This window comes from Prosopis cineraria, unplaced genomic scaffold (assembly GCF_029017545.1).
Source record: "Prosopis cineraria cultivar Desert tree isolate PC_DT_omini unplaced genomic scaffold, ASM2901754v1 PC5, whole genome shotgun sequence".
Classification (NCBI taxonomy): domain Eukaryota; kingdom Viridiplantae; phylum Streptophyta; class Magnoliopsida; order Fabales; family Fabaceae; genus Prosopis; species Prosopis cineraria.
Genome location: NW_026555336.1, coordinates 40,470,493 through 40,541,037, shown reverse-complemented (window position 1 = coordinate 40,541,037; position 70,545 = coordinate 40,470,493). Strand labels below are relative to the sequence as shown.

The 70,545-nt window shown below is 32.6% G+C and overlaps 7 protein-coding genes and 1 long non-coding RNA gene across 11 annotated transcripts; 4 read left to right on the top strand and 4 right to left on the bottom strand.

Annotated features, from left to right (window-relative positions):
• Window positions 1-14,800: 14,800 nt before the first annotated feature.
• LOC129310437 (uncharacterized) lies at window positions 14,801-19,515 on the bottom strand. Its single transcript, XR_008593114.1, has 3 exons — window positions 19,413-19,515; window positions 15,251-15,311; window positions 14,801-15,066 (listed from the first exon to the last, which is right to left on the bottom strand). It is a non-coding gene; the product is annotated as an uncharacterized LOC129310437 (long non-coding RNA).
• LOC129310436 (annexin D5-like) lies at window positions 17,136-19,775 on the top strand. Of its 2 annotated transcripts, none has more exons than XM_054952276.1 (6): window positions 17,136-17,367; window positions 18,023-18,168; window positions 18,271-18,489; window positions 18,768-18,917; window positions 19,018-19,107; window positions 19,308-19,775. In XM_054952276.1, the coding sequence occupies exons 1-6, from the start codon at window positions 17,286-17,288 to the stop codon at window positions 19,506-19,508; spliced, it is 888 nt and encodes a 295-aa protein (XP_054808251.1). In that variant the 5' UTR covers window positions 17,136-17,285; the 3' UTR covers window positions 19,509-19,775. The 2 variants fall into 2 exon arrangements, with proteins under 2 accessions (XP_054808251.1, XP_054808250.1); XM_054952275.1 differs by having other exon boundaries at window positions 18,699-18,917.
• A 378-nt stretch (window positions 19,776-20,153) lies between these two features.
• On the top strand, window positions 20,154-24,202 carry LOC129310334 (tRNase Z TRZ1). 3 transcript variants are annotated; one of them, XM_054952153.1, is made up of 9 exons: window positions 20,154-20,389; window positions 20,515-20,774; window positions 20,851-21,013; window positions 21,095-21,165; window positions 21,268-21,363; window positions 22,256-22,369; window positions 23,235-23,303; window positions 23,422-23,496; window positions 23,814-24,202. In XM_054952153.1, the coding sequence occupies exons 2-9, from the start codon at window positions 20,556-20,558 to the stop codon at window positions 23,886-23,888; spliced, it is 882 nt and encodes a 293-aa protein (XP_054808128.1). In that variant the 5' UTR covers window positions 20,154-20,389; window positions 20,515-20,555; the 3' UTR covers window positions 23,889-24,202. The 3 variants fall into 3 exon arrangements, with proteins under 3 accessions (XP_054808128.1, XP_054808129.1, XP_054808127.1); XM_054952152.1 differs by having other exon boundaries at window positions 20,156-20,341; XM_054952154.1 differs by lacking the exon at window positions 23,422-23,496 and having other exon boundaries at window positions 20,154-20,341.
• Window positions 24,203-26,483: 2,281 nt separating this feature from the next.
• Window positions 26,484-31,723, top strand: LOC129311332 (purple acid phosphatase 3). Its single transcript, XM_054953563.1, has 7 exons — window positions 26,484-26,816; window positions 29,269-29,425; window positions 29,566-29,673; window positions 29,785-29,912; window positions 30,090-30,218; window positions 31,045-31,112; window positions 31,187-31,723. The coding sequence occupies exons 1-7, from the start codon at window positions 26,610-26,612 to the stop codon at window positions 31,398-31,400; spliced, it is 1,011 nt and encodes a 336-aa protein (XP_054809538.1). The 5' UTR covers window positions 26,484-26,609; the 3' UTR covers window positions 31,401-31,723.
• Window positions 31,724-32,166: 443 nt separating this feature from the next.
• Window positions 32,167-35,930, bottom strand: LOC129311333 (uncharacterized). Its single transcript, XM_054953564.1, is given in 6 exon segments — window positions 32,167-32,567; window positions 32,878-33,240; window positions 33,977-34,027; window positions 34,245-34,340; window positions 34,454-34,526; window positions 35,062-35,930. Coding segments are annotated over 6 exon segments (993 nt in total). The 5' UTR covers window positions 35,145-35,930; the 3' UTR covers window positions 32,167-32,240.
• A 2,738-nt stretch (window positions 35,931-38,668) lies between these two features.
• LOC129311331 (RNA demethylase ALKBH10B) lies at window positions 38,669-44,899 on the bottom strand. The gene is made up of 8 exons (XM_054953562.1): window positions 43,622-44,899; window positions 42,721-42,849; window positions 42,278-42,360; window positions 42,021-42,138; window positions 40,671-40,793; window positions 40,443-40,555; window positions 40,199-40,353; window positions 38,669-39,668 (listed from the first exon to the last, which is right to left on the bottom strand). The coding sequence occupies exons 1-8, from the start codon at window positions 44,247-44,249 to the stop codon at window positions 38,963-38,965; spliced, it is 2,055 nt and encodes a 684-aa protein (XP_054809537.1). The 5' UTR covers window positions 44,250-44,899; the 3' UTR covers window positions 38,669-38,962.
• Window positions 44,900-53,675: 8,776 nt separating this feature from the next.
• Window positions 53,676-58,032, top strand: LOC129310661 (anthranilate synthase beta subunit 2, chloroplastic-like). The gene is made up of 8 exons (XM_054952569.1): window positions 53,676-54,161; window positions 54,254-54,411; window positions 54,898-54,968; window positions 55,103-55,140; window positions 55,395-55,505; window positions 55,757-55,856; window positions 56,954-57,089; window positions 57,705-58,032. The coding sequence occupies exons 1-8, from the start codon at window positions 54,044-54,046 to the stop codon at window positions 57,810-57,812; spliced, it is 840 nt and encodes a 279-aa protein (XP_054808544.1). The 5' UTR covers window positions 53,676-54,043; the 3' UTR covers window positions 57,813-58,032.
• Window positions 58,033-61,710: 3,678 nt separating this feature from the next.
• Window positions 61,711-64,686, bottom strand: LOC129311959 (probable xyloglucan endotransglucosylase/hydrolase protein 28). Its single transcript, XM_054954478.1, has 4 exons — window positions 64,216-64,686; window positions 63,965-64,065; window positions 63,239-63,447; window positions 61,711-62,552 (listed from the first exon to the last, which is right to left on the bottom strand). Exons 1-4 carry the CDS (start codon window positions 64,403-64,405, stop codon window positions 62,048-62,050), a joined length of 1,005 nt encoding a protein of 334 aa, XP_054810453.1. The 5' UTR covers window positions 64,406-64,686; the 3' UTR covers window positions 61,711-62,047.
• Between the last annotated feature and the right edge of the window lie 5,859 nt (window positions 64,687-70,545).

Below are 70,545 nucleotides of genomic sequence, written 5' to 3'. Positions count from 1 at the left end.
ATGGTAAAATTCCAACAGATCACAATTTATGATTAACTTTAATTATTTGACTTTTACCATTTCAAATTAAGGCACAAATTTGAGAATTAGATTTTCATTTGACTTTCTTCAATTGAAGACTTATACTAAGGTATAAATTTGGAGATTGTGAATTTTTAATTGATCTTCCTCACTGAAGACTTAGATCAATGCATGATTGTGGGAATTCTTTCATTTAATTTTTATTTTATTTTTTATTATTTTATTAAAAAGGGCTTTTTTTAATTTTGTCTTTTTTTTTTTGCAAAGCCTAGACAAAATAGAGTGTTCATATTTTCTTAATAAAGTATCTCAATTAGACTAAGGGGTGTTTATGAAAAAAATCTTATTAATTACATCTTAAAAGGCTCAAATGTCTTATATTTTTTAACACTTTATTTTAAAAATGTCTTATATTATTAAATAGAGAAAGTATTGGAAGCAGGTTAATAAAAATTTGAGATGGACTAGAAATAAAAATGAATGGATTATTTAATATTCTTTGTACATTTATTTAATTATGTCTCCGGTTCTTAATACTTATTATTCTTACAATGGATTATGACTTAGACAAACTGATCACCAGAGATGGACTACGCGATAAACTCTAGAATATATGTTACAGCGTATCATTAACTTTTATGTTAGTTGACACATGGGTATTAAATTTACTTGGCATGCACCGATCATCAAAATGGGAAAAGGATGTATATTTGTTAAAAAATAAAAATGGGGAAGCATGGTAACTTCTAGTTCTTGTCTCTCAAGGACCACTTGCACAAGTTGCTATTTTCAGAGGTATAGAGATAGCGAAGTGATCTTAATCTGCAGTATGCAATTATCACTAAGAGCTTAGGATGCATGTATCACCACATTTGGCTAATTAATAATTAGGTTCTCCATTTGTCACTGGGTGAAAGCATATATATACTACCCAATCATGATCATTACCAAAAATAGAACTTCCAACATGCCAGGTTTCAGACTTTTTTTTTGCCAAAAAAAAAAAACATGCCAGGTTTCAAAGAGCTGAATCACTCCACATTTTAAAAAACTTATTAATAAGCAAACAGTGTGTGTGTGTGTGTGTGTGTGTGTTACACACATTCTTTCATTCATCGTGCCATATAATGTGGCTACGAAATAGAATGTGAACCATTCAGTACGTGAAGACATTTGTAGCTCATGGACAGAGTATTAATCCATGCGTCTTAAAAAATCCAAAATAAAAGAGAATGAAATACATTGATAAATTAATTAAGGTGTTACTTTATTATATATAGTGTAAGCAATAGGCCAATATGCTGCTTCTTCAAAGGAAGATGATATGCTTAAAAAAAAACTTCAGGTAGCTTTTTGATTGATATGTTAATATTTAAATATTTATTACTGAAGAAATAGTAATAATATAATTTTTTTGGTATTACAATCATGATTTATATCCCCACATACAGTGCTTCTCCACCACAATTAATTCCAGTATATTATATTTATGTTTTGTATTACAAAATAACGTCGAATAGACGCATGAAGATATAGTCTGTTTGGCCATCACCATCAAATCACAAATCACAATATTTTTGCGAGAATGATGAGATTATTGGAACAAGTGATGGGCTCTTAATAGGTTTCCTATATAAGTTTAATTATATTTGATCACTAGTTTGGATGAATAGCTATAAACACCCACATGAGTTCCCCTGTGACAACGAAATAAAGTGCAAAGTTATTTCCATATCAATCCATTAATTAATTAATAATAGCACTGAAGATTTGTAATCGAAAGAGCCCAAAAAGCGTCATTACCTTGTTAATTAGCTGGAAGTGCAGCATTATAGGGAATGATGAGTCTCATCTTCACGCGAACGAGAAGAAAAGTTCAAATGATCATATCATGCGCGGAATAGTTATTCTCACAAAAGTGCTCAATGAATGGACAAGAATGGAACCTTATTTTTTATTTATTATTATTATTATTATTTGTCTAGATTGCTTAATGAAACTCGGGCTCGATCAGTGCATATATGGTTCATGAAACCTGGGCAAAAGACAAATGAAAGGAACCATGTTGATGTGGGAGGAATAACGTGTTAATTTTGTTGTTTGCTGATATAATTGCCATGAACAGAGAAAGCAGAAAGGAAATTAATAGACAGGCATGAAATTAATTTAGAGACGATTATATGGAGTTAATAATCACGCGCCCTCCCTCCCTGAGAAGCATTATCATTTATTAATATTGATGGAGTAACCTTTCTTCTATATGTTAATATTAATAATGCTGAGGGAATATTAGGTTTGCTCTCCCTGCAGGCTGTGTCTAGCATTGTTTTCGTTGCCCACCATGTGAAAAATGTCACCTTGCTACTTGCCTCTTTGTTTGCCTGTGCTCAATAACCTCTTGTTGCTTTTTAATGTTTAATTAGTTGAGTCCAAATTATGCCAACGAATTAATAGTAAGCATGCAAAAGGTGCAGAGATTATTGGGCGAGGAAGTTATATATACCTACAAATTAAACTAATTCCAGATCATTTCTTCTGATCAGCCTCCTTCCTCTTCCATCTCATTTCAATTCATTGAGGCCTCGAGAATTAGCAGTGTACTCTCACTCCAGTTTGAAATCAAATTTTAATAGCTCAAAATTATTTAACTATTTTTTATATGTAAAATTATAACAATAATTTAATAAAATATTTAATCAAAACTGTTGAAATTTCGGTTCAACAAAAAAACAGAGAGGCTCCTCCCACGAGTGAAATTAGTAGCTACATTGGCAGCGCGCACGAGGAGCGTCGTGTAAGAAATCACCAGTTTCTTGTAGTTGTGGAGGTGGTCCTTAATTGATCAACCTGTAATCAAAGTTATTTTTTTCAAAACAAAAAATACGTACAAAATTATGCATTTGAGCACGCAATGAAACAGTGCACTGCGATATATTATTGCAAACGGTCACATGGCTAGAAACAAGAATTAACATATATTAACGTTATATAATCCATTCGTAACAAGCATGAACATACATGCCTCTAGTTTGATTTGATGCCCCTTTAAAAATAATGAAAAAGTTATCCAAAAGACGGTTCCAGAAATGTCAGAGAAACGACTCGTCAATATTCAATTGCCTTTCCCTTAAATTATTACCCATAAGTCCGTGTCCCGCCACTAACGAAGCCGTTGATGGGGAAGCTTCATTTTAATTTTGAGGGATTATTAGTGCTTCACAGCTTATAATCCATCTTATTTTATCATCCAAATCTTAACTTATCGAGATATATATCTAGATAAAAGGTACAAAAGCTACATATACTTTTAATATCTTCATCTGATCTCTTTTGTGGATATTTTCTTATTATTAATTATGCATCCCTGCTTCTTCTTCTTCTTCGTTTTTTTTTTTTTTTGCGTGAATATAATTACCTTCCATTACTGAAGCAAACTGGTTACATGTATAATCAGTCGCGAAGCCACATATAATTTGGCCCCCCATCACTTGAAAAAAATGGCATGTTTGGGAGTATGGGTTTTTATATTTTATAATTTATATTTTTTATTTATTATATTTTGTATCCCCTCATTTTCATATCTTAAACTTTACACCCATTTCAATCTTATTTTTTTAGCCCAAATCTATTCAAATTAACCTCATGAATATTAACCCACAATTTCACTATACTTAAATACCAATATTATTTATTAATTGTTTAAAAATAAAAAAAATTAATATAACTAAATAGACTCGCTCCTCATCCTGAATACTACTCAGGGGCTAGCTAGAAAAAAAGGTAATGATAAATAATGAAGATTCAAGACTCAAGAGTAAATTGTGTGAATGTTTTTTGCTAGCTCACTGCATTTATGAATTTACAATTGAAACTCGAATAGGGAACAAAGAAAAACAAAGAAGAAAAGAGAAATACTCCCTCCATTAAAAAATATAAGGTATTTTTTGAGAACTTAAATGTTTAAAAATATAATACATTTTTAGTCTCTTGATGTGTAATCATTGTCTTTTTTTCAAAAGCACTCATATTGATAATGACTTTATATTTATTATAAGGCATTTAATAGGAGTAAATATGAAAAGATAGGGTTAGTTGGGAAATAGATAACTACTTTATTGAAAAGTGAGATTCGATTAAAAATGCCTTATATTTTTTAATGGAGAGAGTAGTTGATTTGGAAGAGACAAAAATGTCTTCCTTCTATTGAAAATCCTAGCTTTGTCATTGTCCTCCCTGACCCAAAATCCTGGCTCTGCCATTGTGTATAATGCAATACAACAGCCATGCTTTTTCAACTACTTTTCTTAATTAATTCTTGTAATTAAATTAATTAGTTCTTTAGTAATGCACCATATATATGATTCTATCTAAACGTTGATAAATGTAAAAGTTAATTAAGTCTGTTAATACGAGTGCAACTCTAACTTTTTTAACTTTAAATGAGCATGGAAAAATCTCGTTTCTTTTATCAGAATATAAATGATAGAATATTTAAAATAAACTATATATATAAAAGCAAAAAAAAAAAATATATATATATATATATATCCCCCCGGCCCCCAGGGGTGTATATGATCACGAATACTAGTGGATCGGGATCTTTGTTCTTTAAGATTTTATACTAATTAACACCTTGCCTAAGGTAATTAGTAATTTCATATATTAATCAATTAGATGGTTTAAACCCTTAAATTTTACTGTACCCTCTCACACATAACCCTATCACATAAGCTAGCCTCTGATGCCCTATGTAATTAGTTTGTGAAAGCACTGACTTTGGAGCCCATTGGATGGCTATAAAACTTAACCTATTTTATTATTTTAATTTGCTTAGCTTGCTGGTTACAACAGATACCCCAAAGTAGGGCTGTGCAAAAGTCTCCCAGTCCTGTCTGGTCCAGTCCAACCCGAGATGGTCTCAGTCTTGTTCGGTCTGTATAGTCACTGGTCCTTCAGGACCAAAAGGACTAAAAAGACCAGACTATTTTTTCGGGTTGGACTGGACAAGAGACCAGGCATCCGGACCACTTGGTCCAGTCCAGTCCTATTAATTTTTTTATTATAATTATAATTAATTTATTTTTGACAAATGTTTAAAGTGTAATTGATGCTAAGGAGATGATTGCATAAAGATTTATTAAGTTTGTTTCTAAATTGTTATTGTAATATAGTGTTTTTGAATTTTTTGAGTACTGTTTTTATTAAAGTTTATAAATTTAAATAATTTAGACTATAACAAAAATATTTTTTTTCTTATTGTTAGAAATTATTATGGATTTATTATTATTATAAGTATTTTTACTATCTTAATTGAGTTTATTATGTTGGAATGGATTATTGCCTCTCATAGAATAAAAAGAGGGAAAAAAAGCTAAGTGAGTACTGGACTGACAGGACCAGTCTCCCAGTCCTATGGACCAAGTCCGGTCCTGTTAATCTTCGGGTTATCACTGGACAAGACTGGACTACGGGTTGCCTAACCCAGTCTTTTTCATGAAAGAGACCGGACTTCGGGTTAGGGTGAAGTCCAGTGCCATCCAGTCCTTTGTGCAGCCCTACCCCAAAGTCCTGGAATTTCACATGAATCCAAGCCCCACCGAATTAAAAAAAGCCAATAGTAAACAAAGAGACAGATAGCGAGCGCGAGAGAGAGAGAGAGAGAGAGAGAGAGAGAGAGAGCTGTCAATTGATAAATAAAGTAAGAAGATGTGGAGGTTGTTGGTGATCGCGTCTGTTTAATTTTCTAGTTCCAAATTCAAACCAAGAAGCTGCATTTGATTGGATGGACGGCCTATTATTAGATGTCAATTCCCATTCAACAATATAATTTAATTCTTACAACCAGCGACGGATTAGGCCAAAATACAAAATTACATTATAGTGGAAATTCTTAAGTGAATTTTATCATTTTTGACAAACAAAATAAAACAATTTTAACAATTAATTTTTTGCATCATGGTGGGCAAGCACCCCTGTTTCCCCCCCCCCCCTAAATCCGCCTGTGCTTACAACGATGTTGTTGTTCAATTTATGTATGAAATTCGATGTCATGTTAACCGCATCGCAGCGTGAAAATAAATTAGCAAATAATCAGTTAAATAAGTATACGTACGATTTATGTGGTCGAAATCGACCTATTTGTAGTGTTTTTTTCCCTAACATTTATTTCCCCGTATTTATAAATGTGCACACATGAATAATGAATTTCAAAACAAAGGTTCAAAACGGATGGCTCCATTTTCACTAGTTCTCTTTTGATATAAAATGTAGAAATATTATAGAATATCATTTTATCATGCATTAATCCTCATGATTATTATTGGCAGTCCGCAGGCAGATCCAGAAATTTTTAGACTGGGGGCAATTAAAAATTATTTAAATTGATATTTTTCATACTCATTTTTCAATTTTTTAATTAGGTTTTTCCCCAATGTACTCATCTTATATATCAGTGTTTTTTGTTTCTTTTTGTGCTTAATTTCAGGGTCTAAGGTCCAATATCACGTGATATCTTATCCCCAACAATCATTAAAATAATAAAATATTTATAAAAAATTAAAATAACAAAATCTAATTTTGGGCCAAAAAACCATTAAAATTTATTTTGCATTGCTTGTCAATTCGGATGACTAAGTGAGAATGGCCACAATGTTAATTAATTGGAGCAAAAAGAAAATAAATATATTGGTAAACAAAGTGCAACTGGAACACCGGGACAAAAGTACTTAACGATTAAAAAATTACTAATATTTTGTGTTGTAATTTATAAATGTATATGGTGACTGGGAAAGTAGACATTGATTTAGAATTTTCAATCCTCACGTTTCGAAATGCTATCGGTCTTTTTTCAAAATTTCATTATTGGGATATTTCAGCCATTATTATCCATAATTCTTTTCTCCCACTTGCCACATAATTATAATATCACGACTACGATCGTTGTCTCCTAGTTTCTCAAATCAAATATTAAAGTTCGAGTCCCCCACTATGAGGTCAATATATTTATATGAAAACAAATATATATATATATATATAGAAATTTCTTCATTTGATAGGGTTGACAATGTCAATTTTATCAGTTTACTTACAGGACTAAATTTATGAAGATAAGGCATATAGAGTAAAGAAAGGATACTTATTCACTGGCATGCATTACGATGAATAAATTAAGAGTCACGTCGGAAGTGTTAAACACTTATACTACAACAACATTATGTAACGCTGGCCTGTGTTTCCCCGTCTTGTATCAGACACCGTTAACATCAAAAGTCAACCGAAGAGAAAACAGCGAAAAGCAACCAATCTATGATTACGGGATCTATATCCAAACAATACGGTTTTCGTTTGGATTCTTTGAATGGTTTAAAAAAAAAACAAAAAACAAAAACCAAAAAATTGGTTTGGTAGGGTTGAGTGCGAGGTTTATCCTGCTTAACTTGAAAGTTATGATCATGATTTTAAAAATCAAATCGCTCATTGTATCGGTTAAGATATTAATTTAAAGATCAATGCTTGGATCGAAGTCGAACTAGATGTAATTAATTTATGATATTTTAAAATTTTTTATGTTAAATATTGCATTGAAAGTGACATTTTAGAAAATGTTATTTCACATTATTAAATTTATAAGATGAAATTAATCATATATCTTCAACATGAATCTAAATTTATTTAATATTCAAGAACACGTATTCATTATATAAAGCAAGTGCATACTTATTAATTATTTTTAGAAGGTTATCAAAATTAAATTAAAACAATAAAGTTTAAAACAAAAATATGTATAAATAATTAGAAGTATAAAGATGATATATTTATGCTTACATTGAGAAAGGAGGTTAATATTTTTAAAAAACAAATAATGAAATATCAATTAAAAATTAAAAAAATAAGACAAAAACACACACACAGAGAGAGAGAGAGAGAGAGAGAGAGAGAGAGAGGTGCAATTGCAAAGTCCCACGTCGTATAAATGAGATGCATAGCTTTTGTATAAAATGGGCTGGCGGAGCACCGCGGGAGCTGATTTTTGATTTGTTTAAATTGCGTTGTAATTTTCATCTGGTCTTTTTTAAAAAAAAAAAATTGTATTTGGTTCGTTTTAGGCATGGAACTGGTTTGTTGTGACTTGTTTGTTCAGTCTTTGACCGGTTCTATGCTAGTCTGGTTTTGGTCATATTTCCAGACCTGATTGAAGACTAGTAATTGGTTCAATCGTTGAACTGGCCAATTTAATCGGAATTTTAAAATTTTGGTTGTGATAAGATCACTGAAAGTGAAACGAAACTCTCAACCTCAACTACCCCAGTCCAAAGATTCTAAATCCTCAATTTATAGAGGAAGTTACAGCTTTTTTTTTTTTTTAAGTATCTAAATTACAAACTTCGCATGTTAATTTTAACTAAAACGCAAGAATGTCAAAGCAGGGGAAAAAGTACACACGTACTTGTGCACGCACATATCTGTGCTTATATGAATGGGAATATTTATATCACATTTTTTAATTGCCTTTTTAGGCTTAGTGTTCCATATATTTTGGTGTTTGATTTAATTATTTTTCATATATGCTAATAAACTTGAATTTGGATTATTAATTATATGGTAGATTATATTTAGCCTTTTTTTATTTGTTAAAAAAATCAAACATGTAATATTTTTCTGCCAATCATTACCGCCATTATGCTTTCCTATACAAAATCATGTTTCTTGTATGATTAATCAGTTAGGCGCAATGTAACTGAGTTGAACTATAAAAGAGAAGCAATGCTTTGTAGCTTATAAGCACTGTGAATAATTAATATTATACTTGTTGACTTGTCATCCAACCCCTAAAAAAGAAAAATGAATGAATGAAAATAAAAAATGCGTGTCTTTGTATGTATTATTAATATTAATTATTCTCCTGTCAACATCCCTATTCATTAGAAACAAATGAAGATATTGGAAGACGTGTCGACCTCATTTGTCGGTTCTCTTCCCCTCCCCTGCCCCTTCCAAAATTCATGAACCCGTTATATTTTGAATTATTGATCTTAACTTTTCTGTGACCCCTTCTGCCTCTAAACCACGGAAGAATTACGTCAAATGATCAATTATTTTAACATTTTAAAAAAATTATAAAATCATTTAAATGTCCAACGTTATTAGCATAAAGTTTTACAAGACTAAATTTTAAATTAAAAAAAACAATAAATTTAGTGATATTTTTAAATTATTTTTTAAATATAATTAGATATCCTATTCATTACATTGAGGGAAAACTACTCCAAGGTCTCAGGCAAGGTTTCCAATTATCAAAAAGTCTCATAAAACATACAAAATGCCCACAAGTTTCAAATATATTATTTTAAATATATTCTATGTTAAATTACTACAATATCTTTGTTTTACTTTTTTATTTTTTATTTTTTAAAAGGCTTCACAAAACCGGTCATCGAAGCTTTAGCAATGAAATAATTTTGAAAAGGTTGAGAGATTAGAATCCAAGATCACATAATTTCCAAAATATATGTGAACCACTAGGTTATTAGAGCTTTTAATTATATATATGCAATATACATACATATATACATATTAAACTTGGAGAAACAAAGTTGGTGAAATAGAATTTAGTAGCCAATGATGTATAAGATAGTAGTTGTTTAAGCTAGTGACTTGGACAATATGTTTATTTACAAATGACTTTGCTTGAATAATAAGTATCTTATATTTTAATGATTAATAAATGTGCATATTTTTCATTGATAAGTCATTTAGTGTGAACAATAGGTATCTTATATATCATATATGCATATTTTTTATGAATAAATCATCCAGCATAAATAACAATTATTTTATACATTGTTGACTATTAATTATGCATATCTTTCATTGATAAGCCACTTAGTATAAATGCAAGTAATCTTATGTAAATAATAATTACCTTATACATTATTAACTACTCGCCAACCTTGTGTTTCTAAGTTTAACACTTCCACACATGGGCGTGCGCACAATTTTTTTGCATATATATAGCAAATTAAAATTTTAAATAGTCTGGTGGTTCAAAAAACGGTTTTTGGAGTCATGTAGTCTTGGGTCTAATCCCTGTAAGGCTACCCTTCCCAAAATTATTTCATTGCCTGTGCTAGAGCTCCGGCTATTAGTGGGTGCTCCAGTGATTGACTCGCCAATGATAGGGACTATTTAGAGTTTTGGCAGGTGGTGGTCAGTCAAAGCTCTAGCAACCAACAATAGGAAGCTTTTTTCAAAAAAGAAAAAAAAAAGTAAAACAAGTATATTTTAATAATTTAACATAAAATATATTTAAAGGAATTAAGGGTTATTTTTTCCCTCAACTTTACTTAAAATGCCACTGAAAATTTAAAATTTAATTATAAATTAATTTTATCCCTCAATTTTAAAGTTTCTCTCTTAATCACTCTACCATTTTCTCATCATTGGTGAGCCCACATTACTTTTTAATTTTTTTATTTTAAAAATATTTGAGTTATGGGGCAAAAAAGACCTTTGATCTAATAAAAAATATTAAAAAGTGAGATTCTCCGATAACTAAAGAACATTAAGTGTTTTAGTGTCAATGTGATAAAAAAGGAAATATTTAATGTTAATAAATAGAATTAACTTATAGTTAAGTTTAAGATCCCTGATGATCTTTCGAATAAAGTTGAGGGATAAAAATGACTTTTAATTTTATTTAAAATTATAGATTTAGAATTTAAAATTAGTTCATATATTTTATGAAATCTTTTAACAATGAGAATCCTATAAGTTACCTGGGAGTAATTTTTCCTTAGATCCACACTAAATAAATCAAACTTGGTCACTATAGGCCCATTCTTCCATTGAAATAACAAACAAAGAGAAAGATGTCTGAGCCCATGCTTGTCAGTCTCACTTTTAGGCTCCAATTATTAACGGTGAAGGGCCCACTGTTTTGGCCATGAACGATCCTTTGCTTCTGATGTGATACACAAAAATAAATAAATAAATAAATAAATAAATGTTTTGAATACTAGTAGTAATAATAATAATAAAAAACAATCATCTGATGATTATTTGCTCCCAACGCAATCAAAAGTCAAAACCATTTCAGTATTCACTAATGGTTGAGTTAACACACTGAGCAATTTCTGAACTCACAAAATTGATGGAGCGGATAAGATATTTGACCTTTATTTTATTTTTAAATAATTAAATGGTATGCAAGTTTAAACTTCAAAGAGCATTTCTCCAGTTTTGTATATCGGACATGTTTTAAAAGTTATTTTTTAATCCATTTTATTGGTCACCTCATAAATTTGTAGGGGTATCAATATATATATTTTTTTCATATATATTTCTCCAGTTGTATTTATAAGATAAGGAGAGAAAAAAAATTTAATCTTATTTATAAAACACATGTCAATTCCCAATGCTTAACTTTACATTTTTCTCCTATTAAATACTTTGAATAAAAATATTAGTAATAAAATTTAAGAGCATTTAATAAGAATAAAAGTAAAAACTTGTTAGATTTTAAGAATAAGTTAATGAGGTTTAGAGTTTTTCTTGATTCCAGTAAAACATGCTGAAAGTAATTTATAAATATGACTAAAGAGAGTACTCTACATTGAAAATAGATATAGGAATAGTATAGGAGGGTAAAAACTAAAAAGTATGATGGTGTATAGTGTAACATCATCAATTTCAAACTTTAAATTTTTAGTGTTAAAACGGATAAATTGATAAAAATTGAGTGATTAATAAGTTAATAATGTTTTTAGACTACTGATAAGGTTATTGGATCATTAAATAATTTTAAAAGTGGGATAAATTTGAATACGAGTGAACTAGACATTAGATGAGGGCCAAAATTTATTCTAAGTTTTATTGTGCCATTCATCATGATAGACATACCATGTGCCACAATAAATGTACGAAAATTAACTTTTATTAGATAGTCGCATGCATCAAAACTAAAAGGAAAAATAGAGAAAAATGAGAAAGAAGCGACAAGGGAGAGCTTAACTAGATAGGGCCTTTATGGGCTTTTTGGATGCTATTTGAGTTGGATGCACACTTAAGTAAGCTTCATATTCATTCTCTCTCCTCTCTATGCAAAATTTATAGGAGTTTGGGTATTGTTAGGAGTTGATTTCAATTTCTTTTCATTTTTAGCCCAACCTATTATCTTAGTTAGAGCTTTGGAAAGTTAAATTCAGTTTTTAAACCTAAGTTTATGAATTTTATAGTAATTTAAAATTTTTGATTATAGTTTGAAAGAACTTTAGGTTAACAATGAAAGATTGGGAATAATGTGGGTGAAGAATTGATGTTATCTCAATGATTGGGTGTTAAATGAAATCAATAAAATATGTTGAAAGTGCTAATTGTGTTAGAGAAAATTTGAACATAGTAGGTACCTAAAATTAAGCAAAAAAAAGTTTAATTAGAGCTATAATTGATTATGAGTATTTAATCTTATAAATTAAATATTGATCGAGCTCTGTTGATCAAGTGACCTATTGTAGAGTAGTTATTTACCACGGTAATTATTTTTGAGACAAAAAAATTAAGGTAACCAAATAATTTAATTTTTTTATTTGCGTGTTTAGATGGGTGTGAGAATAGCAAAAATACTATACCATTGTTTTGAACTAGTATATTATTAGTATATACTTAATTGAAATTTGAAAATATTATGTAAAGTGGAATGAATATATATTTACATATATGGGTTTTGAAAGGAATTTGTGCTAAAATTATAAGTATAGGTATTTGCAAAATTATATGATTTGTTATGATAATGTTTTTCATACTTCCATTATTTCATTTTGTATGTTTTAAATTCTCGTTTGAGTTTCAACATCTTTTAAATTTTTGGAATTTTAATTTTTTAAACTAGTTTTTCTTCAACCCTTATGTTATAATAATATAATGGTAGAAATTGTCTTAATTTTAGTTATCATAACGATATTGTGTAAGATGTTTTGATAATGTCAAAACAAAAATTACATTTAATAATTCTAGAAGCTACTTTATTTTTACAATATTTTTGATGCTTTGATTAACCTTAGAAAAAATTGCTAGAAAATTCTTTTTAAATGAAAATTGTTGCCAAGAACTAAGTCAGATTTAAGGACCAAATTTAGTATTCTATTCAAAAAATAATTTGCATGATAGACCAAAATGCCCCTCAGTGTGTTAATTTAAAAAATAAAAAAGCACAAAATCAAACTGCTAGAGCTTCGGTCCCTCCGTTAGCCGATGATGGTGCGTTGGCCAAAGTTCCAATCGATTGGTGACGGTTCATCGATTAAAGTCAATATCCCTTAATTATCTTGTATTGTAAAGCATACTGATTGGTTATTGTTTATCCACGGTTCTTTGAACAGTAACAACCCATTATATATTTTTTAAATATAAATTGGGTAAAGCAAAATGGTTGTTTACTGTTCATCCACAGTTCTTTGAACAGCGACGAACCATTAGATTTTTTTAAGAAATATGAACTGCAAAATTAATTTTTTACAAAAATTAATTGCATAAAATAAAATATAAAATACATATTTATATTAAAAAAGTTGTATATTAAAATATAAAGCCAAGTGATAAATTATAAAATAAAATATTTTATTGTTGAAATTTAAATTTTAACTATATGGAAATAACACACGTTTTTAAAAAATAAATTATTTTTTGTATTGTAAAATGCATAGATTAACAAACCTTTTAAGTTCTTTTAATAAAAATAAAACAGTATGTTGTTACCATAAATATAAAATGGTTTTGATTACCCAAAAAAAAAAGACAAAATGATTTGTTGTATTTCAACAATAACCAACTATTATATTTTTTTATTTTTAAAAAATATAAATATAAAAATAATTTTTTCAAAAAATTAATTGTATAAAATAAAATATAAAATAAAAAATTAATTCTTTTTTGTAAAAATTGTATACTAAAATATAAAGCTAAGTGATAAATTATAAAATAAATTATTATTGTTTAAATTTAAATTTTAACTGTGAGGATAACGCACATTTTAAAAAAATAAATTATTCTTTCTATTTTAAATTGTATATCGCTTTATACTTTGCACCTTACGCATATACATTTGCATCCTAAGCCTATAAGCTTGCACTCAAAGGTCAATACTTATTATTTTGCATCTGATACTTTAAGCCTATACTTTTTCATTCAAAACTTACCACCTTATACTTTATATTTTAAGTTCATACCTTTGCACCTCAACTTTATAAACTTGCATTTCAACCTATTACTTTGCAACTTACACTTCTACTTTAAGCCTATATCCTTGTATCCAATGCTTATACCATTGCACTCTAAGTTTATATCCTTTACACTTCACGCTTATAGCGTTGCACAAAAAAAAATACATCTTAAATGTTATTGATTTCAAGTAAAATAAACACACAGGGAGCACATTAGTGTCAATGCCCTTACATTTCATGAAAACAATTATAGATTCCATGTAAAATAATATACGAAAAGATTTGCAAACATGCCTGGGCGAAATTTACATGTTAATTGTAATTGATTCCATATAAAATAAACGCATAGACAGCACCTCATTGTTAGTGCCCCTACATTTCATGGAAACGATGGAGTATTCCATGCAAAATATCTCGAACAGAGAGTAATCTCAGATTTGAATTGTAAGCATGACAAATATAATATACTTGTTTAATACACAACTGATAAGAGATAAATGCATCAAAACATCTTGATTTTAAATACAATTTCTTAGAGTAAAATTCTCTTATAGGAGCAAGACTTGATGTTTTAATGAAACTGGATGATTTCCAAAAAGACTCTTTTCCATACCTGTCTGCACAAAAAAGCAGACACAAAAATTTGATCCAATACGAGACCAATAGACTGAAACCTAAGTAAGCATAGGAAAATGCTAAATTTCCTAGTTTTTTCTGATAGCTCTTCCTGATAACGTCCAATTCTACAAACTCTCATCACACCATCAGTGTAGCCACTGAACAAGGTAATTCCACCTGTACTCCAGCTCAAACTAGTGCGGTAGACTACCTAGCAGACAGGAAACAATATATCAACACCTCGTTTGTAAATATTATTTCATTATGGGGGGTGCTACAAAAAAAAAAAAAAAAAGAACTACATATTGCCATATCTACCTTTCATATCCTACATTTGCAAGACCCTGATATAAACTACTTAAGAATACAAAACAATAATCAGGAAAAAAATTTACATGGAGCGATTGCTCGAATATTGTCTTCACAACATCCTTGAAGTTGGGGGAAATGGTGTACCTACATACATAATTCCACATATTAGAGTACATAATTAATGGTAATGATTTTAAGGGCTTAGGATACAAAAAAATATAATCTCTACTAAGCTTAGGAGGGAATATGGATTCATCATCAAGCTGTGCTCCAATCCAGTCCACTAGATGTTCTACATATTTTGGAGCAGGCACCTCAATAGGCTTCTTGATTTGTACAACATCTGCCCATCTATACTTATACCTATGTAAGTTTTCATATAAAAACACACATAAATAAATGTACAACATAGGACTTTGAAATGAACTAGGGGCGGCGAGAATCATCATTAACATTGATAGAATGATGATAAGAAAGGCACACGTGTACTTAGTGTTTTGACAATTCAAAATTACAAGTGATGAGCTCATTACTTGTACAAGCTTTTATAGAAGATTCTATTGCACTCAAGGAATAAAATGTGTTTAAGAAAAAACTCTTACCTTCTGTGACTTTTACATAGCAGGGATCATGAGATTACCATCTCTCTCTTTCAATTGTCATGAGATGTTTTAAATACTGCCTACCCCCACAAAATGATTTTTTGCACGAGTAGGAATAACATGAGCTTTCTTTCTTTGTTTTTTTTTTTTCTTTTATTAGAGACCACAACAGCTTTCTCTAAGTTTAATCACAAGGCCATTGGAAGAGTGGAGAAACTTTTAAAAGTTGGTTTTAGTTGTTTTTGGTTCATAACTTCTCCTCACCCAGATCCCTATTATTAATAAAATCATCAAAAGTACTATGGCACAAGAAAAATGTTAATGATAACAACTATAACTTTCGTTCAAAGGGGATTCTGAGTACTGGCATGTAACCATGAAAATTGTTATTTGAAAGGTCAAGCTGTCGAAGACTTTGAGCTGGGACACTAGAGTGACAGTACCTCGGAGGTTTGCATGAGACATTGCGGCTAACGCCTTGCCAAGAGCAGTAACTTGAGTTGTTGGCGTCCCATCTTGGTACTTTAAGCTCTTGGTCAAGGACAAGTACTTTAATCTATAATTATCTAAATCAAAAGGATGGAACTACTGCCATAGAAAATTTTTCCAGTAAAAAGTCGTCCTATAAAAGATAGAACAATTTGAGGCCGCCGTTCTTAACGGTGAAGACGATAAACAGGGCAAGTATTGCTTTTGTTGAGCCAATCATGAAGATTTCTGCTACGTTCACATGGGTCGGTTAGACCTGATCATGGTTTCACATACAACGGTGGGGGATTTGGAACAGGACTTGAGGCAGCGGACGAGGAGGTGACAGCATGAGGAGTTGCTAATCACCTTCAGTAGGCAGAGGTAGAGGCGGCGACAGTGGGAGGAGTTGCCATTGCCAATCATCTTCAAGCTCAGCAGCTGAATAGGAAGTAAGGTGTGGCATCTTCTAAGGTGTTCTAATGGTTCTCCGATTAGGGAATGTGTACAGAGAGGGCTTAACATGGGGCATTTCAGCCAACACAAAAAAGTGTTCTATGAATATAATAACAAACTTAGTCCTTAAATCTGGCTTGGTCTTTGGTAATAATTTTCCTTTTAAAAAAGGATTTTCTAGCAATTTTTTCTTAACCTTGAGCCACTTATTTTGAATTGCAAGTGATTTACATTTAACAGATTATGTTAAAAATGGTATTATTGTACCCCGGGAGCGGGGGCATCTCCATCCACCTCCATGGCTCTGTAATTGCAACTCATTTTTCTATTTGTGAACACCTATGTTTGAGAGATTATAGGGGATTATCCATTTTCAGGCTTTTGAATTGAACCCTTTGAAATTAGGTGTTGTTTTCTTCATGCTCGAACCAAATGCCAATATTAGAATTTTGCGAATTGAGCCTTGACTTGCTTTATTATTCTCCATTTATACTACCAATGCTCGTTTCTCTTTGCGCCTCTTCCCCCATTCTTCTACAGCATTTCCTATTCATTCAAATTCAATCTGTTTCTGAAATCAACGAAATCACCTATGTCAACCTTGACCACCCTTCCTCCAGACACATTTTCGGCTCGGGATGATGTTGGTCGCCTCCGCAAAGCTTTGAAAAAAGGTTACTAATCATTTTTTTTTCTTTTTCTTAATAACGTGTTTATATGTAAGTGCATTTTCTGATGTTTGATAATTTTCTTCATCCTTGTGAAAGGATATTGAAAGCCTGGCTATATATGCAATTCTGTTGAAGGTTGAAGAATTTTCGCCATAGCGTGTGTGTGTATATATATATATATATCTATATTATCATAAGTATTATTCTACAATGATTTGTTTTCTCTTAGCTCTGCAATGGTGTGTGCTCTGTCTTCTTCTCAATTTTCATCTGTTATTTTTATTTCGATGAGGGCCTTAAAGTTGGAGAGTTGTAATGGAGAGTTTTACTTGTCATCTTAAATATTTTAGTGCAAAAGAATTGCAGGTAAATGAGCACAAGGGCAAGCATATATATAAATAACTAAGGAACTACTAATATATATATTAATTAACATTCAATTAAAAATAAAATTTATATTACTTTACAGTCTTTTATATATATATATATATATGTATATATATAACTAATACGTTACATTCTTCATGAGCGAATAGTGCAACTGTTATTGATATTCTATACATTCCCATCCCATCAAGTTAACTGAAAGAAAGAAGCAATCCATTTGACGCACTTTTGGATGTTTCTATAACATGGTTTTCGCAATTCTCAATTACAGGAATGCGCTGCAAAACTTCAATAGTTATAGAAATCCTTGCTCACAGAGATTCAGCACAAAGAGACCTCATTCTACAAGAATATGAAACTGCATATTCTGAACCGCTTACCAAACGCATCAGTTCAGAGCTTCATGGGAATCTCAAGGTATATACATGTTCAAAGAAAAACTAACCCAGTTATTGTTTTCCTTTCATCATTGAAAAGTGAAAACAGTGGAAAACAAGTAATTCATCTTTTTGACTTCAGAAAGCAATGCTTCTTTGGATGGATGAACCTGCCAATAGGGATGCTACCGTAGCAAGGCAAGCCTTGACTTCATCTCTTGTTGATTATCAAGCTATAACTGAAGTGATTTGTTCTCGCTCCCCATCACAAATAAGACGCTTTAAAGAAGTTTATCAGAAAGTATACCATACTCGTTTAGAGAGGGACATTGAAGACTATCTATCTGGGGATCTCAAAAAGGTGCTTCAATACTCTCCATCCCCTCCTCTGATGAATAGACAATTTTTTTCTGTTCTCTATTTCATTAAAATGGGATACTCCATTAAAGCTATTGTCTTTATTCTCTTTGATACAGTCAGTCTTATGAGTGCTTTTTTCAAATCTTGTCGTATTGACTTCATCTGTTAGCTAAATAATTGAGTAACCTGAGTCAAGCTATCTATTAATAGCTGTTGCATGAATATATAAGCGTACCACGTTATGAAGGCCCAGAATTTAATCAAGAGATTGTAGAGAAGGACGCAATGGATCTGTATAAAGCCGGGGAGAGGAAGATGCTAGGAACCGATGAGAAGACTTTCATAAGGATTTTTAGTGACAGAAGCAGGACACATTTGGCTGCTATTGCCAAAGCATATGAAAGAAACAACGGCAACTCACTGGAAAAGGTTTACATGCAAATCCTCAATGAGCTGCTTTTGTTCAATGATTTGTAGTTCATCATTATTTCTTTTACACAATCCAATCCATCCGTTTCGTGCCCTACAGGCCATAAAGAAAGAAACACATGGCTATTTTGAAAGGGGCCTCCTGGCCATTCTTCGATGTGCTACTAACCCCGCACTGTACTTTGCCAAGGTATTTTCTCCTTCTCATAGTTTCATCTCCAAAAGTTTGCATTCCTTGTAAAATGGTTCATGAATATTTCACACTTCCATTAAGTTCTGTTATACATAGGTTTGTCTCAGTTGTTGTGAAATTCGTGATGCCATTCACATTGCAGAACTACTTACAGTAAAAATGACTACTGTTTGAGGTGTTTTTTTTTTTTTGGGCAGATTCTGAGGAAATCAATGAAGGGTTTTGGAACAGATGATAGTAGATTAATAAGGGTAATCGTGACAAGAACTGAAGTTGATATGGAACAAATAAAAGAAGCATACCTCTCAAGATATGGAAAACCATTAGCCAGTACCGTTCGATCAGACACATCAGGTCATTATAAGGACTTTCTTCTATCTCTGATAGGCGGTGATTAGATGGGAACAAGAGCCCTATGAACAATGGCATGCATCTACGAGCAAGTTTTGACATGAATAAATGCATGCAAGAGTCAGTAGCATGAGATTGATTTCTAAATAGGATATCCATCTGAATAACTTGCACACTCATGGTCCGGTTACCCTTTATTTCCTTTGTACATAATATATGCATAATTATTTCATACTACTCTTTCCTATCTATTAAAAGATGGCGGTAAAGAAAAAGACAAAGTGCAGTCAAGTTATGAAACCCCGTTGCTCCTTTTGCCGTCTATCATTCAAACTAGCTCATCGTGCGATACTTCCTCGACTTCTATTAGCCATTTTGTGTTCTTCTATAAATAATAATATAAACCGTTTGTTACTTCTAATCTTTGAAAGAGATAAGCAAAGGCATCGTTAACTAAAATACTTTTTCAACTACATTACATTTTTTACCATAAAATAAATAGATTACTTAATCTCACTAGGCGATTATCATTTTATACATTATCATATGTAAATATTTCTATAACATATTGTAGTATATAATTGTATGAACATAAAATATAAGAATTATAACAAATCACATTATTTATTAACCGTGAACGATAAAAATTGGCTGATTGTTGATATTAAAAATGAAAACAATAAAAATCATAAAAAAAAAAATGTAATCGAAAATTGGCGTGCAAGGCTGCAAGCCTGAAGCCTCAAACGCGAAGCAGAGTACCTGGGTGACTGGGCAGGGATTAGAGCTTCACAGTTCACACCGCTCAACCTTGGCGTGGCGGTCTTCCTTCAGCTTCAGAGGCCGAGCAGCTCTTTTGTGTTGCTTAATCCCTGGCGCGGTAAGCCTTCAACGTCAGAGTACCTTTCCTTTTGTTAGACTGAAAACGGTATCGTGTAGCTGTCGAATCGGTGCTTGTGACAGTCCCAAGTCACAACTCTCAATATGTGCAAGATTTCCTCTTACAAATCAATTGTTTCCTTCTCATATTATTGTCTCCTTTGTTCCTTGTAGTTTCCAGCTTTCGTGGACTCGGCGAAGAACTCAAGATTCAAATGTCAGGGAAAGAAGATATTCGAGGCTCAGATTCTTTCTCAGAGAAAGGAAAGGATCTGATAATTGAGGGGTACCCTATTCAGGGTTTGTCCATTGGAGGCCAAGAAACGTGCATAATTTTCCCCTCACTTAAATTAGCTTTTGATATTGGTCGCTGCCCTCCCCGTGCTGTTTGCCAAGACTTCCTCCTTATTTCCCATTCTCACATGGATCACATAGTTAGTCCGTTTCTTCAATGCAAATTCATACCCGAGATAACTGATTGTATGTCTGACACATCTTTTCTTTGGACAGGGAGGACTGCCTATGTATGTTGCTACAAGAGGCTTATACCGTATGAAGCCACCAACAATTATTGTACCGTCATCCGTAAAAGAGGACGTAGAGAAGCTCTTTGAGGTGCACAGGAAACTGGACCACTCAGAACTGAAGCACAATCTGGTTGGCTTGGATATAGGTAAGTTTTGAATTGAAATTTTGCAATGCTAACTTTGGCCACTCGTATATTTTTGTTGCTTACGCTAGATTTTATTTTCAGGAGAAGAGTTTTATTTGAGAAACGATATTAAAGTAAAAGCTTTTAAGACCTACCATGTGATACCTAGCCAGGTTACCAGCTAGCAATTATGTATCTCTTTTGAGTTTGATTCCTGATTTTATCCTCATCACTTAGTAATACTGTGGACTGACGTTTATGCATGATTTTGACAGGGTTATGTACTTTACTCTGTAAAAAAGAAGCTTAAACACGAGTACCTTGGCCTTCCTGGAAATGAAATTAAGAAGTTGAAGTTTTCAGGTGTGGAGGTTGGTCTTGATTGTTGTATTAATGGATATTTTGTTAAATCCATGGCTGGGCAATTGGAAATACTTTTGTTCAACCAATGCTAACACTTGCTGCTCAGTTCTCTGCATTTCTTACGTTTTTCATTTGATTAGAGAGGGGGAAAAAGAAATGAAAGCACAACAAGATACTCCCTCCATCTCAAATTATTGGACACTTTTGAAGGAGTTTTTTCGTCCCAAAATATAAGATACTTTGAGTAAATTAAGGTTTCATTAAATGCACCAATTTCAATATTATCTTTTTTCTCTCTGTAATTAATTTTCGTTTATTCTTTTTTTAATATATTAAATGATGGGTGTTTTTGAAAGTTTATATTTTTGTTTTGAAAAGATAAGGTTGTTAAATGTATTTAATAGGGTTTATTGGTATGTGAGATTTTATCTAAAAGTGCGTTATAATTTGAAACGGAGGGAATGTATAATATAGACTATATTTATTAAAAAAAAAATTATGACCATGATCATCGAGGAGGATTTAAACTCTGAGCTGAACATATTTTCTGAGTCAATGTTCAGGAGGCTACCGCATTATGATTTAGTTGCCTTTGCCCCCTTCTCCAAACGCAAGATCTATCTATCATGATAGGAAAAATTGAACAAATGTAAAGTTTTCCTCTTGATAGCTGTAGACAATGAAGTTATATCTGTAGTCGACTGTTTCTTCTTCTCATAATTCTTTGATTCAATATTAAGTTATCTTTATCAAAATGAGCTAGCTATAGGCTGCAATTGATTGGTTGTTTATGTTTAAGAGGCGTAACATGTTACCTATTTTGGTATAGAAGTTTGCTAGTGCATCTGCTTCTTGTGTTGACTTCACTGAGTATGCTCAACCAGATTGTGCTGTGGGCAGATCACGTACACTTTGGAAGAACCAGAGATTGCTTTCACTGGAGACACTATGTCGGATTTCATAGTTGATGATAGTAATATTGATGCATTGCGGGCCAGGATCCTTGTTATGGAGGTGCTCTACTTTCTTTATCTAATAATTCGTTTCCAACTTTATTGCTGATCTAAACTATTGATTCAAGCTTCGTAGTTTTGCATTATTGGAACAGATCATTAATGGTCTTCCTTGATTCAAAGTCTATGCACTTAGCCCATTATGAAATGGAATGGTATAGATTCAAGATTTGATATTTTCTGTTGAGAATTTTTTATATTTCCACATGTACATTTTTACATTTGCTGACTTCACCTGGTGGGATAAGGCTTGTTGTTGTTGTTATTATTGTATAAGTTTCTAGATTTTAGTTGTCTTATAATACAGAAGGAGGTGTTGAGCAATTGAGACAAAAGACAGGCAATAATTTTCAGGAAATTAACCAAGAACACATGTAGGAAACACCACACATCATCATCCCTTAAGACTGTACCTAGTCTGAATATAGAATTTTCAGAGTTCTTGAACAGACTGTAGCCATTGGAGTTTTTAATTCATTTAGATACTGACTTTTAGCCTACATTTCTCCTCCATCTTATCTGAAAGCATCAGATTTTCATAACCAAGAGTGATTAATCAATTCATTGAGTCCTAATATTTGAAGTCATGGCTGAATGAATTCATTATTATTCATATAATAGTTGAAAATCAATTCATGCAATTTGATACTTATTAATAATTTTAAAACTAATTACAGAAAATTTATTTTATAAGTACTGTTGAAAAAAATCTACATGCAATATCTACATTATATCAGTTCTTTTTATTGCACTTTCAAGTTCATTTTCTGTACACATTGCTTGCTCCTACATAATGTTGATTAAAATTATGTGGTTAAGGATGTGATTTTAGTGCAACTCTTATGTTGTCTCATCTATGCATCCAGTGCACCTTTGTAAACGATTCAATTACAGTGACGCATGCCAGGGATTATGGACACACTCATCTGTCTGAGGTATACTCTATGAACCATTAGCATTCTATTCACTATCAGCTGCAGTCTGGAGCACAAGAAAATTCATATCTCTTGGGGATTTTGGTTGTTTCATTCCCTGCTAATCAATGCCCTCCAGATAATTAGTCACGCTGGGAAGTTGCAAAACAGAGCAATCCTTCTAATTCACTTTTCAGCACGCTACACAGAAGAGGTATGATACTAGTAAATGAATTCTACATCCCCACGCCATCTCAACTCCTTCCCTATGAGAGTTTTATGGAGCGGCAACTTTTGGAGAAACTTCTATGGGGACTCGTAGGAAGCTTCTTCATGTTTAATTTGAAACTTGGTTCTTGCAGTTTGAAAAAAAAAAAAAAATTACAAAGTGATTCTAAACTCTTATGTGGTGACTGTTTGCTGACTTAGTTTATTAGCATGTAGACTGCTCAAACTTTGTCCTATGTCGTCTCTCTTCCCTGTTCTGTTTCAGCATAGCTAATGCCGGCAGTGGCATTTATGATATTTCAGGAAATTCAAGAAGCCATAGCGGCCTTGCCTCCACCATTAGCGGGTCGAACTTATGCACTTACAGAGGGTTTCTGACTCAAGGATCTACGAGCTTTCTTGATGGCAAATGAAGGATCAAATGAATGCCGGGCTGATTCCTGTTTTGTAATGAGCTACTAGGGCCACTGGGCTATGCCAGTTGTTTTATTCAATTACTATTTTACAATTAAATGTTAGAGAATAGTTGGCAAAAGAAAAAGAAAATATCAGAGAACATGTTGCATGTATGGTGAAGTTATTAGTCTCATCCAAGACCTCACAGTTAGGTGTATGTTGAAGTTGAGTATTTAAAATTTTATGGACAGAAGTATATTCTCCTTTTGCCTCTTAAAGGTCAGGGTGAGGATCAATTGCATTCTAAATATTTTATTTGATTCTATTATTTTAAAAAAAATGTAAAAAGTTTCAAAATTGCCCTAATGGCTACCAATAATTACGTCAAGGACCAAAAACGCTGACGTTGGCATAAGAAGTGAAGGGAAAACATAAACGTTTCATGCGGGAACTATGACCTCCAGCACGGTGATATTCTGGCACAACCGATATTTGCTTTTCGTTGGAACTTGAATAATTCTCGTTATGTTGTGTCGAAGCTTGTGTAATGATGAGTGACCAGTTTGAGGGTTAGAGATAGGAGGTGATCATAATAGCTTTAGTACAAGGTTGAAGTGAGGATGGCGGAGTGGAAGAAGTGGAGCCTTGGAGACCATGACAGTATCTTGATAGAGGAGTTCAGAGTGAAGAAGTTTGGAAGAGTGCAAGCAGAATAGCACGATATGAACGTGGAGGGATGGTGATGGTGCGGCACAATGCCTTCTTCTGTAGCACCATCTCATTCCACTTTTGGTTACTAATTAATTAAGCTTCCCTAGTGTTTTTGGTTGTGTAAGAAAAAGTCCCACATCGTGTAATCGGAAGAGTTTTTAGTTGTATATATATTAAGTAATGGGAGCACAAGATCATATTTTCTTTGCTATTCATAAACCACTTTTTCCCTCTATCGAAAAATGCCAAACAAGGAGGTAGCTTGAGTTGAGATTAACTGTTTGGATAAGGGGAAAAATTGATTTTTTCCCTCCAAAATTAATTTTTACAACAAATTATCCAAACAGTCAAAATAAGATGAAAATTGATTCTCGCATGTTACGCGCGTTTTCTGATGGAATCAGCTTTTGTCAAAAGTTAATCAAAAAACGTTGGAGAAGATTATAAAAGAAAGCCTATGAGAAAATTATAAATAAAGCACATAATTTAATAAAAATAAAATTAAATTTTTTTTCTTCTCTCTTTTTTTTCTTAATAAAATTCAAATTTTATATCCTTAAAAAATTAATTTTTTATATTTAAGAATTAAATTATATAGTAATTTATATAACTAAAATTAATTCTGATTAAATTATCCAAACATTTTCAATTCTGTTAAAATCAATTTTAAAAAAATAATATCTGAACAGATTGTATCATAACATAATCAATTATAATTAAAATCTACCACTTAATCCATTATTTTTGTAATCTATTATACCCAACTGAAATCCAAACAGACTCTAAATAATATATCATCGATTTTAGCTATATGGTACGAAAAGTAAAAGTTATTGAGCTAGTTACGGCAGAGGGCTTACTTGGTAACTTGTCATGGAAAATGGTTTTTTGTTATCCTAAATAAAAAAAAAATTGTTTGACAATATGTTTTTAGAAAATGTTTTAAAAAATAAAAAAATTAAATATTTTTTTGAAAAATAAAAAAACAAAAATTTCTTTTAGATGTTTTGAAATTATTGTTTTGGATAATAATAGAGATTATTAAAAATAAAATATACTCTATAAAATATTAATTCTCAAAATAATAAAACAAAAATAATTTCAAAAAAGCACAGTATTTTTTGTCAACATATCACGGCACTACAAATATAATAGAGAACAGAGTAATCAAGGATGTAAAAAGGCGATAAGTCAAGACTTACACCTGTACTCCAATTTAAATTCAGAACTCATAATTTCTTATTCCTTCTGGGCATTCAGAAGCTACAGCATTCACAGTAAATTTCATAATTCATAAATTCTGAATTCACAGCAATGATCTTTGCTAACTCCTGCTGGGGTTTTAATCAAGTATATACGCTATATTTGGCCCAAAAAAAAAAGTATATATGCTATACAGTGGATTCATCGGCAAACACGGCTGCTAATATAATCACTATATTCGTATTTGCTTAATATTTAATTATAAAAATAACTACATAATCCATATAATTAATTATCAATTGTACACACATCTAGCATGAAATTGATGTTTCAAACTTGGAAAATTTATATATATATATATATATTTATATATTTATTTAAAAGGGGACAGAAAATAAAGCATGCATGTGATGATATATATAGACACGAACTTTTTTCAATTTCTAAAAAATAACACTGATTATTGCTTGACCATATATCGCTATTCAATAAATGATAATATTACAAAATAAATGTTTGAAATACAAAAAAAAAAAGTAATAGAAATTGAGGAATTAAAAAAATGTTGTTGGAGACGTTATAGCGACGAATAGATAAATGAAACTTGGACTAAATTCCTTGGGGAGATGGTGACTGCTCCGAGAACAGCGTATCATAAATACAAAGCCAAGGAAGGAATCCGAGTTTCGGTGTTTATTATACATTTCTCATCTTCAACCTCTTGCCCTCTTCTCCGTCTCTCTCTTCCATCGCCATCTTCGTCCTTCTTAATATATTAGTACAACACCAATGTCTTCTTCTTCCAACAGACCTATTCTCTTACCTCTGATCATGTTCCTCACAGCATGTGTCCTGTGTTTCTTGGCGGCTCCTTCCGTTGCGGAACTCGAACACCTTCGCCACCTCCCCAGCAAACCCGACAACTCGCTGAGCTTTCTCGTCGTCGGAGATTGGGGCAGAAGAGGCTTTTACAATCAAACTTCCGTCGCCCATCAGGTTAACTTCTCCATTCTTTGCTTTCTCTTTCAGTTTCTTTTTTCCCCCCCCCCTCTCTCTCTCTCTATATATATATATATGGATTCAATATCGCAAAATCATTTTGTTTGCTCGTTCTAATCATATGAATCCATGACTTTAACTTCATCTCGCATATTTATTCTCAGCAGATCTGCTACTACTAGGTGTCTGTAAATTGATGTTGTTTAATTTTGGAGTCGTACGTGAACAACATCATTTCTCACCTCAAGCTGTGTGTACTTAAATTTGTTATTTATTTTCATTTGTTGCTAACTACATGCTTTAAAATTTGATTTATTAGAATTCATTCGTTCCTATGCATATAATTGACATATAATATATTTAACAAAGGGACTAGTGTATTTTTTTTATAAAAAAAAACCTATTAGAAACGGCTTATATATATAAATAAGTCTAAAAACGATTTTCCGAAAAGAAAAAAAAGTTATTTATTTATTTAAAAATATTATTGTAGCCGACATGAGTTCTCTCGTAACATGGGCGTGTGCTATAGTAGAGCTTTTGAGAATTGAGATAAACATGTGATTGGTGATTAGTTAATGACTTTTTAAAAATTAATTATTTTGAAATCAGACAACATAACACAAGAGAAGTGCCCATGCCTACCAGAAGAATTTATGTAATTTAAACTAAAAAAAATTTGGAAAATTTGCGTGAGAGTCAGTTGCTTTACCCCTAAGCTAATCTTTCCTATAGACCAGAATCTTTGTATAAGCTCGTTTAGTCAATATTCCATCTACCATCCTATTTCTTATACTGGTCCTTTCTTATTATTTTTATTTTTACCCGAATACAAATGCTTAATTGATTCTTACCCATTTGTCTCGATTATAGATATAGATTTTTTTGGGCCATACAATTAAAGATATAGATTGCGGTATTGATTCTTTAAGCAACCCTCATCTGCCATTCAAATTCATCAGTATGTATATAACTGTTGATGCAAAATGAACCAAATTCTTTCAAATTCTACTATTCATTGAATTAGGTTAGCATTCATAAAAAAAAGGATAAACAAAATATCTACATTTTAAAAGTCCCGTCATGAAAAAACTGACGCCGAATTTTTTAAAAAAATAATATAACAATAATTTGCAACTACATGTAGAATAATTAAAAACACATAAAAAAAATACTTTCTACATAAGAATAAAGTTATGTAACGTATACTGACATATAGTTTCTAAAATATATTTTGAAAATATTAAAATTACATTCCGGATTGATCGGAATCAAAAGTATGCATTTCATGTCTGATCATTTCAGAAGATATTGAGCCAAAAAATTTTATAAATTTAGTGCGAACTAAAATATAAAATTTTGTTGCTGATATAAAATATGTTATGAATTAATTTTTGTAAGGGGAATTAACGTCTATTGCTGTTACGAACTGTTCTCCCCCTCAAAACATATTTTTTACTGTTTTACATTGATCTTTTAATATATATATATATAGAGTACGTAAAAGCTACTTTATTAATTATGTTGTGCCACTTGATTAATGTTATGGGTGGGTGTCCATTCCATTTCTGTTGCTCTATTCTTTCACGCAAAGTCACTTTTGCGTTTTGAAGGCATATCGGGGAATATTCCAAAAGCTCAGGGAAAAGGTTATATGGGGCTTTATGGAAAGACATATAAAATATAAAATATATATAATTTTATCAATTAATCGAGATGTCTGGACCACTTTGATACATGTGTCGATTATTAGTTTCTGTTTCGGTGGCGATGAAAAAATAGTTAGGTACACGCAAGCTGCTTGCCAATTATACAAGTCAACTGATATTTCTCTCTTTTCTGTTGAAGTACAGATGCACGTCTTCATTTGCTTTTTTCTATATGTTTCGAATCTATATGCTCATTCTTAACAAAACTTCAAAAAATTTACATTGGAAATTGAACTATATTCGCTTTAGTATCGTGCATCGTACTTGAATTATTTTAGGAAGAGATATCCGGAAGCAAATGCCAGCCTATGAATGAGATGTGCTTTAAGGATTTGAAGGGTACAGTTCTCAGCATATTCCATTCACTTCGTTGATTCCTTTTTTCTTTTTTGTCCGGAAATAAAATGAATTCGAAAATATTTCAGATGGAAATTGAAATTTTCATGGTTCAACCCAAAAACTCTGGATGATGGCAATGTTTGTGGACCTAATTTTAATAACCCAAACCACCTTATTAAATTGAAGCAAACAAACAGCACCTCTCTGTGATTTTGACTTCCTGATCTCTCAAAAATAAGATTAGTGTGTGAGATTTTTCATATCTCCAAAAGCATTATATTAATTTTGAAGTGATTGATTGTACTAATTGAAATGATAACACATACTACTAATACTATTAATAATGTATAAGTGATGTTAATTAACTTAATTGAATGCGTCCGCAATGCATATATGCTTAGATGGGAATGGTGGGGGAGAAACTGGATATAGATTTTGTGATATCGACTGGGGATAATTTCTACGAAGATGGCCTGAAAGGAGTGCACGATCCTGCCTTCTATGATTCATTTGTCAACATCTACACTGCCCCAAGCTTGCACAAACCTTGGTACTCTGGTATATTTCCTGACAAATCTAATTAACCTTGTGCGTTTCATCGTCCTGTACAAAATATCATTAGTTTCCTCGACAACATAATGTAGCGTTGATTCTCTCATACCACATTCATTTTATCTCATTGATTTTCTGTTTTGCAGTTTTGGGCAACCATGACTATAGGGGTGATGTTGAGGCACAATTAAGTCCCATTCTCAGGCATAAAGACTGCAGATGGATTTGCATGAGGTCTTTCATACTTAATGCAGGTACCACTTTTAGAAATGAAATAAGTGAGAAGATGAAAATGAAATATCTTTTTCCTTTGCGTGATAATAAAAATGAAATAGAATCATGTCTTCCTTTTGTCTACTTGGCAGAAATCGTGGACTTTTTCTTCGTGGACACAACTCCGTTTGACGATTCCTACTTCACGGGGCCAGGAGAGCAAGGCTATGACTGGACCGGTGTGCTTCCTCGCCAAGCTTACCTTTCTAATCTCTTGAAGGTCAATCCAAATTCAAAATTCTCTATTGATACCCTTAACTTCTTACATGCCTCTTGGAAGCAAGTGTGCCATTGTGTGGTATTTAAAACAAGTTAATTATATCAGTGGGTACCGATTGGACCATCATTTTCTTCATCACAACAGTGGCTGATTAAGGTTTAGAGGTTTTCCCTGTAGGAAGTGGACTCAGCTCTTAAGAATTCTAAGGCTACATGGAAATTGGTGATTGGTCATCATACAATCAAGAGTGCCGGGCATCATGGAAATACACAAGAGCTCGAGGCGAAGCTCGTCCCAATCCTTGAGGTAATGTAATCATATTTTAATGAGACAATTTCAATAAAGGACTCTTGATAAAATTTATTTATATTCAAAGCCCTTAAATTTTTAAAATTTTATTACAGTTCAGGATTATTGATTTGATATTAAATTTCTTAGAAAAATAACAAAATTGCCCTTTTTTAATTAATATTAAAACTTTTCTATTTTACTTGTTAATTGCGTCACTTCATTTGTTTATTTACTTACAAAATATTACTAATTGCCCTACTTAACTTGTTTTCATTTTAAGTATTTAAATCATCTTAAAACAACTTGTCAATTCCTATACTGTATGTTGTTCACTTACTTATGAACTATTGTTAATTGTTTTATTTTACTTATTCATTGCCAGGCTTTCATTTGATTTTACTCTAGGAAAATAAATAAGTAAAATATAAAAATTAACAACATTTAATAAGTAAATGGATAAGTAAAGCAGGGCAATTAACAAGTGAAGTAGAGCAGTCTTGATATTAATTTAAATGAAGGGTAACTTTGTCATTTTAAAAAAAATTAATATCAAATCAACGTCCCTAAATTGAAGTGAAATTTTAGAAATTTAAGAGTTTTGAATGTAATTGAAAATCTCCCTATTTTAACTCCTCAATATGTCTTGAAGAATTTGATCGTCATGCGGGAAACTCCCAGTTTGCTAGGCTCCGTTGCCTGTATCTTTCTTACTCCTGTCGTTCTTCGAGAAATTTAGAGGATTCAAATGCATAAAAACACTGATTAACCAGCCTGATTCAATCTAATAAAGTGTTGCAGAGGGAATATCTTTTAACGTGCAGTTCCTTGTGTGATTGTGTAGGCAAATGAGGTTGATGCGTACATAAATGGACATGATCACTGCTTGGAGCATATAATTGACTCAGGAAGGTAAATGTATATTATTATCACAAACATGGTTCTGCAACTCAAACCTCATGTTGTTTATACACGTACGAATGCAGTGGGATTCAATACTTGACGAGTGGAGGGGGATCAAAGGCATGGAGGGGAGATGTCAAGCCTTGGAGCCCAGAGGAGTTGAAGCTTTATTACGAAGGTCAAGGATTCTTGTCCGTGCAAATCACCCAGAGCAAGGCATACCTTGTATTCTATGATGTTTTTGGTAAGGTATTACACAAATGGACCGTCTCCAAGAACCTTAACCCATTAGCTTAGAAAGAGACCGCTGTTTGAAAAGAACTGATCCAGTATTCGGAAGGCAGAAAATAAGAAAAGTAGTGTTCAGGAATAAAATGAGAAATATCTCTCTTTGTTTAAGTACATTCATCATTTCCTTTTTAAAAAATATTTTTCCATGTGCCCAACATGTATTTAATAAGTTTAGATTACGGTAGTTGTAAGTTAGTTCCCCCATGTCTGCAAGACTGCAAGACGTTCACTCAACATCATGAGAGTATTTGCCATTAATCTGTATGCACGACACTGCATTTTATTTTATTTGAATAATTAATAAAATCTCAGGAGATATTTTGAGTTGATTTGTCCATCTTATAAGAAACTTATCCAAATCCCTCCCCATACAACAAATAAAACCTTTGACGTGAATTTGTGGCGCGCCAAATTGATAATCACACTTACCTTTCAAAGATCAAAGTAGGAATTTTGTCTCGTCTTCAAAAGATTGTTTGCGTTTTGTGTGCCTAAATGTTGGTTTGTGCGGGTGACTAGGACTCTGTCACTAGCTTTTACCAGAGACTGCTATGAATTTTCCACGCTAAAAAGACCGACAACTAAAATCAAAATTTGATGAATCAAAGGACACTCATCAAGTGAAGCAAATTTCCCTGTTATTCAGCCAGTAGACTGCTCACTATATAATTTCACCTTTATTCTGTGTTCAGTTTTCATCAACTCTAAGTCTAGCATTGTCACCCTAAAATAAAAAAAATATATATATATATATATAAAAGAAACAGATAAATTACGCATCCAGTTCAGATAGTTAGCATTAGCATTCTACATCTAACATCATTCATTAAAACAAAATCATGAACGCTATTCACCCACTTGCACGTTATACATGGATTGGTGAGTTCTCCAGAAAGGCAAGTCAAAATGAATTTGTTTGATTAAGGTCGAGGTATAATCCTCCCATTCGTTAACTGCAGCCACAATTTCTTTCCAGTCGAAGTGAATGCATACACTCTCTTTGGAAGGAATGCGACAGAAAACCCTTGCAACCAATTCAGGATCGATTAGAACTAGAGAGTTAAGGCCATTGATTTTCTGCTTTTGCATTTCTGACAGCTTAGTTATCTTCTTGTCTATAGTTACTTCTCTAGTTTGCGAGGTGGATGCTTTCCAACGATAGAAATGTACAACCTGTTCAGCAGAGGAACAGAGATCAGAGTCCTTCTAACCCCTCTTACTATTTTCTCAGCAAAAAATGAGAAAACTTATCACTCAACAGGAGGGATTCTCCATCTTGGCAAACTAATAGTTTTGCCCAGTACTGTATGAGAACTAGTAGTGCGATAAAAAATATATATCCGTTTTTTTTTTGTACAATATATATATATATCCTATTTTGGTAAGTGGGGAAGAAGACCACATTCATGGTCACTTCTGTCGATTTGTTATATATTTTTCAGTCTATATCAATAAACATGTGAAAATATACCCGATCAAGTACCTGAAGCACGTGCAAGATATTGACAAATTCCCGCTCTAACATCTCACTTCCCCTCACTAATCGTACTGGCTTGATCAATAATTCTGAGACATCAGAATCACAGTCAACATCTTGTGAAAGGCATATGTCATATCCAAGAACTTGCAGTCGTGCCCAACATATATTGAAACCCAACTGTTTATTGGAAGCTTGTTCGACTGAAAACCAGTACATATTACTGGATGCGGGCAAGGGTAGGCTGGAATCACCCATTTTGTCATGTTATAGGTCCTGTGAAAGAAGAGAAATAAGCTTTGCATCCTCATCATGAGAACCATCACGACTGAACCATAAAGTGAGCGTGAGCCTTTCTCCATCAATGATCTATCAAAGACAAGTTCAGATCAGAAGACATTGATTAAGATGCACATTTATATATTCTATATGCAAAGTTGATCACTAGTACCATGTAAACCTGAGAATCAAGATTTCAAAATAACAACTCGTTAATTTTTTAAAGTTCTATGATCTTATATTCAATCAGCATGATTTTGAAACCATCAAATCAAAGTTTGTCACCCTTTTGCATATAACAAGAAATGCCTCAGAATGTAAGATTGTGAAACTCGACGGACATAGATGATGCCATTCTGAACATTCCATTTATATAAAGGACCAAATTCAGGGTAAACACGGATTAAAGCTCTAGGAAAGTATTAAAATGACTGGAGAAAATAAGTGCCAACATGTATCATAATAATAATTGAACTTCGCAACAATTAATTGAAAATTATGTGCTTAAAGCATACATATAATCACTCTTCTTGTTGGGAAAAACAAGGTGTTGGGAATACATTGATCATGATGAACTATTAATTGAAATCTCGGGAAGCAAGTAATTGGTGAAATTGTACAAGTCGAATCATGTGGGACCCTCCTCCACAAGAAAATATGTGCTGTTCTTTTCATTCTGTTTCCTTTTATTTCTCTTACATTTTCCCTTGAGGGGGCAGGAGAGCCAGGGAGATCTGGACCTTATTAAAAAGTAATATGGGAAGTAACAAAGCTAATTACATATATTGGTGAGTAGGTTCATAAGAAGGGAGTTACTGTCCTCTACCTCATCAACAGAATGAATGTTGCGATGATCAGCTGTGTACATGGCAACATCCTAAGAACAAAAGGGGGGAAAAAGGTTAGAAAATTCATCTTTCTCTGGTCGAATTAAATCAAATAACAGAAAGACTTAGATATTGTTTATTATTTGAATTATAAAATTAAGACATGATCGACAGTTTATTCAATCATGAATTTATGTAGCTATTGAGAAAATTAAAAGTGAGAATCAAATAAAATTTCATAAGAAAATACAGAAGGATTTCACCCACTCCAGCCATGGGCATAATTGATGTTGGTTGGCCATCCTGGAAATGAAAGAGTCCACCACTGAAATCTGTCCCATAACTATTTAAATAGCATACTGCCTTTCAAGGCATTGTCAACAGACAAACAGCTGTCAGTCATCAGTCAGAGCGAATTGGACAAATAGAATTCACTTCAAAAGTGAACTAAATTGGACAACTTGCTGCACACTCACTGCATAGTCACGTTGTTTGAGGTAGGGCCTGTTATCATCACTATGCCAACCAATACTTGATCCTTTGGTCCAGCTGGTTCATTTATATAGTATTATCAGACAAATTAACTGACATGATCAAAGAACAACATTTTACAAGCAGCTCATATTGCATTGGAAAATTGGAACCATTAATCACTACTCCAACTTGGAGTTAAAATAGTGTAAACATGCATTGCAATAAAACCAAGCTTGACTGCTTGAGCTTTCCATTGTTCGTAATCTAGTCAGCATAATATTAGATATCAAAAATGCCATGTTCTGCCACATAAGTTGTGAAGTGGTCAGAACAAAGTCAATAGATTCACAACTAATTGCTACCTTTTCTCTTCTCAACTGTGATCAATCAGTGGAAAGATGTTACTATTTTTTTCTACTGAAAAATAAATAAATAAAAAGAATATATTACTTCAATTATGACACGTGAGAAACTGCTCCAACAAGGTATGCATTAAGAAAAATGTTGCAAGAAATATAAAAAATGACACAATAAAACAGGCAATCCTCCAAAAAAAAATCACTTTACTAGCTTGCTAGCTAATTCATGCTATTTTAGCAAGCTAACTAACCTGATTAAACCTGTGAATTCAATAAAGAGTTCATATTCGCATCCAAAAAACTCCTCTAACTTATCTTTCAACCTTTCTGTCATAAAATTCAAATGAATAAATAAATCAGACTAAAAAAGCATTATATAGACTCAGAACAATCAGGAAACATACATTTCTTGCAAAAAATTACAAGGACAACAACTAAATTCTGGATTGTGAAATCTTTTGGAGTTTTAATCTATACTTCTGCTTTTAATGGCTAAGAAACATAGCTATGCTACGAACAGCGATGGATTACAAAAGCAAAAAGAAAAATGTATCATATTTTATTGTTTGGCTTGTAACAGTCAGATGCCAGGCTGTCAAATATAAACAGACATAGAAACTGGGAAGTTGTTTGTTCATATCTACATACTTATCACCCTTGGCTAAGTAAAGATTCTACTTATTAGCACAGTCAAATAGCATCATAGGTGAAAATCAAATTTATCATCTTCAATAGACGGCTAATTAATAAAAGCAAGCATATTTTATCACCAGCTCTTGGCTACAAGCTGCTACATATATATATATATATATATATATAGTTTATCTTCACGAATTTCTCAAGTGCAGGAGAAAAACGAAACAGCAGTCACCATAATGGAGAGCTCCATATACAATAGTAAGAACCCAGAAAGAGAGGGAGGGGAAGGACAATCGAGAACTTAAAAAAAGGGGGGGTAATGGGAGGATCAACGATATCTAATGAAAAAAATACCTCGAATAGGTATGAAAGGCATGATCAAGTGAGACGAATTGGTGGCAATTAGATGGGAGAGAGTAGTTGAGAAAACATTTGGTCTATAGCCCACAGTGCTGCAACTCTTGTGGATGAATTCCAGCTCCTAGAGAGATCAAAACCACCCACAAAATCAACAGGAGAAGAAAAGGTAATTAGAAGGATGAAAATGGTGAAGGGCAGATATTTAAGGAGACAGACCTTGCATTCATCAACGGAGAGAAAATTGGAGATGATCAGACGCGGGTGTTCAAGGTCTGCCATTAAAGTTCACACTAGCGAACAAGCCAGTCTCGCCGCTCAGCTAGTTGATCCTGCTTAGCTATTCTTATTCTTCTTCGGGTCTGTTTTTGGAAATTTTAGGAACCAAATGAAATTTGAAAAAAAAAAAAAAACATTGATATAAACCATGCTCCTAGTTTATTACCCGCCCTACGTTAATCTGGCTCACCCGTTGAAGAGATGTTACGATAATAATAAAGTATTGATGGAACAATCTCTTTAAAATTATATTAATTATTGCATCTGTCATTTTTTACTATTCAAACCCTTACCTTAAATAATACTGATAGTAGCCCTTCTAGCAAGTGCCCATTGATTAATTGAGGAATGTTTAGATAACTAAAAAAAGAACAAAAACCCTTTGGGCCCGTAATTAATCCTATGGGAATATCCAAACAGGCCCTTCTCTTCTTTTTCCTTTTTGGCGGCGGTGAAATGCTTCTCGGAGTTTATGGCTTTTTGCCGTGAAGTGTCATAAAATTTGGTGTCGGGCTGTTGCCCAAACAAAAGATATAGAACTTTTAAAATATTAATAATAATAAAAGACTTCTGAATTATGAAATTTTAGAAGGAAAAAAATCATCATTCTATGTTAGAATTAAATGTTGTTAACTTAGATATATTCAATCCTCTTTTAATATTGAAAAAAATTAAAATAAATATTTTTAGTATAGAAAACATGAAATATAAGTATTGAAAATATTTAAAATGACTGTGGAAAAATTGGAAAAAATAAATATTTAAAATGCTAAATATGAATTCTGAAAATTTAGAAGATAAATCTTATACAAAAGATGACTAATGAAAAATTCAATGGAATGAAATTTATTCCAATAAAAAATATGATATTTTAAAAAAATTAATATTCTCATCTGTAAATAATATTATTAGAAGGTCTTAAATGTCATACTTCCAAAAAACAACGTCATCAACATTGGGAAAGTGAAACAGAAACACCCAGGCCCAAAAGAAAGAATAAAGAAACGCCCCCGTTTAAAAAAAAAAAAAAATAAAACGTTCAATAATTTTTTAATGCCGCAAACACACACACACACACACACATATATATATTTTTCAGTACAAAAAATATCGTGCATTTTTAAGGGTTGATTTTTTGAATCATCCCATGCATAAGTGTTTATTACTTAGTTTAGAACTAAAAATCATGTTAAAGAGATAATTTAATGAGAGGTTAAATTAAGAAATATTTATTTAAAAAATAAGAAACAATAATAATGCAAGAAATTAAATTCAAAATTTGTTTTCTGGGACTACAAAATTTTTGCACAAATAGTCTGACAACTTATATCTTAGACTTGAGTTCTTTTTTTGTCCCCCAAGAAATGGCATTATCAAGTTATATAATATAACTAAGGTATTAGGAAAATCCTATTTTTTGATACTTCATACTCCCTCCATTAAAAAATATAAAATATTTTTTAAATAATTAAATATTTAAAAATATAAGATATTTTTAATCTTTCGAAGCATAATTATATTTTTTAAAAGTGTCCATATTGATAAATAACTTTATATTTATTGAAGGTATTTAATAAAGGTAAATATAAAAAAATAAGGTTAGTGAAAAAATAGATGACTACTTTATTGAGAGATAAAATTCAATTAAAAATGTCTTACATTTTTTAATGAATAAAGTATAAAGTTTGAGCTAATGGTATAAAAACAAAATATAAAGTTTTTTTTTTTTTCTGCTGCTTATTTTTAGGGAGAATGACATCAAATTCCCAACCAACTAAAAGGGACCTAATTCCAATAAACAAGAGACTTAAATAAAATTCACCTTTTCTTTCGATAAAAAAGGGCACGGTTAGAGACTAGAGTCATGCGATTACAAACAAATCAAATTTTAATATCGAAACTATCTTTATTTGCCTGATGCATAAACTAATCCACATATTGATCAGCTTCTCTGAAAATATAATTGATGAAAACTGGCTAATTATGCATAGGAATATCTTTGATTATGTCTTAGAGAGGTTGATTATGACAGCATTCACTTTGTACCAGCTTAATTGCTTTTTTTTAAATTGCAGTGAACATTGACATGAGACCAATTTTCTTTCCAACAAAGATTCAGCAAGTAGGGGAGGAAGAGGTAACCAGAGTGCAGGGCACTGAGAGGCATTTGTTGCAAATTTTAGATTTCCCAAGCACGAAGAACCCAGTTCAAGTCTTCAAGAAGCTGATTGGCTCATTTCGGCTCAATGACTTCCCAAGATGCATAGATTCTCCATCCACATTTGGGTAATTCTTTAATTAGATCTGCCCATCAAAAACTTTTCGACCATTTGATGGCCTTTGGAATTCTCTATTAAACCAATTAAGTCACTAGAGAAAATCTTAAAGCACATCTAACGATTAAAAAAGATCGACATTCCAGGATAAGGCCGTCCAAAAAATGGTCCTGAAACTGCACTTTGTTGCAATAATAGACTGAAGCTACAAATCTTCAAAAAATAAATAAATAAATAAAGTGAAGCTACAAATACCTATAGGTCGAAGACAATGTACTGGAAATAAAATGCAAAATGGTTTGAGAAATTTTTAAACGTAAAAAAGTCAAAATCAGAATTAAGAATGGGGTTTCCCTTGCTGTTAAAGACATGATATAACAAGACAACAAAAAAAGCACGGGAGCATACAAGGATTTTGAAGAGAACCAAAATGTTCTACCTCCTTCCTTGTTCTCTCTGCCGTGTGGATGATACCTTGAATGTTGCCGCTCTTTACATTTGCTTTAAACTCATAGTAAGTTCGCAGCCTACCCCTTTCCTTCGATAAGCTTTTCCTTCCTATCCCCCCCCCCAAAAGGGTTTACCTCTAACCGGGTCCAGACTAATGGCTTACCACAACTTTGTCGTTGCTTTCATGCTCTTTCTCAACAGCTTGCTCACCTTCAGTTTCACCCAAGGTTCCATTTTCATCGCATTCTTGCCTTTGCATCTGTCCATCCACTGCTGCTGTTGGGGAAGCACTCGCACTGTTATGATTAGACTTCCCATTTTCCTTTTCTGGTAGGGTTGTGTTCTCTACACTAGAGTTCATCTCAGTCAAGGTAGCCGATAATGCTTGAGAGGAGTTGCCTGAGCCTGGTGGAGGAAGGAAGACTCCAGTGCCAGGAACAGGAATTCGGGGAGGAGGATGCCTTGGAGGAGCTGCTGTCCATCCAGTAGAACCTGGTGGGATAGGAACCGGTGCAGGAAATGGCATGGGAGGTGCAACTGGAGCAGGCACAAACAATGGCTGTATGCCATTTGGAGGTGGAATTTGGGCGCGAATGGGCGGGGCCGGCAACACTCCTGTTGTTGGAGCTGGCACATAATGCTTGGGGCCTAAGTGATGACGTATGTGATTGGGAGATCTGCTGGGTGGTGGACCCCAATGAGAGGATGCTGCAGGTGAAGCAAGACGCTGAGCATCACCAGGCAATGACTTTTTTGGTTGGGACTTGTTGAAAGTAACAAGAATGCGTTGTTTGCGAATAGAAGAAAGGGCATGTCGAGCAAAATCAGCAGATTTTCCTTGCATTGCCAGAAGGGACCTGTAGTTGCCAAAAGAAGAATTACATCAGTTATCCAACATATAATCAAGATCGTAAAAGATGAATCTCAAATTAAAGGAAAATATGTCACAGCTTGCAGCCGATAATGAATTACTAGCATGCCTGAGAGGGGTTTCCAACCACAATAGCCGTAAGCAATGTATTTGTAGTTACTCACTCAAATAAGGAACAACTGAAAGAAACCTCATGATCACTTGAGAACTCTGACAGCGCAATAATGACTATCACAACTCAGGATAGCAAGAAACCTCATGATCACTTGAAAACTCTCAAGTGAATGCCGAAGTATGGAGTTTATGTATGAATTATTTTCCATCACAAAACTTGATAACAGAAGAGAGAAGTATATATCCTTAGAAAACAAATCTCCAAGACAGTGTTTCCCAAGAACTGGGTGCATCCCACTGCAGGTAACTTTCATCTGAATACATCTACTTTGTCACTATGAACTCAACTAGATCAAACCATGAACTAGCAATAAAAAAACCGACAAGATTGTCAAACATTACCCAGGTACAAGAGAAAGCTTGAAAGCGCCTCTATAATCTCCGGGATGATCCGAGACAATAACTCTCCCAAATGTCATGTCACATTCTGTCAGGAAAAGCATGTAAACAGGTCTTCCAAACCAAGGTGGCCAATTGTAAGGCTGCGAGTGATCACCCTACAGACAATCACCATGCCATGTGGCTTTAGCATATTCCATATAAAAACTTCATGAGAAACAAAACCCAAAAGGGGGGGGGAATCAACCTCATTGTAAAAATCCACAATACAAGCATCAGGCTTCACAGTCATAATTTGTGAGGCTACCAAGCGTTCAATAATATCTTGAAACAAGGCAGGGATAGATTCTACTTTTTTATCTGCCAAATTCAATTGTTGAAGCTTCATCAATGATTATTATAACAATGGAACATCACACAATTATAAATTATAGCCTCGTTCAGCTTTGAAAGAAAATCACATCAGTTAACTTGCCTTTGGAGGCTCCTGTAAGATTTTCCCCGTCAGGTGGTGCATCAGCAATAGGGGCACCCAACTGAATCATCTCCCTTCCATGACCTTTCATAGGCCTTTTTGAAACCACATATGTCTGTGTTCCTGCTTATAAATCGGAGCTAGTAACTGATGTAATGAATCAAAAGCTTAATTCATGTATAATCCATAAAATGCTGACAACAGAATAAAAGATAATTTCCTAGTAGGAAGCTGTAATATATAACAAGATAGAACATCAACATATATGTTTAAGAAGGTTCTATTTCGCTTATGTTTGGAAGCAGTATGCAAGTATCAGCAGGTTGATGCTGTAAGTCCGCTCTCTATCACACCATCATTTTGGCTTTACACAACAAATCATGTCAAATCTCTATGCATTCTGATGCATCCTCAAGGACCTTCTGATAAACTTTAATTCATCAAAAATAAATAAATATATTAAAAAAAAAACCTTTAACATTGTCAGAGGAAGTTGGTGCTAAGGTGATCCCTAACAATCTGTTTCTTGCGAACGCTCAGAGAATCCTAGAAATTGCATAGCCTCAATAATATTTTAAAGTGAGATTCGTCATTTTACCCTATTCACTTGCTATAAAAGGTTGGGTTGAATTTTTCAGGTTGCCTTTATAGTTTCTTAACTTGGTTTTGTAAGCTGATCAGTTCACATGAGTAAGGGCCTAAGGCACATGCCCTTTAACAAGCGAAATGGCACCAAAGGTGCTCACCTTTTGGCACCTCACTGACGAGACCTATTTAACACCTCACCTCAGCACCTATTACGCCAGGCCATTCAGTGGCACTACTTTAAATGCATATTTTAACATGATAATTGTGGAAATGTTTATTATAATCTTTAACATACCCCCTCAAACAAAATCTCCTTGGAATTAAAGTGCATAGAAAGCACAAGTATATTATGCATTGTGCTGAAAATTCAATTAGACTCTAATACCATGTAAAAACTACTTCAACTCAAGAGCTTGAGCTTTTAAGCAAAGGCCCATGCATTTCCACACCCAGTGAAACTTCCAGATCAGAATAATTAAAGATCCTTTAACGTACATTTTTCTATCTATATTACTTCCTAATCTTATTTCTCTGGGAGTTCCTTATCAACCCGTTTTGCAATTTGTCATCTGCATAAATTTTTGTTTTACCTGAAGAGGGGGAAAATTCAAAATGGTCGTCTAAGATAGCCTTCTGAATAGCACCCTAATGCCTAAGATATTGGGGCCCTTTGATAATATATCACATCACAATGCACACTACAGGACACAAATCGTAAGAACATAAAACATTCACAAATACCTTTGAACAGAAAACACTTACCCTGATATTGTCCTCTTTTTCCAGCAGCCCTCAGTTCATTTACCAGCGAAACAAGTTTTGAAACTTCATTGCCATCGCACAAATCTTCATATAATTTCAGTCCATCAACCACATTCACCTACAAATGAAAAATATGTGCACCTTACAAGTCAAACATAAAAAGTTGAAGAATAAATACAAGAAAATTCATTCGTATAAAAAAATATAAAAAGAAAATGACATAAAGAAAAACAAGGAAACATTTAAAAGAGAAATACCATCTTCCCATCAAACATCTCACTGCCGACAAAAGTCTTTGCTTGGTTCTGGTGATGATTTTGCGAAAAATGCAAGTCATCCTCTGAAAACAGAATGAACATTTAAGTTAAAAAGAAACATTTGTGTGTTTGTGTTAAAAATGCCCTTTAAAAGAACCTATATGCTAAAATCTAGAGAGTACATAAACTGACTATGATCCTACAAGACTATGAGACTCTGTGTATGGTTGAGAAAGAAAGTGTATAAATTTTTTGTCCATTATGAAAATTTGCAGCTACACCCTACGCATGAGGCAAATAGAAGGAAGCAGGGAGCAGAGCTGCGTTTAATGTGCAGCTTATAAAACTCATGCACACAATTAGCATGGCTGGGCTTTCTTTCCTTTAACTGTAGCAAATTGACAAGATATTTTCACTTTAATCATAGTCAGAAGTAAAGCAACCTTTAGAATCTGATATAATTCCATCATTTACAACCACAGCTTCAGATTCCGAGTTAGTCAGAGATCCTATGGAATGCCCTGAGCTTTTCAAGCTTCCATCGTTTTGAAGCTTTGTTATAGCATTAGCATCTGCTAAAACAACATGTGCAAAATAGTCAGCATTCCCGCAGTGAAACACAAAGTGTGCAACATTAATCTCAGTGTAAAATGTATTCACATGGTCGGGTAAGTAGCTACTAAATGTGATACTATTTCTATCAAGTCAAAAAGGGAGGACAGTGAATCCAAGTGCTTCATAGGAAACAAGCAGGAGATCGTCCATTAATTGCCTTTTATTTTAGCATAAAATCCTATATAATCACATATTACTAGACTTTCTTCACCTCCTATTTCCTCTAATATCTACTATATGATATTCTTCACTTTCCTCTGTAATCCAGTCCACATCAGTACCTGATATTTAGTTACAATTTTACAGAGGCGTAAAATGATCAGATAATCTCCAATACACGATCCACAAAAGTAGCCATCAAGTTCAGCTATCATTATTGGTATACCCATTACATCAAGCAGATTAACATCCGAAAGACCAAAGGCAAAAAGGACAAAAGAAGAGAAAGTGAATTGAAGAAGGACTATCTAAAACCACAATGTTGCACTCAAAAATATGATACCGATATTCAATAGAAATACAAGTCCAATTCAACTATTTTCCGTACTATCACATCAAGCTAATAATTCTGAGTGTATCAAAGCTCAATCCATTATGTCTGCATCATAAATCACATTTCAAGCAAGCCAGATTCCGTGGTACAGTCACAAATATGTAATCATCATCTCAATAGGCTGAAATATACAGCCAGATCAAAGATTCGCGTTGTGCTAAAACCCCATCAATTACCTTTTTTTTCCTCAGAAGACGCGAAACTCTTATTATCCATCTTTCCAGACTTGCCACCTGATTTATGTTCTTCGTGTTTCTCAGTTAGTGGAGCCCCTTTGTCAGAGCCTTCAGTAACTAGAGAATTGCCTTCGTGACTGAAAGATTCCACATTGGAATTATGCCCTTCCTTTGCTACCTCGAACCTCTGCCCTTGTTGCTTATGATAACCAGAACCAGATTTCTTATATTCCTTTGTAACCACTTTCACTGGATCCGGATATCTCTGCTGCCTCCTCCACGCTACTTGCTGAAGTGCATATACCACTTCCGTCACTGAAAAGTATTGCTGCATAAGAAGCACCTGATTCCAATTGCACCGCCTTTGCTGAATGGTCCCAATGACCGTGTCATACTCACCCGGGTCACCAATTGCCCGTAAATGGTGACAAAGAGAGTCTATAATTGCATTTGCAGCAGCGAATTCGCTGCGCAGCCAATTGATAAATCCATCCCGCTCATCGACAAACCATTGTTGGCGGTAGGGATGCTGGTGAATTTCACTGCCTCCACCGCCAGCCCCACCACCGCCACCGCTTGGAAACTGCATTTTGTCCGGAATTACCACATTTCCCGATGGCATTGCCATGAGTCTCACTACCAAGAAACCACTACAACCACGTATAAAGCATACCCAAAACAAGTAGATCTGTGCAAAGTAAGAACGTTTATATTCTAAATTTAGAACAATTCAAGTGAATCCGTGAGAACTAAACACAAAATTCAGAACAATTAAACTTGAAAGCAGCAAAATTCTTCAGAATTACGTCTGTCCAAGAACAAATAAGTGCCAAATTCGGACGGATAAAACTTGACAACTGGAAAAGATATGCGGTTTTAATGTTAAATTAACCAGACCGATCAGCCAAGATTGCTGAACTGGGTTAAGAGCCAAGCTGGAGGTGCGGAAAAGTAGAGAAATTGAGATGCTCCTAAATTATTCAGATCTGACAATGGGGTTCGAAGAACGGGATTACAGGAGCAATAGAGTTCTTTCGTGAGTAGGAGATTGTTGAGTTAGAGTGACGCGAAGGAAGGAGCTTCAAGGGTAAGAATGTAAGATCTAGGGTTAAGGAGGAAACTTGTGCGTGGGTGTGTATGATGAGAATTGAAGGAGAATTAGGGGAATGGCTTATTCAGCACGCATGTGTATGGTCTTAAATGGTGGCTCTAAACTCCATCTTTCTCTCTCTCTTCCCTCATCTTCCCTTGCCCCCGCTCTCTTATTTGCCGTTCTCTTCTCTACCGGGATCAGTATGCGGATCGGATCAGTGAAGAATATCCTTGAAACTAAGGTCATTCTAGTCATTTCACTAATTTTTTTTTTTCAAAAATAATCTATACCCGTGGTGTCGCTTAATCCACTTTAATTAATTTGTAACCCAAAATATGGACTAACCATAAACCAGAGAGAAATTCATGAATTAGTTATTGTAATGCAATTCAAATAAATTTAAAGAGAAATATTAAATTTCTTAATTTATCCATCCCATAAATTGAGAACAAGTTCTTTATCAGATCTAGCAAAGGGACGAATCGGAAACAAGTTGGGGCATGATGTATGTGAATTGTGGAAGGGCTAAAGGATCTGAGTCGTTTATCAAGAAGGGTGGCATGATGAAATTGACGAAACAAACGGCTAAGATTACTTAAAAAAAATTATGCGTGGTTTTTTTATGATAAATTGAGATTAGAGCTCCTAATTTAAAAGAGTAATGGTTATTTAGACCTAAAATAGCGTTCAAGATGTTTTAAAATAGTTATCGAGTGCGTTAGAATAGAACATTTGTTTAGTATTCGTTGTTTTTCAACATGATTCATATGCATTTACTAAAAATAATTAATGATCTTTTAGCCTGCAAAACTCGAGAACATATTGTCTCATGGGTCCTAATTACCATCATATTCAATGACGGATGCAATAAAACCATCAATGACGAGCTGAAATTTGAAATAACGAAATTGAGGAGTCCAAAATTTATTTCAAGAAACCTTAGGCGGTAATTAACTAGATAGGGGTTTGAGTAAAAATTAAAGATTCAATGCTTCATGATATAAACTAGAAAGGGTTGCTGTTATCTTACTGTTATTTCATATTTGCAATGATATGGTAGTTTTGCATTATATTTTGGCTTGATAATGTGTTCATCGGTTCATTTGCAAATTGTCTGTAAATGTTTTATTCATGTATGTGGTTATTTAACGTTTGCATTATAATTTTGTGAATAATTAATTTTTAAATTTCTTTTAACGAGCTAATTTGTTGACTATACATGTTAATAATTATGCAGGCGTGCATCAATGAAAAATAAATGTATATAATTTCAAAAACGGGGGTATCTGAACTCTCATCAGATTACATCATATTCATATCCCATAGATGCATCCATTTGATTGTTGAATAATTCATATTTAATTCAAATAAAATTCAAAATAATCCCTTAATTCATCATCTATCTAGTAAATTGAAAACGAGTTATTTGCATGGTTTTTGTGGTGTGCTAAGATATTAAGGAAAAAAGTGGATAATATGAATAAAAATACAAGTGGATCATTTGTATAATATTTATTTTAACATACTCTTATTATCAATGTTATGAATAAATTAAACAATTAACTTATTTTGATTTAACTGAATAAAAATACATCAAGTGTACAAGGGTATGTATCTAATTTTTACCCATTAAAATATAATTATTATGACTACTTCGAAATTCTCATGCACATTTTATTCTATGAGTTTTTTGCTATAATTTTCTTGCTAAATTAAAATTAAATCTTCTAACTTTAAATAATAGCTATGTTCCTTGAAAATCTAAATCAAAAACGGCATTAAAAATGCGTTCTTTTGAAGTGCAGCATAACAGAACATTTGTTAGTATTAGATGTTTTTGAGATATTTTATTCATTTGAATGGTTAATAATTTTTAACTTTCACGATTAGAACCCCAAAACAAGTGAATATTTTAGTTCTTGGTTAGTTGTATATTTAATTGGGAAAATAAATCTATTGGTATTCTTAACTTTCCTCAATTTTGAATTAACTTATTATAGTTTATTTTTTTTAATCAAATTCTAATATTTTAATGAAGTTAATATATTAATCCTTGAAGGATAAAATTATTAATGAATGATTAATTTTTTTAAAATAAAACTAATTTTAAAATTTATAGAAAATTTGATTTAATATTTGTTTCCAGAAAAAAATTAATTTAATACAATTTTTACATTTTGATTAATTTTTTATGAAAATTTTACATGTAGAAAAATTATTTAGATGACATTATGTAAATTTTGAGTTTTATATAAACTATGCAATTAATTCTAAAGATACAAAATATTTTAATAAAAATATAAAATTTAAAAATTCAAAGATTTTAACATTCATGTATTAACATATTTAATTGATTAAATTATGATAAATTTGATTAAAATAAAATAAATTATGAAGACTTAATTAAAGATTGAGACAAATAAAACTATGGAGATCTACCAATTATTTGTCCCTATTTAATTTAAATACATTTGGAAATAATATTACATTTCTCATTTAATCTGTTTTGCAAATTGAAACGAGCTCTATAGCCGCTACATGACGCATGTGGAGGGCTCAAACTTTTTTAAAAAGGATGAATTGATGTAATTTATTATTATCATTATTATTATACCAAGATGAAGTGATATAATTTGAAAATAAAGTTTGAGAGATGGCCTAATTCCCCTTGAATTTTTTAATAGAGTGGGGAATTTTGTGTCCAAATTATTGTTAGAAATGTCCTTAATCAGTGGCAGACGTCTTCCTTGAAGGGGGCTATGACCCCCTCCAAGTTCTGCCACTTCAATATGCCTATATAGGAAATTGCAAGACATATTTTATTAGAAATAATAATTTTCAGTCTTCCCTTCACTTATTTACATATAATATAATACAATTATGGGAAGTTGTATTTGATTGTTAATGTGGCACTTCAAGGGTAATAAGGTGTGAACTTTACTTTGGAGTAAAAATGGATAAAACTTGTACACTTAATTTTATATACCTAATATAATTATTTTTAATTAAATCAAGATATGTAAATTTTTTATGAAGTATTTAAACTATCATGAATTCTTATTATTAATTTAGTTAATATATTAAGATCCATTAATCACAATTTGACTATATATAAGTATATTACTATATATATATAAGAGGATAAGTATATAAATCTTTTAAAAATAACAAATGTTGCCTATCATATTTTTTATGATGAATAGTCGCCTTGTGATCCTATGTCTAACGCTAAAAGAGAAGAATTTTTTTCATTTCTATTTACAAGATATATCATTGACTTTTTATTATATCATTTTATCCCTATTAAATGTTAGCATGTTTAATAAAAATAAAATTGAAAGCTTATTAAATTTTTAAACCAAGTTAATAAATTTTAAGGTTTTTGTAGACTTTGATTAAATATACTAAAAATAACTTATTGATAAAATTGGAATGAATATATAATTACACTTTATCATTTTTTTAATTTTTTCATAAATTATATGATTACATGTAAATTATTTTCATTAAAAATTTTTGCCCCCACTAACAATGATGCTGGTTTCGCCATATTTCTTTTTGGGTACCGTCAATACCCGTCAATAAGTAGTGGATGATAAGAGGTTTAGTTCGAATCACATTCGACAACCCATGTAATCCCTTTTGATTAATGTATCTCTTTCTCGTTCAAAAAAAAAAAAAGTGACAACTGAGATTACTTTAAAATTTTCGTGCCTGCTGATAAGTTTTTTGAGTAGTCGTGCTATGTCTTCTAATTCAAAATAATCATATTCATTAAGATCTAAATTAGCGTTCAAGAATGCATTAGAGTTATAGTTTTTGAAGTGCATTCATAATTAATAATAATATATAATGTGTAAACATTTTGCGCAATAATTCGTTGGCCAAAAGAAATCTAATATCATGGATTTTTTTTTTAATTAAAGGATCGGATCAGAATTAAATTCATAGAATACCACAGTTACAATATCATGGAATATTTTCCCAACCTAATAGCAAGTAGACTGAGTAAAATAACCAATTAAATAAATTTGTGTGAATTTACTTCTTGTACGTGAAAAAAAAAATACACGAAATGAGATACTCCCGTTTAAACACGTACCATAATACTAAAGGTAACTTAGTAATATTAATATTAAATAGTTAAATATTGTTTGGTCTTTGTTATATTTTAAAATAACATTCATTTTCTGAAAGCAATTAATGTCCTTACATGTAAAATTAAATTCTGCAAAACTTGCAAATGGTATATTTATGCGTTATAGTCAATCAATATATTAATGCGAACAATAAAAAACGTAAAAAGCCACTGAGTATGATCATAAATAATGCCGTGATATACATATTATCCATGAAATTTGGACCCAATTTTGACTTCAGCCCTACTATTTTATCTATCATGCAACTTTACCCTACATTACTTTTGGGAATAATAATAAATAACTCTCAAAAGGATTAATTAATTTAAGATAGATCTCAAATGTTAAATTTATTGACTTTACAATTCAATCTCTATATTTGTAACTCCATTGTAATGAATTTACAACTTGATTTTTAAATTTTAATATAATTGAAGAATAAAAACTTTATTTTTCTTGTTAAAATTTAAATTACAAGTTACAAATTTATCATAATAGAATTGCAAAATGTTGAGATTGAGTTATAAATTCATAAAATTTAGTACTTGAGATCTAACTTAAATTAATTGATTCTTTTAAAATCAATTCGTCATTCTCCCTTACTTTTATAAAAGGAATTATAGTTTTTAACTTTTTATCAATATCAATAACCATCTTTTAGGCATATCTTGGCTTAATGTATCACTAATGAAAAATACTCCCTTGACATATCAAGAAAATCATATGTACACAAATTGGCTTGCAAATTTGACATCAACCAAGATTTATGAGTATAAAGTGCTTGAAACTCTTCCTAGAGATCTCTTGCAGTGGCTAGACCGAGATGCGAGAGGTAACATGCATACTGATTTTATTTCTGTTGTTTAGTTTGTTCAAACTTTTGCCCTGTTGGCTGATTAAAAAGAAGAAATAAAAAAACTCCCTTAACCCACCCAAAAAAAAAAAAAACTTTTAAGACCAGTCCCATCCCAAACCAAGTAGACCTTTTTTTTGGCAACAAAGTTACTAAACTTAGAAACATGTATTTTCATTTTTCACAAAAATTCCCCCATAAAGGAGCAAAAAACACATGAAAAGTGAAAGCTGACATGTAGAAAGTATAATGTTAATGTGACAATGAGTAACATGACATGATTTTCGATGTCTAGTCTAAATAAATAATTAAACAACAAGGTATGGTCTAATAGAGCAAAAAAGGTTAAGCTTCTCCGCGAAACCTTCTAGATAATACCCATAATTCTCACATATATGATATATACCTTGAAATATCCCTTACAGCCCTGAGACTGTCCTTGAACAACTGGACACATGTCATTTACTTTCGTCGAGCTTTGTAAAACCAGCAACATGGACCAATTTGAGACACAGAAATGGGAAATTGAATTCATGAATCACACTTGTGTTGAAACTCGGTTGAAAACACAAGACATGCCTGTAAACTGTAAAGTGACTCAAACAAGGAAGCTCTGTGCATGAATTACACTTTCCTTCAAATATAGGAATAAATGCTTTTACAAGAAATATAGGAACTAACCCTTGCCTGTTGATGAGTTGAATGAGCAAGGCTAATAAAATAGCAATCGAGATACTTGGAAATAAATATGATATATAGGGAATAGATGCATCCAAACCAGAGCTTGGAGATCCCCAGTTCAAGTAACAACTCGCATGTTTATTTGTGTTTAGACATTTGGCAACCAGATGACCGATTCTGAGTTTTTACGGCTTCACACACATCACAGGATTGCTTGCACAGGGTCACTTTCTTTAAATTACATGGATGCCAACTCGCGAAATTTATAAATTCCGATAAATCCACCAAATATAAACTTATTTAAATATTTTCTTTCTAAAGCTAATGTCAGATCAACTCGCTTAAAAATTGCATCATTATATATATAAAAATAAGGTTAAAGGCTATGAAAGACTGTGACGTGTTCATTTTTAAATTTGCTATAATTTTATACTTTGAGATACATTTTTCTATGACTCTATGCTCCAGCGTCAAGTTTGGAGTTATATTCGAGATAATTTATTATTTTTTCATATATATAAAATATATTATTTAGGTTTGGAGTTAGATGCAGATGATTCATTAAATTTTTTATGTATATAAAATTATTTTTTACCTATTTAAAATTTAAATTTGATTATATTTGAATTCAAATTAATATCTATTTATTTAAAGTTTTCATCTATCCTAAAAATGTGCCAAAAATCTAGTTTCATGTGATTCAGTATACATACACCCACACACATATATTGAAATTCAAATTTAAATTAATGTATATATGCTTAAATATTTAGAAAAAGGAATCCATATTTAGGTATTTCAATCTATACTCATGATCTAAGAGAATTGTAAATATGGTAAAGTATAGATATTAGTGTATTTAATAATTGGGATCTCATGATGTTAAATTTCATATATTATAAAATTCATAATATAAACATTAATCTATTTAATGATAAAATGCTTAGAACTACCATTTGTTATTTATGAAAAATACTAAGATGTTAAATTTTAGAAAATATTAATATGTTGAGAAGGCTTCGTGAAGTTTGTTCAAATTCAAATACCTTATATATTTATACTCACAAAAATAAATATTTAATACTCCATCTGTTTAAAAATGTAAATTTTTTTAAGGAGTTAGATATTTAAAAATATAAGGCATTTTTAATCTTTTAAGGTATAATCATTGTTTTTTTTTTTTCAAAAATGCCCCTATTGATAATGATTTTGTATTTATTGTAAAGTGTTTACTAGGAGTAAATATGAAAAGATAGGATTAGTTTGAAAGTAAGCAACTACTTCATTGGATGGTGAGATTCAATTAAAAATGTTTTATATTTTTTAATGAAGAAAGTATATATTATCTTGATTTTAAAAAAATCACCTATTAATTTTCCCTTCTAATTCAGCCTTAGTCAATTATAAGTTAGTATGTTATGCTGACATCATATTTCATACCTTCATGTCTAACTCACTCCTCTAAGTATGTTAGATTTGTTCTCTTCTGGATTATTATTCATACTATCAATTGCTTTTATATTTTAGATCCATACAATTCATGCCATCAATACAATAAAAAGGATTAGTACGTTTGTGGTTAGGTACATGTCATTCCTACTTCCTAAAGAGGAAGTTGTATGCTTAAGCTTTGATTGTATTGTTAAAAATGATGGGAATATGAATTTACTTGATGACCGGCACTATAAAAAATTTTTAAATTCAATTACAATATTATACTTCATGAATCATGAAATATGGTTGAAAATAGGTGCACCAATTATTTTAATGCAGAATATTGACAAGTCTATAGACTTATGTAATGGTTGATATTTTATAGTTACAGAACTAGAAAACATGTCATTAAGATCCAAGAAATATATGGATTAATTATAAGGATGAAATTATGTATACCACGTATTGCCATGTGTCCATTGGATTCCAAGTTGCCATTTACCATGAGACAGAGATCATTTCCTGTTACGCTATTTTTTACAATGACCATTAATAAGAGCCAGGGTCACAACCTTTATCATGTTGGTTTGTATCTACCTTATCTTATTTTCACCTATAGTCAATTATATGTTGTTGTTTTTCTTCTTTGAAATAGGGAATGTTTAAAAATATTAATTCTTGGTGAGGATGATCACTTCATATGTAGAACTTCTATTCTAATGTCATTTATATGAAAGTTTTTGATAATTTGATGTAAATAATTATGAGTTTTTGTTAATCTACTTCCAATTGTATTCATTTCTACCGTATGTATTTAATTTTTATCATTTACTTTACTTTAATATATATATATATACACACTTAATAATAATGGCGATAATTGCAAAACCCCACCTCGTGTAGGATGATATGTAGAAGACATTTGTCGTAAGTTATTTTTTCAAAAATATCTTCTTACAATATTAACATTTATTTATTACAATATTAACATTTATTTATAAAAACTGTAATATAAAAACGGATGCTTTACTAGTTTAGTTTGATGGAAGAGAAAATGAAATGCTCAAATTTGATTACAATTTATGAGTCAACGCTGTTAAATTTATAATCAATCTATCATATCTACATTACATGTAACGTAATGTTTTTAAATATATAGTATTAATATTAAAAAATATATTTGAAATCCATAATTTTGTCATCGTCAACATAGATGGCTAAAAAATCTCGAGCGTAACAGGCTGACAGAATCAAAAGTTTTGGCATGTTTGTACTTTGTTCTATGAGGGTAAGTCCTTGTAATTTGCCGGGGACATCTCACCGGAATAAGAAGACATTAAATTAATGGCTAATGGCTGTCAACGGCAATCCTCTATAATAGTCGTTTTGTATATCTTCAGTTACATGGCAACAAAATGACATTTTTGTCGCTTAACGATAACAGGATGGCGTTTGAAGAAATACTTTTTTGATTCGATTTCACATTCCCAAAACCCTGCTTCCATCCTCATCTCCAGCTCCCAAGGTCTCCGTCAAAATTCGAAAATCAACCTGAGTTTGATCATCAATTCCACCAAAGGAGTTTTTTCAATTTTTTTTCCTTTTCAGATTTCTAAAGGTGCATGCATGTCTTTATTAAAACATGGTTTTATGGTACATGAATCAAGTATTATGACATAGCGGCCACTCCCTTATATAACTGTATAGTAAACAAGTAATATAATTAAAATAAACTTTATTAAACTTCTAAAAATTTAAAAATTATGATCCGGCGACCGAGGCGGGACCGGGAGCGGGGAACTATTCTTTCGGCGAATGAATCAAAAATCATGATCTGGCCCAGACTTAAACAATAACTGACTCGATTGGCCTGCCCTATTTTGCGCCAACTGCTTCCTCTCTTCCTGTTCTCCTCCTTCTAAACGTGTTCTCGTCATTCACGGCCTCCGTGACAGTGATTAGTGAGTGACTCCGCTTGTGTTTCCCTCCCTCTCTCACTCAATCACCGGCTCCGCTGCCCCTCTCCACTTCTCCCCCATTCGGCTTCTTCCTCACTGCTCTCATCTCTGGTTCAATCGCCCACCCGCCGCTGCTCCTATCCCTCTCGGCTCCTCCTATTTTGACCTTCCGTTCACTCTGACCTTCGTAAACGAGTTCACTGACTATTCGGTTGACCAGCGCCTGAACTTCAGAATCTAGCGGTGCTGTTGAATCTTCCCATTATGGCAGCTGCTCTGCTCTCCCAGGCTTCGTTCCTTCAACCCAATCGTTCTCTGAATCTCAGAGATCGTCAGTTTCCTCGCGTAGTACATAATCTCCAAATTCAGCCTACTTCCTCGAGTACTTCATCTTTTTCTTGCTTCTTTCCTGCGTCCTCGCTCTTGAATTTTTGTACTTCATTTGATGTTAATGCGATGTATTTCTTCATTCAGATCCACGGTATTTGGCCAAAAAGGAGAATGGGTTCGTCCTAAAAGTCTCCACGGGTGTCTCGATGTCGAATTCTAATTCTCCAGTTTCAGTTACAACAGCCAGTAGTCCGATTATTGTCATTGACAACTACGATAGTTTTACCTATAATCTTTGCCAGGTTCTGACTCCCCCCAGTATATTTTATCTTAAAGAAGGTAGTAGCAGCAGTAACATAAATATGTAATGATAAATTTCAAAGTTGACAATGCTAGTTCCGAGTTCATGGCTTCTCGCACTCGCACTGTGATGTCATCTAATTCATGGGACAATATGTGAAAATAACTAAGATTCAGTTCAATCATATAATTATCTTTATAGAAACCTAAAGAATCAAATTATTGATTGACTGAAAGGAAATAAATTTAGCTAAAGCTTTTGACGTCTCCACCTCTCCACCTTTCTATGGATGCAGCCAACAGCAATCAATTTGAGTTTGGATACTTGGATTTAAACATTTTAATATGGGTGCTATAGATATTGATAACTTAGTCTCTAAGTGTAGTGAGGTTTTGCTTCATATAGGATCTCTTATTCACATCTTCCTTCTTTTAGTAGTTTCTCTACAAAATGTTTATTCTGATATTGAATTTGTTGTATTTTAAAGTATATGGGAGAGCTGGGATTTCACTTTGAAGTATACCGCAATGATGAGTTGACAGTTGAGGAGTTAAAGAGGTAAGAATTGTGTTTGTTATGCATATCATGTGGCACATTGTTGTTGATGAAGCAGTATGTGATAACATACAAATTTTTAATGGATCTGACATACTTAGCTAGATGTTGAACAAATATTTTTCTTCTCTGTGCAGGAAAAATCCCAGAGGTGTGCTAATATCACCCGGGCCTGGTAAGCTTTGTCTAGTATTTCAACTTTCTTTCTCATACCTTTATCTGTATCAATTAATATTACACATGGCTTATCAAACTTGTGCTTTGATGGTGAAAGTATCTTGCTTTCACCTCTCAAACCATGAGTTTGAATCCAGCTGTCTCTCTCTCTCTTAATTATTATTACACATGAGCAAGGTGTCTGTGTTAAATAGAAATGAAAGAATAGATTAAACCCACGAGATTGTTATGTACCTCGTTTCTTCCTTACAGGCACACCTCAAGATTCTGGCATATCTTTGCAAACAGTTTTGGAACTTGGGCCAACTGTACCTTTGTTTGGTGTGTGCATGGGCTTGCAATGTATTGGAGAGGCTTTTGGAGGTGAGCCTTCAAACATTCATTTTAAGCCATGAAACCATTATTGTATTAGAATTTAGGTCCATTTAACTAGTGTAGGTTTCCTTCATGTTTTCTATATAATTTATCTTTCTTTTGTGGATTCCAAACTTCCAATTTTGAGGGAGAGGAATTCATAAATTCTGCACATTATTATTTGTGCTCTGTCCGAGTTCTTTCCAATGGGTTGTACCATTACGACTTGATAAGTACTTTTGTGCCTATGCACTGTGCAGGAAAGATCGTGCGTTCTCCTAAAGGTGTTATGCATGGAAAAAGCTCTCCGGTGTATTATGACGAGAAGGGAGAAGATGGATTACTATCTGGGTTGCCAAAGTATGGTTTTATGACTTTCATGCATTTTGAGATATGTCATTATCTGACTGCTCATATCGGTTTGGAACTTGATTGTTTAGTTTTATCTTATAAAAGTTGTCTTGTCTAAAATTTACCTAGTTGATAAGATTAGCTATTGCTGGTTTTAACCTAGTATGGCTTTCAGTAAATTGGCCCTGTGATCTAGTAGACTTGCTCCATTTGATGGTTTGCCTAATGCTACCTGAACTTTCTTTGAAACCAAGAGCAAATTTTGATGGTGACATAATTCATGAATTTTAATTAATGAAGGATAAAGTATATTGGTTGGTTTTGAAGACAACATTTATATTAAATATGGCCACATATTAAAAAAAAAAAATCAGAGTTTACAGAGCATGAATCAATAATTTTAGCAGCTTTCATATCAATCAAGAGGAGAGGAAGCAATTGATATAGAATAACAGTAGTGAATGAAAGAGAAAGAGGGAGAAAGAGGGGAATAATTGAGAGAAAGATAGAACAGAGAGGGGGACAAGAGAAATAGGAGAGAATTATATTCTATTCGACTCATTATTATTCTCATAATCTGATTACAACCTATCCAGTCCCCTCTATTTATAGACATAAGTACGTACTCTACTGACTAACTTTCCCTTTTATTACAATTATATATCAGCAATGTTATGATATGAAATGCTAATTCCATTTCTTTTAGATTTGGTGTGTGTTTGATTTTCAGTTTATATCTGGCAAAAGTCCATCTGATAGATGCAATTATTTGTTGGATTTGAGAAAAGCATATCTCATATATATGATTGAATGTATTTTTGATGGCTACCCAAACAGGCCATAGTTTCTGTCTTTGACATACAGTAATAGCAAATTGAAGATATACTGTCATATAAATCACTGTTTGCATAACTGCTTTCGGTTAACTTCCAATAGTTTCAAAAGTTAAAGGCTTCAATGTGATTATTTAGTCATCTTATATCTTTGCAGCCCTTTCACTGCTGGCAGACATCATAGCCGAGTGATTGAAAAAGAGAGTTTTCCTCAATAGTTTCAAAAATTTAAAAGCTTCAATGTAATTATTCTGTCATCTTGCATCTTTGCAGCCCTTTCATTGCTGGTAGATATCATAGCCTCGTGATTGAAAAAGAGAGTTTTCCTCATGAAGAACTTGAGGTAACAGCCTGGACAGAGGATGGTCTTATAATGGCTGCCCGTCATAAGAGATACAAGCATCTGCAGGTAGCATCTTACTCTGCATGCCATGCCAATACGTTTATATTACTCGTATTTAGTTGGTCACGGTGCCTTTAGAATCTGTGGTACTGGTACTCTTGTCATCTAGCTTTATTTTCTAGCCTGCCTTCTGCTTCTTGTGAGTAGCATTTCCAGATTATGTTAGTACTTCCTGTTTTATCAAATTAAATCCACTTCATCAAGAAAATTGCTCACCAGTAGGCCTTCAAAGGTTTTCAACATGTTTACTTGCAAATCACCAAGCCTAAGGTTTTCAAGGGCACGGGAAATTTTCCATTTACAAAACCACTTCTTGCACCTCATTTCGATATTATCAAATGGCCCCTAGTTAGCAGCCATGGGTGCTTGATGTCTTTATTTTAAAATTTGCTAAATTGGTTAGACCAAACAAAGTCCTCAGCTTGAATCTTGCTAGTGAAATGTTGTTGGCAGGCATTCAGCAACTGTGATGCAAACTGGCTTAAAGTTGAAACAGGATAGCTGCCATTCAGAAATGAATTGCTAGTCTCCTTTCATTTAGTTACATGATAACCATTTTTTTTTTTTGGCAAAAAAAAAAAAGATGACTGGTTTTTAACTATCATTTCTTCAAAACTGCAGGGGGTTCAATTCCATCCAGAGAGCATCATAACCACTGAAGGAAAGACGATTGTCCATAATTTTGCTAAGCTTATAGAGAAAAAGGAGGCTGAGGCTTTGAAAAAATAATGTTTCATTACTGTTGAATCTTAGCGTGATTATGAACCGCATATGGCTGAGTCAATGTTCTCAACTTTCTGAAGTCAACAATCTGCTTTAGAGTTTTATGCGAGTGCCCGGTGTGTAGTTCATAAAAGGCACATAATGTTTTTTAATCTCATATTTATGTGGTGACCATTCGAAGCTATCAATTTTCTTTAAACTACATATCCTATTTCCCTTTTTTTAATCTATGTTTACACGTAAACTATAATTATACCATATGTTGTTGACGGAAAAGAACATTGCATGGGGTCTGGAAACTAGGATCAGAGTTAAAGGGTTGAGATAATGTTGTGAGATGCCGTGAATTTATTAGAGTGGCCAGACAAACGAAAAAGAAGAGAAACCGGAAGTCACCTATATACCTGGATCGCATGCTCAGTTTTGGTTGTCTCATTTGCAAACCGTAGACAACTTCAGGCCACGATTAGTTTATATGAAAAATGTACATACATGAACATGACCATGTTTTCGGAGAAACAAATTTATGTTAATAGGCTTGTTTAGCGCACCTATTATATGGACGTGGATCATGAAATATTTGACAACACGCCCTTTGAAGTGTTGAAATGGGGTTGAATGCTCCTAGGATTTAATCTCTTTTGGTAAGGCTTTTCGATATGTTCTAATAGGCTTGTTCATTAGGGAAAAAACATGCATGCATATTATAGCAACTTGAGCTATTAATATAACTCATTTTTTAGATTCCATGCAATATATTTAAAAAGTAAAGAATCTAGTTTCATGATAAAAGAGCACAAGAGAATAGTCTCCATTTGCTTGCCGAGGTCTTCGTCGGTTAATTTGTACATTGTAACAAATATTGTTTGTTATTACATTTGAGGAATATTTGTACTGCAATAATATATTATAACTTTTGCTTTGCTATGTCCAAATACAGGACACACCAAAATAAGCGCAAGTATTTCTGAATAAAAATACAATGTAGCACAAGTTCCTCTAAAGATGTTCAACTGAAACTGACGTTTAATCATTTCCAAGAAATGTATGGAATCTGTTTCCACGAGAGACATTTTGGAAGTGGCCGCAAGTTGCAAGATGGTAGCAGTTGAGGCTTTAGTACCGCAACAGGGAAAATGAACAGAGGAGAAAAATAGGAACCACACAAGATTTAGATTGGATGAAGAAGAAGAAGACAAGGTCTCTTTGTCAAGAGTTTGACTACTGCTCATACATACTAATTGACAATCGTAGTTCCAGTTCACACCCGGTTGTCACCCACTCATGCCTCTTTTAACTCTTATTCTGCATCCCTCAACACCTACCCTCACAAAACTCTTTATTTGGTCCTGGGCCACAACCAAAGTAAGTTTTCTTCATTCCTTTTGACTCAATATACCCCAGTATTGAATCCTATTCACGAATAGACAATATTTTTTAAAAAAAATATGAACTTTTATATACCCTTATGCAAATAGTGAAATTTTATAGAAGCTGTACGTACACTCATGTCTATTGAGGATTTTTCTTCTTTTTTAACTAAAGATCACGTGACAGTTTGATTTTGTTTCAATAAAAGAAAATTGTGCCTCATAAACTGGTAAATAGAACGGCAATGGAGGCATGTTCAAACTGTGTCAGAGACATGCTTCGTAGTCAAGAATCAAGTTGAGCAATGCCAAAGCCACGAGATCATCAATCAATATTTAACATTAAATGTGATCGGTTATAAAATATCAACCTAATTCCCAGCTCAAATGGTCGGTCCTGGCTCTTGACTCTGTTGGCTCTGTCCTTTTCTGCAAAATTTATTTTTCTTTTCGCCCCTTTCTTACATTAATTTTTACCCAAGCTTCCTTGCAGACTGCGTCAAAGTGAGAAAATAATACATGTTTGCTTTATTTTATAGTGTGTACTTTATTGCAAGTGGATGGGGACTTGCAATAACCACTAACACGGGTAAATAATTGCTTGGAGTTGGTATTCAGCATGCTCTTGTGTTCATGTTTCTTTTTTCTTTAAATACATTTTGAGAAATTTGTTTTTATCTTTGATTAATTAAATTATTAATTAAGAAGTTAGGATTAGAATTATTTCAATTCGTCATCAAATCTAAATTAAGAGAGTCAATTTAAAAGAAAATTGATACATGGCAAGGAATTTGGTTTCGAACTTTCAACTTTGTACCCAAAAAAAAGATACTGAGAAATTTTTCTCTTAATAGATTCATCATACTCAGACTCAAGAAAATTAATCTAATATCTCTTTTGAAAATCGAAAGACTTAGTAAAAGCATCCAACTCATGAGAATTTGAATTCTTCTTGAAACACTTAAATATATATATATATATATATTCCCCAGAAAAAAGAGGGGGAGAGGCATGAATTAGTCAATCAAGGAGGATTGATCATTGGCCGAGAAAAAAGGAGGAAGATGAAGAAACATGAGTTGTGACTTGTGATGATAAAGCATGCCATTCTATTGCCTAGGTTAAAAAAAAAAGTAATTGCACAAAGTAACCACCATTTTTAGAGGGAGGTGTTGTTTCCAAAGCCATTCTTGGCTTGGAGACAATATTAGCTTTCAAATTTTGATGGGAAGGGGCATAAATGGGATTTGATGATTTCACATGCTGATATCAAGAGTCAAAATGGGATTGATTCTTGTGATTCTTTGAAATAAATATTTCTGAAAAAAAGAAAGATGAGTAATTGGCTACAGCTGAAAGGGAGTATAGTTAGTTTGGAAATAACCAAACAGGACAAAGAGACACAGCAGGCATACTGCTTTAATTACTACATTTTGGTGTAAGTACTTTCTATTTAGCACATTGATTAGAGTTTGTTACATTTAATTTACAAAATTCTTGCTTTTCAAGGAAGGCTTTTTGTTAATCTTTTGACAATTGAGTACTTTTCCTGGCCCGGATTCAATGGTTGATTTTTCCCACCTCTTTTTTGGGTGGCCAATAGATTCACTGGTTGAGATTAAGGCGGTGATATGGTCAATTTCATCTAAATTGATTGTGAAACGACATTTTCAAGCACCACAGGCCAGCCAGTAAATTTTGTCAATGCACATTTAAATTAGTTTACACTTAGTATTTCAATTGAGCATTTAAAGCTATTACTATTTTAAAATTGGACTAGATATATGCAGCATGCTACTATTTTAAACTGATAATTTTGAAGCAACATTTAAAAAAAGAAAATTGCTCATATAAACATTCTCATATTTGAGAGAATATTTTTTGAGACTCGAGAGGTCATTAAACTAAGTACATCTCTCAATAAAAATTTAAACTTTAATTTCTCGCATTCTAAGATACTATTCCCTACCATCTATCTCTTCTTCGTCGGTTGGAACAGCATATTTTCAGAACCACTACAAGGAAGAGTACAATTTGAATCATTTCAAACCCCCCCCCCCTTTTTTTTCTTTTTTTCTGGCCGCCGATTGAAGCCAACATTTTTCAGGAAAAGTTTCATAGATTGATTAGAGGGAACAGAAATGTCTTCCATTTTGGCTTTTGCGCCCTCCTAGAAAGAGAATCAGTCAGGTGAACAGGACAACTACCACCACTCCACAGGATGTTGCGTTCATAAAGTTCACAAACTTCACGTTCACGCCACACGACAAACACTTCATAAATAAATAAATTTATGATTCTTCTCTATCCTCACCAATTCGGTGCTGCTGCAGAATTTGTCATACTCAGATGACTTCTGATTCCAACTGTGATTGAAATTTCTGCCCCATATAATATAATATAATATCATCCCAGGCAGACAAATCTAGCCGTTTAAGAATTATCACACTCTTAACAACGACTTCAAAACTAGCCTAGAGTATGCCTGGCTAGAGGCCATCCACACCAGAGAACATCATAACATAGCTCCCACGTAAAAGTAAATAAATTTATTGAATGACACCCTGAAGTGTGGCCTACGTACATAAATCATAATAAGATTCAATTTGGTGAAGCACAAGACATCATCAAATGACAACCTGGGAAGCCTTAAAGATATGGGACTATACACATACCCACCCACCACCACCAGCAGCAACCATATCAAAACTATCATATTCAGGAATTCTATGCCTCTCTCTCCCTCTCTCTCACTCTATACACCAACAAAGAAAATAATAAGAAAATGCTGACCCAGGCAAATCAAACTGAATAAGAATAAAGATTGCAAGATACTGTGCTTTTATCACCCGGAAATCCTCAAATATCTCTTCAGAAGGAAGCAGCATCTGCCTGGCTTCCTCTGCTCTGATGGTGGTGTCGCTTCCCATGGTGGCGCCGGCCATTACCAAATGTGACTGGATCAAATTTCCTGAGTCTTTGGGCTTCTTGGGGATTGATCACACACTCCAGAGGAGGGACTTTGTATCTGACAGTGTCATAGCAATAAGAGTATGTCATGTGCTTCTTCCTGATATTCTCCATCTTGATTCTTTGTACTGGTGTGATGCCAGAAGGAACTGCTTCAGAACATGGTGCCATGTCACACTTGGTTGTGTGCTCGATCGGATCAACAGCACAACCGTGCAGGACAAGGTTGGAGAACTCAGCAACATAGGGTGCATACTTGTAATTCACTCTGTACTTGCCTCCATTGGTAGCCCAATCAGATCCATCCCATATTGTGGCGTACAAAGTCATTGGCTTTGAAGGGAAATCACCTCCCATAGACTCTGTCCTCTTAATTTCTCTGATAGGAACATTGTCTACATAAAATCTGCAACAGAAGGGGGCAACACAAAATAAGAACGAGGGAAGAACAAACAAGATAAAATGACAATGATAATGTTTAATAGTCTCATCATGGAACATTTCTTATCTCATACTCTAGAACGGGGTTGCTGAACCATACAGCTTAAGATAACATAAAAACACTAATTCAAAAATTCAGGAAAATTAAAAAAAATCCAACAACGACCAAGGATGTCATGTGACCAGCTTGTTGGTCAAACCCACAACCACAAGATTTTCTCTGGCCGGCTCCTCTCCAGAGAAACATTTACAATTAAGCATCAGATTTTATCAGTGGTCTCAGAAACTAACCCAGGCATCAGCTATAAACGGTCATTCTATTACAGACGTACAAACAAACAAACAAAATCTGGTTTTGGATCAAACAGCGTGCGTGACAGCTCAGACAACACTAGTAATCCTAAATCAAAAGGCATCATCAGAAGTCACAAGGCATAAGAGTACGTATAAGTGGCAACAAAGATACTGATACAGGAACTCTTTCACCTCAATCTTAAAAACATCGGCTAATGCCATGTGCCCATGTGAAGTATAAGTTCATTGGCAAATGATACAAGGACTTGTTCGTGAGAAAGTAAACTGCAGGTGTGATGAGAAACATGAAAGCGAAGAGAACCAAATATGATAAGTGGAGTTGTGAATAATTCTTACATGATCTGAGAATCTGTCCAAAGAATACTGTACTGATGGAAATCTTCTGCAGGATCAAACCAGAGATTGTATCTTTCCTCTCTGCCAACGCTGGTGCTTCCATTACCGTAAACATTAGTCTGGATCCTCCACTCTTTCCCTCTAATGTTTCCCAGAAACTCAAAATCTATTTCATCATGGTTCTTCTGGAACGTATCACCATTTGACATCTGCAGCAGAAAATCATTAAGTAATATAACATACCCCTTCCGGTTTCTTCACATAAGCAAAACAGTGCACTAATCTTTGAGCAAGAGAAACCATTTCAGCGGAGATTTGGTTTATCAAGAGGAAGGAAATATAAGAGGCGTGTTTGGAAAAATATATATCAATGTAAAATCCTGAGATTTGGTTGGATCATACTCTGCAGTTTCTGTCAGGTAACGAAGGAAGAAATAATTTTTAGAAAGTTACAAAATTCACATGGGTGTCGTGGACTCGTTTTATTACTATGCTTGGAAATGGATGAAAGTGAAAGCACAGTGGTGTCAGCTTATTAGCCAGACCAGCTCAGTGAAGAAGCAAGGTTAAAAAAAAACAGAGAGAGAGAGAGAGAGACAGAGAGAGCATTTCGTGATGATGAAATTTCTCAAGACAGGATGTAGGAATATAACAATAAACGGATTCAATAACAAAAGAGCATTTCCCTATTTAAACTTTAATCGGACATAGGAGCCGATCACTCACATAAAAGGCTACCACGACTCCTGCAGTGTAATCAGCGGGCAACTTAATCGAAGCACTGAAATACCCGTGAAGGTAAAGATCATGAGAAACAAACCCAGAACCTGTAAACAGAACACAGAACAACCATTAAGAAAAATCGAAACTTTAGCCAGAAAAGCCCCATGCAGAATTTTTTTTGTTTTTTGTTTTTGTTTTTTGCCCTTTTCAAAGCGAAGGAGTTCAAAATAAGAAGGGGTAGATGGGCAAAGCACCTGTACGCTCGTCCAAAGTAAGATGAACCGATTTACCATCCCTATGGATAACAAGGTTATTGTCCCCGAACAAGCGCGTGTAGCCTTCATCAAAGGCTATGATGGGCAAATTTCTGGATGACCCAGAAGCAAGAACCAAGAGCAAAGAGCAAAACAAAAGAAAACCCAGATGAAATCGAAACCCTCCCATGCTCTTCTGCTTCTTTTAAGGTTGATTTTTCAAAGAAGAAAGGCTTCTCCTGTTGTGGATATTTATGTTCTTCCCTGTATGTAAAATATACAAGAAGCAAGACACAAGAAGAATGCAGAGAGGGGGGGCTGAAGAAGGAAAGAAGAGGGGAATATCTCTATCTCTACAGCTATGAGCGATAGAGAGAGCCGAAAAGGGCAGAACAGAGAGAAAGAGACTTGCAAGAGAAGGTCATTTTATTGGCGAGCGCAGGCAAGTAGGAGAGTGTAGTGTTGCGGATTGAGCTGTTCATGAGTAGACAATTTTAAAATGCCTCTCTCTTGTTTTTATAACCTCCTTTTTCTTTGTTCAAAAAGTTTCTTTAACAAATCTAATTAGATGTGCCTTTCATTTTCGTTGATTAGCAATTAAGAAAATTGTGAAATACTACGTTATGATACAACAGTACATGGATGCATCACATACATCTACATCAGTCTCACCCCATTCCCTCTCCCTCCGTAGTTTTTCGATGAGAACAGATACTCCCTGACCAAAAGGCTACTACACGCGGCTCTCTTTCTCGTGTCGACATGCCCCCGAATCTTCTTGACTACAATGCTAATCTCTTGTAATTGCCCTGTTTTGTCCCCATTATCTGCCTTTAACTAATCTTAACACCGTTTGCCCTCACCCATATTTTAGAGATAACAAAGCTTTTCTATAACTGCTGTTTTTTTTTTTTTTCCTTTGCCGGAATATGGATGCTGATGTTTTACGTTAAATACATTAATATTGAAGAAAAATAATAATAAAATTCTTTTAAATTATATATATGATAATTTAATCCTTAAAATATCATAATTTCAATAAAGATCCTAAAATATCAATAATTGTTTAATAAAAAAATCATTTTATCCATACTGAAAATAATAAATTTCAATCACAATTTTTATTTTAAAAATTATAATTTTTATTTTATAAATTACAAGAGTTGAATAAAAAATCACAACTTATCAAATATAATTTATGTTATTGAAAAACAAACAGCAATCATAACTTTTATTTAAAAAATAATAATTTTTATTCTATAAATCGTAACAGTTAAATAAAAAATTAAAATTTATTAAGTATAATTTTTATTATTAAAAAAATTTAAAATAATAAACCGCATTAATAACTTTTATTTAAAGAATTATAATTTTTTTAAAAAATAATAAAAATTAAACAAAAAATTATAAATTAATAATAAAGGTAAAATAATCTTTTTTAATTTAAAACTTATTGACAAAAGTATCTCTCAAGACTTCAATAAAAGTATAATATTTTAAGATATTAAGTTATTATTTATATAATTTAAAAAAATTTATTATAATTTTTTCTAACATTAATCTCTCTGCATCAGTACTTCGAAATTTTCTCACAACCCCAGGTGTCCTGAGAGCCAAAAAATCCCAATTAAGTTTCAGTGTGCATTTGACTTTTATTTGAGTTGTCCCTTGAGACTCCGGCGTGGAATGATATTGGAGACACCTAATTATGCAGCCCCGACCTAAAATTTCATTCATATTAAATCCTCGTAACTATGCAATTATGTAACCAGAGTGTAAATGTTAATGTATGTGTGGTGCGTTTTTGTTATACTTTCTAAATATTTATATATAATTATTTTTATAGTTTAAAAAATAAAAAAAAAATAAACTACATCCAGTTTTCCCCAAGAATTGAATGAAGTTCTGTTATATTCTTTCCCTTATGGTAACCTGATGAAAGGATATAATCAAAAAATTTAAACTATGGTCTTATTTTGTTAAAAACATCACATCTATTTAAAAAACTGTTTATTTCATAAACATCAACGAAATTATCTTAAATTGAAATTAAAGACTGGGTTGGTTACCTTGCTTGAATATAAAGCCAAGCTTTAAAGAGTACCTAAAATGGGTTGGAGTATTGATTCCCACTAAGTCCTCCTTTCCTGAACGGGCTCCAATTAGAATTTAAAAACAAATTGAAGAACATGGTTATGACAACATTCACTGGGGTCTTTTCTTCTCTCAGCCCTTGGTTATAAGAAACGGCGAAAGAAACCTTAATGTGCACTTAATCATTAAACTCTACACACCTTAAATGGTAACGATACTTTTATATAATACGAGGCCAGGTAGAAGAGTCTTGCATTTGATAGTGCTCATCCTTGAAAGGAAGAATCCGCTTTAAAATATGGACTTATTCCTCGATTCGATTCACTTCACCTAAACATGTAATTTATACTTCTTCAAAATATCACTGCTACTAGTATGAGGGGTTTTTTTTTTTATTTTCTGTTGGTGTATAACATGTATTTTTTGTAAATATTATTTAACAGCAAGTCATGGATTCAATTTATCTGGATTTTTATTTATAAAACAAAAAAAAAAATCTCACACATTTCTCCATTTAAAAAATGAGAAGCCTGAAGACCAGACTTTGAATATTTTGAAGACTTGGGGGAGGGATAAAGTGCCAAAACTCAACCATTTTATTATTATTATTATTATTATTATCATCATCATAACAAATGCGAGGATGAAGAGAAAAGGAGGTAGAGGATGACAGTGGATCAAACCAACCCCTATGAAAGAAAAGCATGAATGATCAGGGCTAAAATAATCATATTATTCAAACTTTTGGGGCAGAAAGGGGAACCCCTTTAATTATTAATTATTATTATTAATAATATTTAGGTTACTGTGCTTGTGAAATCCCAAGAGTACCCTCGGGTCCCACAAATCAACTGACCTGGTCCACCCAACGGTTGGGGGTACCCGCCGTGGCAAATTGGTAAATGAGTTGAACAATCCAAGGCAAGGGAAATGAAGTGAAAAGTTTCAACGCTCCGTGTCCATCAATCATCAACGAGCGCCGCGTGGGCCAGCTTTCAAATATTCGGCACCTCATCACAAAGCAACCACGCCATGACATGTGGAAATTAATTTAGTTATTTACTGAAGCGCGTGGCTTCACGTTTAATGTTAGGAGTTGGTTTTGCTCCATTGCAGCTTCTTCTTTTTTTGTTTTTTTTTTTTTTGGGTAAAATACGGGGCAACTGCCCGCCATTGCAGCTCCTTTTATCCAAAGAGGATATTTATACAGCCTTCGTCTTAAATTATACAATATTTTAAAAAAATATTTAAAATTATAAAATATTTTAAATATATTAAAATTTTATTAATGTTTGAATTTTAATATTGTTATTTTTCTTTCTATAATTGATTTGATTTTTTTTCTTTCCATTATATTAAATGATGAATTTTTTTAAAGTTTATATTTTTATTTTTGAAAGATAAAGTTGTTAGGTGTATTTAATAAGATTTATTAGTATGTAAAATTTTATCTAAAAGTATCTTATAATTTATGATAGAGGGAGTATCATTTAGATTAAATCCAAATTTAATTTTTTATTTTTAATTTATGTTTATTAAAATAAAAATATTTATAAAGGTTATAAGAAAATTTAATAAATATAATCACCGATTTGGACAATCCAATATGTATTACCAAAATGAAGATTTAAAAAAATAATAAATCTACTCAATGTCAATCTGGATGATATAGATTTAATTTGAACGATCTAATTTAATGTTTGAATTTTTTATAATTTTTATAAATCGAGTATCTAGGTGTATTTTGGACAACATAAATTTAATATTAACTTTTTATAAATTTTTATATTGGCAATACAAATTTCACATTGTCCAAATTGGAGATCTAATTTATTAAACATTTTTATAATTTTTATAAATATTTTATTTTTAATTACTAAATAAGGACCGTCCAAATTTCCTCTCTATATGAGAGGAGCTGCAATGGAGAAAGGATTGGGAGAAGCAAAGCCAACTCCTTAATGTTGTATGCAGGGAAAATGAACAGGGGGAATTTTAATAGAAGATCAAATATGTCACATAATCACATATGACACCCATTGAAATATAAATCTCACTTCAGTCATGAAGGCTGAAAGAAAATTAATTTCACTTATCAAAAGACTCAAATATCCTTCTAAGGACTCGGCTTCTTTTCTTTAAGAGAAGCTTCCTCTGCCTCTCTTTTGAAGCAAAGGTTTAATCTGAATTAATATTTTTATTTTTTATTTTTTATATTTTTAAAATAAAAATACATAAACATTTTTAAAAAATTTAATAAATATATTTATAAATCTAACAATTCAAATTTAATATAGATGATCTAAATTTAATATTAAATTTATTATTTTGTTCAAAATATATTTGCACTATTTAGAATATATCTAAAAAGTTAATTTAATTTTTTTATTAAATTTGAATCATCTGTATTAAATTCAAACTGTTAAATTGATAAGTAATTTATTAAAAATTTTATAATTTTTATATATTTTTATTTTAAAAATATAAATAAAAATACAAAATAAAAAAGTTAAATCTAGATCGTCCAAATTAAATCTAGACGATCTAGATTTACCTACGTTAAAGGAGAGGCAGAGGAGGCTTCTCTCAAAGGATAGAAGCTGAGTCCCCCTTCTGAACATTAAAAATATCACAGTCAGTGCTGTTGCAAAATAAACAAGGAATGTAGTTGAATTTAAGAAGTTGTTGATTAATAAGTAAAGTTAAATAGTTAACAAGTCAAGTTGTACAATTAACAAGTAAAGTTGTATAGTTTAGTTGAGGGAGTTACGAATTTAATAAGTAAAGTTAAGTGATTAGTAAATCCTATTGAAAAATAAACAAGTAAAAATTATGCGATTAATAAGTAATGTACTTTAGCTAAGGAAGTTGTGTATTTAATAAATAAATTTTAGTGATTAACAAGTCCTGATAAAGAATTAAGAAATAAAAGTTATACAATTAATAAATAATGCAATTCAGATGAGAGAATTGTAGATATAACAAATGAGTTTAAGTCATTAATAAGTCTTGTTGAAGAATTAACAAGTAGAAGTCCTATCAAGTCCATGTAAGTAAAACAACCCATTGTTGATGCCTCTGAGTATCTTTAACTTTAGATATTTTGGAAAATTATCTCAGCCCCTCTAAAAACCCAAACATTAAGTAGACTTAGGATTCCTAAACAAATAGCTAAGCAATTAACAAGATTTTTTTAAATAATAATAGTTATTACAATTGCAATTACTATTATTACACTATCTCTTTCTTTCTAAAGCACCTGAGGTTTTTGGACCATGAAGCCATTGATCAAGATTCCCTCTCTCAATGAACTCGTAGACTAAAATCTCTTCATCTCAGTGCAGAGTTTATGAAACCCGTGGAAGGCATATTACAAGAGTTTCTTGATGGCAATACAATAAGGCCATTAAAGAGATGCACTTTGTCGGCAAGTTTGAAGATGCCATCTCTAATGATGAGGTCAAGCGAGAAGTTCTTGGTGGCTATAGTGATCTTGCCCATAGTGATCTGAACATAGGGGTTGAAGGACCAGCTATCGTTTAGGAGGGCTTAGAGAGTGTGATCCATTATATTTGAGAAGGAAGGGGATGGAAGAGGGATTGGAGGAAGGGAGGAGAAAGGGATGTGAAGGAAGAGGAAGAAGAGGAGAGAATGAATGTTGACATGAAGGAAGAGGGAAAATACCTTAAATAAGGGCAATTCAATCATTTTGGATAACAATTCTATTTCAGTTCAAGCCAAAAATTTTGTAAAGTATTTTCAGACTTTTCGGCTCTTGTTGATAAATAATTCTCTACCTTGATCCTATATTGAAATGCTCCTAAAAGAATATATACTTGTTCCTCTCATTATTATAAGACACTTTTAACCATCCTATCATAAATAAAAAGATATAGTTAAGTTGTTAATTTTGGGGTTAAGGAGCAAAAAATGCCTTTGAAAGTTTTCTAGAAGAAACACTGAGTGACCTTACATTTTAATTGGGGTAATGTCAGCCTAGAACTTTCAAAAAAGGTGCAATTTTACTATGTTGACATAGTTGACCATTCATTCCATTTTTTTTGTCACATGGCATACACTTGGCATTTTAAAAAATGTTTAAAAAAAACAAAGAAAGAACAATTAGCCCTCTCTTATACTTCCCTCTCCTTTCTTCACCTCTTTCACTTCTCTAGAAATGGATTTGACAAAACAGTTAGCCTTCTCTTATACTTCTCTCTCCCTTCTCCCCTTCTC

What these genes read in the sequence shown, in the direction of transcription:
- LOC129310436 (XM_054952275.1), top strand. Translation starts at nt 17,286, where the DNA reads ATGTCAACCTTGACCACCCTTCCTCCAGACACATTTTCGGCTCGGGAT. An exon ending in ACGGCAACTCACTGGAAAAG is followed by an intron (nt 18,918 to 19,017) that starts GTTTACATGCAA and finishes CGTGCCCTACAG; the next exon opens with GCCATAAAGAAAGAAACACA. An exon ending in CCGCACTGTACTTTGCCAAG is followed by an intron (nt 19,108 to 19,307) that starts GTATTTTCTCCT and finishes TTTTTTGGGCAG; the next exon opens with ATTCTGAGGAAATCAATGAA.
- LOC129311959 (XM_054954478.1), bottom strand. Translation starts at nt 64,405, where the DNA reads ATGGGAGGGTTTCGATTTCATCTGGGTTTTCTTTTGTTTTGCTCTTTG. An exon ending in TACTTTGGACGAGCGTACAG is followed by an intron (nt 64,066 to 64,215) that starts GTGCTTTGCCCA and finishes TTCTGTTTACAG; the next exon opens with GTTCTGGGTTTGTTTCTCAT. An exon ending in TGGACAGATTCTCAGATCAT is followed by an intron (nt 62,553 to 63,238) that starts GTAAGAATTATT and finishes CTTCTGTTGCAG; the next exon opens with ATTTTATGTAGACAATGTTC.
- LOC129311332 (XM_054953563.1), top strand. Translation starts at nt 26,610, where the DNA reads ATGTCTTCTTCTTCCAACAGACCTATTCTCTTACCTCTGATCATGTTC. An exon ending in AAACTTCCGTCGCCCATCAG is followed by an intron (nt 26,817 to 29,268) that starts GTTAACTTCTCC and finishes ATATATGCTTAG; the next exon opens with ATGGGAATGGTGGGGGAGAA. An exon ending in CATATAATTGACTCAGGAAG is followed by an intron (nt 31,113 to 31,186) that starts GTAAATGTATAT and finishes GTACGAATGCAG; the next exon opens with TGGGATTCAATACTTGACGA.
- LOC129310334 (XM_054952153.1), top strand. Translation starts at nt 20,556, where the DNA reads ATGTCAGGGAAAGAAGATATTCGAGGCTCAGATTCTTTCTCAGAGAAA. An exon ending in ATTCTCACATGGATCACATA is followed by an intron (nt 20,775 to 20,850) that starts GTTAGTCCGTTT and finishes TTCTTTGGACAG; the next exon opens with GGAGGACTGCCTATGTATGT. An exon ending in TCTGGTTGGCTTGGATATAG is followed by an intron (nt 21,014 to 21,094) that starts GTAAGTTTTGAA and finishes TTTTATTTTCAG; the next exon opens with GAGAAGAGTTTTATTTGAGA.
- LOC129310661 (XM_054952569.1), top strand. Translation starts at nt 54,044, where the DNA reads ATGGCAGCTGCTCTGCTCTCCCAGGCTTCGTTCCTTCAACCCAATCGT. An exon ending in GCTAATATCACCCGGGCCTG is followed by an intron (nt 55,141 to 55,394) that starts GTAAGCTTTGTC and finishes TCTTCCTTACAG; the next exon opens with GCACACCTCAAGATTCTGGC. An exon ending in TATTGGAGAGGCTTTTGGAG is followed by an intron (nt 55,506 to 55,756) that starts GTGAGCCTTCAA and finishes TGCACTGTGCAG; the next exon opens with GAAAGATCGTGCGTTCTCCT.
- LOC129311331 (XM_054953562.1), bottom strand. Translation starts at nt 44,249, where the DNA reads ATGGCAATGCCATCGGGAAATGTGGTAATTCCGGACAAAATGCAGTTT. An exon ending in AATTATATCAGATTCTAAAG is followed by an intron (nt 42,361 to 42,720) that starts GTTGCTTTACTT and finishes TTCTGTTTTCAG; the next exon opens with AGGATGACTTGCATTTTTCG. An exon ending in TTGTGGATTTTTACAATGAG is followed by an intron (nt 40,354 to 40,442) that starts GTTGATTCCCCC and finishes GATTGTCTGTAG; the next exon opens with GGTGATCACTCGCAGCCTTA.